The 72,089-nt window shown below is 46.1% G+C and overlaps 1 protein-coding gene across 4 annotated transcripts; it reads right to left on the reverse strand.

Moving 5' to 3' along the window:
- Positions 1-16,637: 16,637 nt before the first annotated feature.
- LOC307089495 (uncharacterized protein) lies at positions 16,638-49,389 on the reverse strand. Of its 4 annotated transcripts, none has more exons than XM_079755819.1 (16): positions 49,374-49,389; positions 38,459-38,555; positions 38,198-38,314; positions 37,904-38,026; positions 37,713-37,829; positions 37,488-37,554; positions 37,108-37,336; positions 33,479-35,291; positions 32,929-33,102; positions 27,273-27,446; positions 24,568-24,741; positions 23,145-23,318; positions 22,489-22,662; positions 21,013-21,186; positions 20,791-20,837; positions 16,638-18,613 (listed from the first exon to the last, which is right to left on the reverse strand). In XM_079755819.1, exons 2-16 carry the CDS (start codon positions 38,539-38,541, stop codon positions 18,024-18,026), a joined length of 4,230 nt encoding a protein of 1,409 aa, XP_079611945.1. In that variant the 5' UTR covers positions 38,542-38,555; positions 49,374-49,389; the 3' UTR covers positions 16,638-18,023. The 4 variants fall into 4 exon arrangements, with proteins under 4 accessions (XP_079611945.1, XP_079611946.1, XP_079611947.1 ...); XM_079755820.1 differs by lacking the exon at positions 49,374-49,389 and adding an exon at positions 38,841-38,924; XM_079755821.1 differs by lacking the exon at positions 24,568-24,741.
- Between the last annotated feature and the right edge of the window lie 22,700 nt (positions 49,390-72,089).

Raw genomic sequence — 72,089 nt, forward strand, 5'->3', positions numbered from 1 at the left:
CTTGTGAAGTGTGGCTGGCTCAAAGGGTTGCACGTGCGTACCAATAATCTTGTGAAGCGGTTGAGACATGAGAAGACATGAAGGTTAAAGAGTTACTCTGACTTTGTCACTTGGCCAATTTATTTTTGGACAAACTATCCACGGAGGAGAGAAAACATGCAACTCATTTCATTTTTCCCGGAGCCTTAACATTTAACATTTAGCCTTAATATGTCAAGGGCAAAGTGCCACCGGAGCTGGATTTTGACGGTGCAGGCTTTAAAGCGTATTGAAACCTCACTGAATTGATGCCGACAAGGGACCCCCTCACTGTCATCGGACTGATGCTAAGTTCGACCTGATCCTTACTTCGCAAAAGCTGTCAACATCATAACACAGAACCGTAGCCTAGCGCAGCTAACTAGCCAGCCAGCTAGTGCAGCTAACTCTCCAACTGTTAGCAGACAAACGCAGGGACTGGACGATAAACGTGGTTTTGGAGGAAATACGTCTTGCAAAGCATCCGTTCTTGTTCACCTTTCGATCGACGAACGATGTCTGCCGCAAGCATTGACCCCAAGCGAAGAAATGAAAACAAGCGTGCAACGCGGAAGTGGGGTGTGCATGCTGGACTCGGATGATGCGATGCTGCCATTTATGCCAGCCTAACCAGCCTGCCTGCTTCGGGATTACAGCAATGAAACATCGAAACACAGTGCTCACCTGGGATGTTAACGTGGTTGTATTTGTGTGAATGAATCATGTATTGCATAGAGAACCAGGATATCATTGCACTGAATGAGCTGATGTTTGTTGATGCACAACATGCATCAACAAACAACATAACAGGCATACACTACAATAATCTGAGGCCTCAGATGGGAGTTCGCCCTGCGTCTTACTTCATACTCTAAAGCAGGGGTATTCAACTAAATTTCAAATAGGTCCAGTTAGAGATAATGTCCTCAAGCAAAGGTCCGGATCATTATTTCTAACTTGCGTTATGATTCAGTGTGATATATATTGAAGTAGCCTAGTAGTTGTATCAACGTCTGCATGTAATCAACAATTGACAGATCAATATAGGAAGAACAATTCAAAAACCTTTCGACAATATTTATTGTCACTTTTATACAATTATACAGATAATACTGAAGATATGTTTTATTTAAGGAGGTTCAACTGACTCAACTGAAACTAATCTCTTCAAGTAAAAGGGCTGCATTTAAAATCAAAATGGTGAACGTAAATTTAATAATAATCTTAAAATAAAGATAAAATATATTATTATTTTTTTTTAAATTAAATAAAGTAAAGCAGCAGCTTGAGTGTCCCCTTTTTCTTTTTGAACGTTTTAACAGTCTCAACCAATTTCAAAAACAGATATCTCAACACAATTGAACAGTTTTAGCTTCTCTTTCTTTCCATCTTTTATGCACCCCCCGCCCCCCACTTTCTGTTGTTCAGTGACAGAACTGAGCTCTAGCTTGTCCTGCCAGGAGTTTCAAGCTAGGCTGGAATGATGTCAGGGCCATTCTCATGCACATGTGCAGGTGCTCATTGGTGAGCCTGCATCGAAATTTACTTTTAATTATGTTCATTGCAGAGAAAGCTGCCTCGCAGCTGTATGTGGAGCCAAACATGGTGTGAGAAAGAGTTTCCTTCACGCACAATGTTGTTGGAAAAAAGCACATTTTTTACTTAAAAAAACAAACAATAGCACAACGGTCGATTCACTTGCACAACTCGAGCCTCCCCCAATCTAGAACTCTGGCCCTCTTAAGGAGCACCAGAATGGGTGTGGCTCAATTAACCTATGAGCCACAGCTGCAGACTATTACGGCTAACAGCCGGACAGGGTCATGTACATCTTTTAAAACCTGGTTTAACACAGTGAAGATGCCATTCACATCTTCACATTACCTTCCCCCTCTTTTAAGCTTGCAAACACAGTTTCAAGCGCAGTAGATAAAAAAGGTAAAATATTGTGTGGTAAGTCATTTGTGCTAAATAAACAGTTCAAAAAGACTCTCAGGTGACCTCCAATCTTCATTCCAAGAGCACTCCTTTTTGGCCAAACACTGCACTCTTCACAGTAAACAGCCCAGCTCTGAGACTTCCTCCATCCAGACCTCCAGACCACCTGCAAAATCCGCTCAGGCCTCTGCAGTACCAGCAGATAACTTGGCCTCTGAGCACCGGCCCTTTCCCTGGGCCGCAGACTGGTCCACCACTGGATCTCATCAGGAAGTCCTCAGCCGTTGCTGTCCTCCGCCACTGCTGTTCTGTCAAGGCTTGGCGATAGCTCCCCACAAGGCTCACGTCAGCAACAAGGGGTTCCCAAGCTATTCCTCCTTCAGGCTCTGGCCAACCCCATAGGATAGCAGTTCAACTCCACCAGTGATCTCTTCTCCTAGCAGGTCTCTTTGTCTACCTGCTCACCTTTCACTGCGGTCCACCCTAACCCTAACCCTAACCACAATGTTTATCGAAATGTGGGTCCCCTCCACTCGGCTAGAGGACTCATCCCACCGCTGCCACCAAATGTGAGAAACAGTTTCTTTGACGCACAATGTTGTTGGTAAAAAGCACATTTTTAACTTAAAAACAAACAATAGCACAACAGTCGATTCACTTGCACAACTCAAGCCTCCCCCAATCTAGATCTCTGGCCCTCTTAAGGAGCACCAGAATGGGTGTGGCTCAATTAACCTATGAGCCACAGCTGCAGACTATTACGGCTAACAGCCGGACAGGAACATGTGCATCTTTTAAAACATGGTTTAACACAGTGAAGATGCCATTCACATCTTCACACATGGTCAATGTGTACAGGGCTACTTTCCTCAGACCTGGGAAAGCTGTCTCAGAGACCATTTGGAGGCAGAGAGTGGCGGGGTCAGTTAAAAATAGAACATAGCCTATTTGTGAATGAATGTTTTGAATTCTGAATACTGGACATGGTGAGCATAAATTGTAAAACGTATCGAAATTAGATATTTCTTCATTTGCAAATTATCAAACTATTTACATTCACAAATAGGCTATGTTCTAGTTTTTTGGAAAGCGGAGCCAGCCAGTCCTGTGCGAGTGTGCAAATTAGCCATTTGCGCCTTGATCTGCAAAAAAAATAATTATAAGTAAGTTATTTGCACGTCTCTTGAAAATCTCTTATCATGCTGCTGATTTTGTGTTTGTGCGTGTGTGTGCTTACACTTATTCAGAAATGTCTTATGATTCTGGCCAGTTTGTAGTCATGTACGACAAACAATTTCTGATATCTGTACACTCGGTTGCGGGGTTGTCTTACGATTTGTGAAGTGTGGCTGGCTCAAAGGGTTGCATGTGCGTACCAATAATCTTGTGAAGCGGTTGAGACAAGAGAAGACATGAAGGTTAAAGAGTTACTCTGACTTTGTCACTTGGCCAATTTCTTTTTGGACAAACTATCCACGGATGAGAGAAAACATGCCACTCATTTTATTTTTCCCGGAGCCTTAACATTTCTTAACATTTAGCCTTAACATTTCAAGGGCAAAGTGCCACCGGAGCTGGATTTTGACAGTGCGGGCATTAAAGCGTATTGAAACCTCACTGAATTGATGCCGACAAGGGACCCCCTCACCGTCATCGGACTGATGCTAAGTTCGACCTGATCCTTACTTCGCAAAAGCTGTCAACATCGTAACGCAGAACCGTAGCCTAGCGCAGCTAACTAGCCTCAGGCTCCGTGAATAGTGGGGAATAGCCCCCTCAACCTTCGGTCTTGGGGGCTATTCCCCACTATTCACTTCGCCTTCGGCAAATAATTGTTAATTAATAGCCTAGATAGATAGATAGCCTAGTCAAGTCTTTATCAATACCAAAGTACACATATCGTCGGGAATTCATTTAGGTGGGTTAGGGTTAGAGTTAGGGTTAAGGTTAGGGGAGGGGTTAGGGGTAGGTGTGGGGAAGGGGGAGAGGTTAGGGTTAGGAGAAGGGGAAGGGTTAGGGTTTGGTGTGGGGAAGGGGGAGAGGTTACGGTTAGGAGAAGGGGAGGGGTTAGGGTTAGGGTTAGAGGTTTGGGTTAGGTCAAAATTAAAGCCGGCGACGGCGGGTGCACGGGCCATCATCAGACTAAACCCCGAGATCCCCGACCCACACCCACATTCAATCCCACAGGTTGCAGGGAGCCCAGTCTGGCGATCCAAATCGCCTCCACTCTGCGGCGCTTGGCGACGGACCAGACGGGGTTGGCCTCGAGAACAGTAGCCATAAGGGCAGGCCAGCCATGTAGCACGAAGTGGTTCACCAAAGGGAGGTGAGTAGCCTTCTTGCTTCTTACATCTATGCATCTATGTTGTGTGAATCTGGTCAGGAAGACTTCTGAAGAGAGTTTGATGACGGACGTACTCCCTCGTTGCGTGTTATCAGACGCGGGAGCGGTCAGTTTAAAGCCTCAACCCAGTGGTCCAGGATGAGGCTAGCCGTATGCAGAGACCAGTGGAACCCGTCCCGGTCAACAACAAAGGAGTTCCTAGCCAGGGCGGGGACTGATTCGCACCGGGACTCGATATAATCATTGAGTCGGCGGAGATTCTCTTGCTCCCTGTGTGGGAGGGAGCAAGAGAAATTAACAACCGGTACCAGGATGCTGGCCCGGGGGAAGGGCGCACATGCCTTTTTAAGAGCATTAACTTAATTACGAATGCCTGTCTGAGCGGCCAGATGAGACCTGTCGTTGAGGCCGAAGGCTAAAACGACTTTAAGCACGTTAGAGGTGATGGTAGTCTTGGCCAGAATGGAAGCGGCGTGGGCGAAGGTGGCACCGGGGAAGCTATCTACCTGTAGATTGGGGTGTTGGAACGGGGGGAACCTGGAAAGGTTAGAGTCACCGATGATGATGTGTCGCTCCCTAGCTCGGAGGGACCACTCTATGTCCTTGTGTGCGGTGTTGACGTGACGCGTGGGCCTCCGGATGGGCGTGTCCGGGGTGACGCCGTCGGCAGGAATCTCGGGCGCGAGTCTGGCGTAGGCCGAGCCAAGGGGGGTGGTGGTGGCGACGGCGGGGGGGGCAGCGGAGACGTCACGATGAGGAGTAGTCTGGGCAAACCGAAAGCCGGGTGTCGTGCCGGGAGACCGAGGAGACGTCCAGAGGAGAGCGGAGACGCCACGACGAGGAGCAGTCTGGGCAAACCCAAAGCCGGGTGTCGTGCTGGGAGACTGAAGAGAGGTCCGGAGGAGAGCGGCGAGGGTCCGGCGCTGAAACCGGGTGGAGGCTCGCGCCTTCATCCTCTGCGCCAGCGGTGCGGCCGGACGGGGTCTCGAACCTGCAGTGGAAGGTCGAGGAGATGGAGGAGGGGGGGAGGGCAGGGTCAGAGGGAAGGGGAGGAGGGGAAGGGAGGTAGGGAGCCTGCGCGTGGGGCAGAAGGGAATAGACAGGGAGGAGGTGAAGAGAGAAACGGAGCGGGCTCGGGACGGGGAGCGCTCGAAACATCCATCGCTGTCCAGGGGTCCGGGGTCTGATCCGACCGGTGGAGACGGGGAGAGAGGCGGCTGGCCGAAGGCAGGCAGGGAGCCGTCCATGGAGAGCCCGGAAGGAACCGGGGCGTCAAGCTCCCGTCGGAGCATCGAGCGGACGTCCTCCAGGGTCTCAGGACGGAGGTGGCGCCCGTACTGGCGGGTGGCCCAGGAGGACGCCACCTCAAAGTTCCGATGCCACGACGGGTCTGTGAGTTCGGCGAGAGCACTCACCCTGTTCATGATCGTGGCCTGGTAGTGGTCCCGCAGCACCATGGTCGTGGTGTGTCCCCAGTTCCGTGCGTTGGCGTCTATCCACGCCAGGGCCTCAGCATTGGGAACCGCAGGGCGGATAGACGTCCTCAAGACCTCGGTGAGCCTGGCGATGATCGGGAGGGGCTCAGGACCGGTGGCGTTGGCGAGATGGTGGGACGACTTGATAACCGCAAAGACCAGTCTATTTTTAAGTGAGAAGTCTGGGTCGTCTGATCGCGAAACGTCAGGAGTACGAGGCGCAGCGTGTGTGGGTGGCAGGCGCGAAGGCCTAGCACGTGCGTTCGTTGCCTCATGCGGTCCGGGACGTCTGGGGGGACGGGGTCGGGTCCGGGGTCTGGGATCAGGACGGGGAGGCGCCCGGCGTTGGGGCCGTGAAGCGTAGTTAGGGAAGTCTCGGTCATATGAGTTCTGGCGGAAGGCCTCGTGCTCGTCAACTAGGCCTGTGTGGCGTTCATCGCGACGCGTTGAAGGCGCGGGCCGGTAGGTATGAGACATGAGAGGAGGAGGGTAACGGGTTGGCCCGTGAGGGGACCGACCCCTAGCGGGACGTGTATAGTTATCCCACGCCCGTGGAGAAGAGTCACGGGGGTCCCAGTCGCGACCGTAAGGGTCCGCGACTGCTGCGTATGAACGCCTCATGGTAGGTTCTCGTCTAAATGATTGACTAACCAGTGGTGGAATGTTCTGGGGTCAGTTCTGGCGTCGTCCGCGCTGCACCAGTGTCCATTCGTCATAACGGTTCGGGGCAGGCATCCTCTACGGTAAGAATGTAAAAAATAAAATAAAATAAATCGATGATGGAAGGTTCAAAGCAAGAAAATGCAAAGTGGTCCGATAAATTCTGTGGTTTATTACAAACGGATAGATATCGTTGTTGTAGTACAACGTTTCGTCACAATGGGTGACTTCATCAGGTACAGGGTTACAATTCAAACCGTGAAATAGTCCGAGCACTTTTCAAAAAACCGAGCCGCGGTGACAGGACACAGGTAGACGCACGCAGAGACAGAACAGTAGTGACAACAGGAAACACGAAAAGAAGTATATCCGAGAGCTCCGCGTGACCCTGAGCCAATCAGGGCCCCCCACGGGGGCGGGGCCGTGGGACGGTGGAATAAACAATTATGTTTTAAACCTTGGAGCAACGTATTAAAAAATAAAAAATACACATCAGCATAATAATACTACTGGTAAGGGGACAGGGGGGTCAATGGGGCGTCATATCAGGCAATAGAATTAAATTTTAAAACATCGTAAATAGTAGTGCCGCGTCACAAGACCAAGATGGCAGCCCGGGGTGGGTGACCGATCAAAGATCGCGACGGGTAAACCAAATGGTATTAAATATAGCATGAATAGAGCAATGGGGAAGACACAATGTGTGTCACGATGTTAAACAAGGCTTCTACCTCATAAAATGGATATTGGGTTATTTAAAGGATGTTTGATCAATGGTAGTCATTATCATTACCCCACAGCTCTCTCTGCATAACGCTGGACTCGTTTCAATAATAGCAGGAGGCTGCAGTAGCACGCGTATGCACACGTGTCTCAGATTGAAACAGGCGATGTTTGAAAGGACATAGATTTGACTTATTTAGGTCATTAATTGTATACAGATTGAAAAGTTGACTTGAAGGTTAAAACTGACAAGATTATATATTATGTGTCTACATTGAAAGATGGCCTATAGGCATTTAAACGGCCATACCATTACTTATGATGTGATAGTTCGCCATGTAATTGACCAATAAGATGTTAAAGTCAGGTATAGATTTCCTATGTCCAGTTTGCTTTGACATGATTCATTCAGTGCAATAAGATAGATAATTGACTGTCATTTTCAGTTAAAGCCTATTGTGGCAATTCGGACACAAACTGTAGCCCTTTATGTTCTTTTACTAATTCTGCACAGGTTCAGGGGTGCTTCAGGCAACAGTAACAACACCCCAATAAATGACTCTTTAATATTCTTGTTAATGTGATGAATTTTCACTTGTATGATTCATACCATTAATAAAGGATTCAACTATCATATGGTTAAAAGTTATTTCATGAAGAAATCTGACCAAAATCCTGTGGGAAACTTCATGTATGTCACTTGTCACGTCCTACAGAGACTACAAAATACCAAGGATGTCGATGACACTGATGATATATCTGCTTGTTGTTCTATACATATACACAATTAGCAAAGGAACCAAGCAAATAATACACATAACGGATAGTTAAAGTATACTTTTAATAATGACCATGATCAAATCTAAGAATGTGATAGTGAGCTTTTATACAATGTATATTTAAATGTTTGGGGGAGGGTGGGGGGTAAGAGGGACTTGAACATTTTTATTTTAATATTTTGTAACCATTATATAACTCCTCAAGATTCCTCAATAACAAACATCTGTCTTTCACGCCCGCATACAAACATACACAAGGACAGGACACACACATTCACCTGTGATTATAAGCAGGGCCGCTGACAGGTTTGGCTTGGCCCGGGACAAAATTCTCTCAATGGGCCCCCCCCCCCCCCCCCCCCCCCCCCCCCCAAAAGAAAAACCACACACACCTCTACTTTCTCAGTCCCTACCCTACCCTTAAATGACGGAAATTCAAAAAAATACTCATTACTCAACAAACAATTTATTTGAACATTTTAACATTAACTTTGTGTGCAACTATTTAGGTGCGAAATGCCATGCGCCGGACTTTTGTGGTGGCAAAGTCATCAATGAGGTCATTGAAGTCCAGCTTCTTTGCAAGCTTGTGCTCTATGGAAAGCATTGCCAGCCCGTTGAGCCTCTCATGTGACATCTTTGAGCGCAAGTAGTTTTTTATTAGCTTCAATTTGCTGAAGGCTCGCTCACCTCCAGCCACAGTCACAGGCATGGACAGGAAGATCCTGAGCAAAATGCAGAGGTCCCCATAAATGCTCTGAAGCCCCATTTCGTATATGGCATTCAAAAGATCCAGGGATCCAAGATTTTCTTTGACTGTTGCACTGTATATTTTTTTAATGTGCAGGATTTGGTCTTGAATGGACTCCGTCAGGTCACTCTTGTACTTTTCAGTGAGATTTTTGCAGGCTTCCTTGATGCTGTCCTCCGGCATCTCCCTGAACTTCCAGAGGACACAGAACTCACTGCAGATCTAGTAGTTGCCTCTTTCAAAAAATTGTTCCAAGAGGAACGCAATAATGCAATCTCCCCCTCCAACTCTTTAATATTAGCTGCTTGGACATCCAATGAGATTGTTGAGGACTGACTTATAATGTTCCTGTCCTCGATACATTGTAGCACCTTCGTCCAAAATGTCATTGCTCAGGTTTCCTGTTGAAATGAGTGTGTCAAGTGCCTGTATCACGCTTGGCAAATGTTTTGCCACTGGGCGCACAGCTTCAATCCGAGCACTCCATCGCGTGTCTGATAAGAGGTGAAGACAACATCCCAAAACTTTTTTGAGGATTCCCCACCGTTGAGGACTTCCACTGAACAGTTTGTACAGCTGATTTACAAAGCCAAAGAAAAGATCAACTTCTGGGCAAGCTCTGGCAGCATGGACACCAACCAAGTTTAAGGTGTGAGATGCACATGGGGAGATTCTGGCCAAGGGGTTCTTATCTAGTATGCGCGCTTGCACCCCTTTTACCTTTCAAGCCATGTTTGCACCATTGTCATAGCACTGACCCCTACAATCAGCTAGGTCTATTCCATGCTGGTCAAGTGCTTCCTCCATCATGTTGGCTATTTCCTCTCCTGTTTTTTTTGGAAAAATCTTTGAACTGAAGGAAACGCTCATTAATTTTCAGTGGAGGTTTGACTGACATACCTCAGTAACAATACATTTTGCTCCACATTAGAGATGTCTGGGGTTGCATCACACATAATTGAATAAAATGAGGTCTCTTGCCTTTCCTTCAAAATAGCCTTCAGGACACGTTGTGCACAAAGTTCAATGAACTCGTTTTGGCTGTCAGGTGAGAGGTAATGTGCTTGCAGCCTTTTGCCCTGTAGCCGCTGCTGTCTGATGTTTTCCACATGATCCTTTAGGACAGCGTCATACCACGATAATAGCTCAATTAAGCCCATGAAATTACCATTATCTGGTTCATCAATTTTGTTTGAGCTGCCCCTGAATGGCATATTTCTGAAGGCCAAGTACAGGGTCACATCCAGCAGTCGCTTCAGTAGTGCTTTGTTTTTTTCAATTTCTGTGTCCAGCAATATCCGTTGTTCACTATCAATTCCAGCTGTATGCAAGACAGAATGTTGCAGGTTTTTCCATTTCCAATAGCAATGTTTGTGTGCCACATTTCTTTCATGTTCTGGGAATCTTTCATATAATTTTTTGTATTTGACTTTGGAAATCTGCATTCCATTTGTAGAATTTAGTGCACTTGTTGACCTTTTCTCTACTTCATGAGAGAAAAGTAAACATGGAAGGCAAAATAAGGCTTTCTTCGTCCTGCTACAGAGAATCCAGTCCCTATCGTTTTTTTCCCGTCCATTGTGAGAGGAAAAATATGTTAAATAGTGGGGAAATGCCCTGCCTTCTGCATCTGCTGGCAACTCTTTTGCCATCTCTGAAAATGGGATTCTTTTCGCCATTGCACGCACAACGGTTACTCTGTCAGCATCTTCCATTTTTGCTGGCCATAATGCAGGGTCATGGTAATCAGGGGAATGAGCCCCTCCTCCTTCGCTGTGACTTTGTCTCTGACTGGTAACCTCTGACTCTTCCTCTACTCTGGGGGATGGATCCACTCCTCCTGAATCACTGTGTCTTTCTCTCTCTCTCCCTTCACTCTCCTCCCCTTCTCTCTCACTGGTAGCCTGTTCTTCCTCTATCTCATCCTGTTTGGTAGCCTGTTCTTCTTCTCTCTCATCCTCTCTAGCCTCTCCTATAAAGGTGAACATATTTTGATAAAAAGGGCTATATCTAAATTAACAGGGGTCAAAATGAACCATTTAAAAAATAACAAATTGAAAACCCCTTAATTTGACGATTTAACACAGAAAAGAATAGACTGATCAACTTGGCTAACTCTATCCCAAAGACTACAAGTTTAAAAATCTAAGGTTTTTTTTTTTGTTCCCAAAATTGTCAAACGCCGAAACACAACCACAGAATTCCCTTGTGCAGCTCCCAAACACATGACGTCGGGATGACAAGCCCATTTATTACGGATAAACCAAAAGGATTATTTACAACTTTAATTGGATAGGCTATGGATATGGACTGAGTGAAGTTATGGCTTTCAGAATCATACCACAATAAAACTCACGCTATTGTATTCACTAAGAGCTCATTAACTGCACATTTCATCGACCATTTTTCACTTGACCAAGGGGAATCATGTCAAGGGTACTTTTATTTATCGCCAGACCCGCGTCAGAAACAAAGTTACAGGCTACCCCAAAACGTCACGTTTATAACCAGGGCTCTAAATTAACTTTTTTGATCACCAGCCAATGTGGCTGGTAAGTTTCTGAAGTTACCAGCCAATCAGAATTTCCACTAGCCACATTTTTTCCCGTGCAAAAAAGACAGATTATGAGAGCCACTGAATTCATTTGATCATTTTATTAACTAAAGCTTTAAATTCATCTTACAGTGAAGTTGGGAATGTATATCCAATTAAAATTAAATCCTAACCGCCAGAAGGTGGGGCTGGGGCCAGCGTTTTTAAACTTAAAACTTTAAACAGCTCTAAACATATTTTAGTGCAGATAATGTACAAAATTACAAAAATGTATTATGTACAAAGAGACAGGTTAAACATCATCAGAGGCAGAGCTCTCTGAGGACTCTGACTCAGAGCCCCCATCTACATCAGTTCCATTTTTCTTCCTCACAAAGTGTGGCCGGTGTGTACGCACACTGTCACCATGCCAGATTTCTATGGCTTTGCGTGGGTCGAAGTCTTTGATGTCCGGTGAGCACAACTGTGTTTTCAAAAGGTCAGCTAATGTCTCCCCTTTCAGGCTTGAGCGCCAGTCACTCTTAACCTGCTTCATGACACTAAACCCCCTCTCACAGTCAGCTGTACTTGGTGAGCAGGGCATCAAACAGGTGTAGGACATCAGGACACTCATGGCGCAGCATTCTGTTTACTGCAGTTCATGTCTTCTCAATGGTCCCTGTTGCAGGGTCAGACAGACAATACAAAATGAGATGTTACGGTATGCACTTTCAGTGACTTTCAAGCACATGGAAAACAAATGCAAATTTAGTTAGTAAAAGATGGCATCACATTTGGATTGTACCTTTAACAAATGACCTACTCAAGACTATTTTTAAAGAGTCACATCAGACTTCATTTTCTTAAACTTCATTCAACAGTACCTTGGCTGAAACCTGCAGTGTAAAGTTGTGTTTTCAGAATGGTCCATTGATCTGGAATCAAGTCAATATCCACTCCAGCTGTCAGTAGAAGAGGTCGGAAGTGACTAATAACCTGGTCTACATCATCATCACCAAAATCTGAGAACAAAGGGGAAAAACATTGATACAAAGTTAAAGCTGCAGCCTATAACTATTTTTGTGTTATATTTGTTATATTTATATCTGTGGAGAGGGTCTTAGAAAGCAGAGCTGCAGCACAGCAGAGAGGAAGGAGGAGGGACCTGGAGGTTGTACTCATTCAAATTTTCTGGCTAAGTCCACTTTAACTACAGACTGCAGCTTTAAGGAGTTGTCTTAAAACATAAAATGGGAATATATTTGTTCATTACATTTTAATTATTACTGACCTGCACTTGTGTCTGTCTCTGGCCAGCACTGGAAATTTATCAGTCGCATTGCCTTCAGGACACCACTGTTTACATCGGCAAACCTAGAAGCGATGCACTGGCACATGGCATCTATGAGATCATTCTTGGACTTGTCATGCTGGTCAGGCTTTGTCGGTTTCAGAAGGACTCCCTCATAGATGTCCGTCTCCTGTGCTGCTCTCAGCTTAGGCCCGGGTCTACAGTTGTGCAGAGATGAATGGATGGATTTGATTAATTATCTATCTTTACATACATATTGTGAAAAAAGTGTGAAAACACACTAACACAACCTAAAATCAAATAATGAATTCTATGACATATGATACATATCTTATACATACATATACATAATACATACTCACCATATTTTAGATGGTGATTTTAATTAGTATTTATTGTTTTTATTTATCATTATACCGAGACCTGAGTTCTGCATTTTGTTCTTTTCATGTCTCATGGGCAGAATGAAAAAAAGTATTCTATTCTATACCTTGACTTGTACTTTTCTATGACAGCCTGAGTGGAGGACAGGCAGCTATGAGCCTCAGCCAGGGTTACTGCTGACTTCTGCAGTGACTTGGAAAGGTTGCTCAATTGAAAGATGATGTCATGGAGAAGACAGCAAAACCGTAGGACTCCGCCATCCTTTGCTATGTTAAGGAAGCCCTTGGCCTTTGCCCTCTGAACACTGACAGTGGTCTCCTCCTGGGCCTACAAACAAAACAACAGCATTAAATCACAGACAACATTTACACTGAATTCCAAATTATTATGCAAATATGATTTTAGTCTCATATTTATTTTGTTTTTCCAATGCAATTCTTGGCTTGTATTGTGTCTCCTACCTGTTTATATCACTGACAGACATGTGTTTGACATGTAAATGTATTAAGCAAGGCACAAATATTAAATTATCCACCTACACTGTTGGTTTTAGTAGGCTATAAATTATCATACCTTTTCCTGTAAGTGGCGTACAACAGCAGCATAGCCCCTGAGGAAATGGTCTAGTGCTTTGAGGAGATGTGGCAGCCACCTGGTTCCACCTACTCTGGTTGGCATCAAAGCCTTCATGCGGAGCTCCCCGAAGTGTTGCTTTAGGCTGGCCCTGTTTACTCCACTCTTGTGATACAAGGTGTAGAGTCCACTCAATAGGTGCATCTGAAAAGGCGAGCTCAAGTCTATGGGCCATGCAATGGATCCCCAGCACATACGATCGGTCTGCACGCAGCTTGGTAACTACACCATTGTTGACTCCTGTCATTACAGCTGCTCCATCTGTGGTGATGGCCTCCAGCTTGCTCTTCCAATCAGTGCTGACTTCACTCTCCATTACATTACACACAGCTTCAGCTATGCTTGTAGCATCTGGCTTTGAAACAGCTTTTATCCCGACAAAATCAACTTTGATCTTCCTTTACTGGCACTCCTGGCATAGACCATCTCTTCTTCAATCACTGCACTTTCCAGGGATCCGTCTGACATGACAGAGATGAAATTGACATCTGACAATCTTGCCCTCATCTTTCTCCTCACATCCTTCGCTATGTAGTGAATGAACTCTTTTGCCTGATAGTCATTTGTGTATATCTCTCCTATCTTCAAGCCTTTCTTTCTATCAACCCTGAAATAAATAATAACCAAAAACACATACTTAAAAATGCTTGTATGAGGGCAATCGTGGTGGCCACATGATATATTCATGTTAAACCTTTGCATGTTATGTGACTGATAAAGTATGAGGCTGAACTTTAAAATAGTTACTAAAATAGTACTGTCAATATACCGTATAAAATGAAACATGTAAATAATAAAGTTAATCCACTTACTGACACATCCATGTGAACTCGGTGAAAGGCCTGCCTTTTTTCCCGATGGCGTGGGCATTGCGAAAAAGTAGCTCCATCTTCTCGAACTCGGACGTCTTCATTAAGGCAAGGCTCCTTCCAGCTTCACTCTCTTCGATACGACACGTCTTGGCGGTTTTCGTCCTCAGGCTCTCCTGATGACTTCGGGCACTCTCATGATCCTTTACTGCTTCTACTTTGAAATTATTGGTTGCTACCACGAAATTATTCGTTTTGTGTTTTTCTTTAGCATACATTCGGCAATCCTGACAGAACATTACGCTGTTTTCGTGATCATACACGAGCCACTCACGACCAGTTAGCCATTTACAGTTAAATTTCCTTCTTTTTTTTTCGCGAGGTCCAATATCCTCCTCCTCCCCTTCCTCTTTGGTAGGAATATCCTTTCTCTTGATGGCCGGCTGTCCCAACCATCGCCACATCTTGTTTGTGTTTGTGTCTGTATTTGTATTTGTACCGGCGTCTATCGTTTTTTCCAACCCAAGAGTGACCTACGCCCCCTCCCCTAGTACGGCAGCCTCGACGGACGCGTTCCCATAAAAACCGTGCTCACGCGTCCCGCGAAATAGATGGTAAAGTAACTCATTTATCACCGGCCAAGCCGGCTAGTGAGTTTTTTTTAATACACGCTAAAATGAATTTTCACCCGCATTTGGCGGGTTGGCGGGTGTTAATTTAGAGCCCTGCTTATCAGTATAAAAGACACCTGTCCACAACCTCAAACAGTCACACTCCAAACTCCACTATGGCCAAGACCAAAGAGCTGTCAAAGGACACCAGAAACACAATTGTAGACCTGCACCAGGCTGGGAAGTCTGAATCTGCAATAGGTAAGCAGCTTGGTGTCAACTGTGGAAGCAATTATTAGGAAATGGAATACATACAAGACCACTGATAATCTCCCTCGATCTGGGGCTCCACGCAAGATCTCACCCTGTGGGGTCAAAATGATCACAAGAACAGTGAACAAAAATCCCAGAACCACACGGTAGGACCTAGTGAATGACCTCCAGAGAGCTGGGACCAAAGTAACAAAGGCTTCCATCACTAACACACTACGCCGCCAGGGACTCAAATCCTGCAGTGCCAGACGTGTCACCCTGCTAAAGCCAGTGCATGTCCGGGCCCGTTTGAAGTTTGCTAGAGAGCATTTGGATGATCCAGAACAGGATTGGGAGAATGTCATATGGTCAGATGAAACCAAAATTGAACTTTTTGGTAAAAACTCAACTCGTCGTGTTTGGAGGAGAAAGAATGCTGAGTTGCATCCAAACAACACCATACCTACAGTGAAGCATGGGGGTGGAAATATCATGCTTTGGGGCTGTTCTTCTGCCAAGGGACCAGGACGTGTGATCCGTGTGACGGAAAGTAGTTATGGGTAATAAATAAAGACGGGGGGGGGGGAGAGGGAGACTGGAGGGGGGAGAGGGAGAGGGAGAGGGAGACGGGGGGGGAGAGGGAGACGGGGAGAGAGACAGAGGGTGTCCGGCCGTCTGTCTGTGGTTTCTTTCGACAACCGACACAGAGACACTGAGAACCCCCCCAACCAAAACCCAGGGAGGAAAAACATTTGTGGTTTTATTTATAATTTCTGATTAATATTAGGTCTGTCAAGCGATTAAAAAACATAATCTAATTAATTACAGCATCTGTGATTAATTAATCTAAATTAATCTCATACTTTCATTTTTCCGAGAAGGTATTTCAAAAATAATTTAATTCAAGTAAATTATGGCAGATGAGTGTCTTTCATTAACATACGGTGCATGTTAAGATCAAATGAATAACATTTCCATCTCACTCAGGATTCAATGCATCTCAGTCGAGTGTGGCTTGACGAGGCTGGCTGCTAGCGCCAGCTTCAGGGGCGGTGGCAGCTCGTACCTGCCAGCTTGCTACCAAACGTTTTGCGTTGAGGTGATATTTAAGGGTTGATGAACTCGGTGATAGGAAAATTCCTTACTACAGAGATTGCAGATAACGGTGTTCCTATCTACAGTTCCGTCTGGGAGTTTAAACTTTAACTTTTCCGTGCACGGACCGAGCAGCGTCTTCTCGTCTGTCTCCATTTTGTTTCAACGCAAATGACGCACCGGGTCAAAGGGCACTATAGAAGCGTGATTAATCTGCGTTAATTTGACAGCCATAATTAATATATTATTTTTCTTAAGGCACTTATGGAAGCATTATTCACTAAAAAAACGAGAAATCATCAGCTGAACACACAAGAACATTCAGTTGGATCCACCGAGTTGTTTATTGCAATTATGTTTCATTAATAAATACAACAGAAAAATAGTCCCTTTCATGTACAGAATAAACACAAGGACTAAAACAACAACATGTTCTGCGGCCGTTTTTTTACCATCAGAACACAAAAAAATCAAGATTCAGTTTAAAGTAATTTACAACATACAACATTATCCCATTAACCTCTTGGTTATTATGAATAAAATATAAAATCTGCATTAAATCAGGTCGTACATCAGGATTATGTGACTTTCGGGGAAATGAATGGGAGTCAATGGAGGCTGAGGGAGGGACGTCCTACCTGAAGTACTGTCAATAGGCGATAGGGGGTGCTAATGTCCCTTTACAGAAAAATAGTCCCTTAAAAAAAGGACTTACTCAAAGAGTCTGACAAGGAAACTGAGAGTTGCTTTAGTGGTGGAGGGATGAGACACTGTTCAGACAGTGACCCGTGATGGGCACCTTTTCGAGGGAGAAGTTAATTGTTATTTTTTTAGATTCATAGCGCGTGAAGCTGACTTTCATGTGGCGTAATATAAGTCTACGAAATAAAGTCACATGTTCGTCACCTGACATGGAAAAAGATGTTACAGTCTATGGTTAGTAAAACAATAGAAGCAGCAGACTTTACAAATCATCAACAGGTTTGGACATATCTTTAATAACTGAGCATGTTCTGCGGCCGCTTGGTTCTCAACAGAACACGAAAAATCTAAAAAATCAAGATTTAGTCTTAAGTAATTTACAACGTGCAACATTATCCCACAGACCTCTTGCTTATTATTAATAAAATATAAAATCTGCTTTAAATCAGGTTGCAAATCAGGATTATGACAAAAATGATGATATCAGAGCCCTTAAGACCAAAACTGGTGATGTCTGAAAATATACAAACATTTACCATCAATAGGTATTTTATATACATTTCAAATAATAAATGTGCTTCTCTAACTATGGAAGATCTTAAAAGTCTTTTCATGGTTTATCATACTATACTGTCTAGAAGAGGGAGAGAGGGAAAGAAAAAGAGAGAGAGAGAGAGAGAGCGAGAGAGAGAGAGAGAGAGAGAGAGAGACACACACACAGACACAGACACAGACACACAGTGAGAGAGAAAGAAAAGAGAGAGAGAGAGAGAGAGAGAGAGAGAGATAGAGAGAGAGCCTCTCATCCTCTTACTAGTGTGTGTGTTTGTGTGTATGTGTATGTGTCTATGTGTGTCTGTGTGTGTGTTTGTGTATGTGTCTGTGTGTGTGTAGGTGTGTGTGTTGGTGTGTATAGGTACGGGGGCACATTTTTTTTTTCTACAACCAACGCAGACGCTGAGGCCCCCACTGAGGGCCCCCACCCTAATCCCCCCGCTGAGAGATCACAGAGATGCTGGTCCACAGCTTCCGTACGATTTTTTTTCTACAACCAACACAGACGCTGAGGCCCACCCCCATACCCCCAACCCAGGGAGGAGGTCCTCCTGGGTGAAGGAGGACCAGAAGGTGTGGAGGTGTGTCAGTGTGTCTGAGGACCCTCCTCCACCTGGGGACACTCTGTAGAAGGACAGAGAGCCAGCAGGCCGGTCCAGATACACTCCTACTCTGGTGGAGCCAGCGGGGGGGAGAGGGAGGACTGTTACTGTACCGTTGTGCTGGGCAGAGTAACCATCATCATAACAATAAAGACACCAGGACTTGTTGTTCAGTCCAAGCCTGCTGTCATCACCCCGTCCTCTCCTTGTGATTCCTCTGTATGTCACTCCTATCTCAACAGGTCCTTCCCTCTCTACCTCCCAGTAACAGCGGCCAGTCAGAGCCTCTCTACCCAACACCTGGAGCCGGGAATCAAATCTCTGTGGTCGATCCGGATACGACTGGTCCTCTCCAAACAGCGTCACCTTCCTGTTGTCCTCAGACAGAGAGAGGAGTCTGTGGGCCGTGTTGGGATCCAGTGTGAGTTCACAGGCATCTGAGGGAGAACCAGACATGATGAGCTGCTGAACCGCTCTTCATACTCATCATCATCATCATCATCATCACTTGTACTGTTCTCCTGTGCTCTTCTTCTCTTTATTCTCTTTCAGACTTTTTTTGTGATCGCTCTCTTCTTCAAACATTAACATAGAAAGACAAAAAAAATCATATGATAGGTACTATATTGGAATCAAGTGCTGTATATTTTCCAAGCAATAGGACACATTGTGTTTAAGATAATTAAAGTTAAAGTTGATTGGAAATCCCATGTGCGAGTGAGTGGCTGTCCCAATCAAAACATTGAAATGAGGAGAAATTTGTAGAGTGCATTTACTCCCTCAATATTTACTTCACATTAACATATCATACATAGGAGCTCCAGGTGACGCATCCTTCAGATGCCCTACTTAGTGCATCTCCACGCGTGCCTATACAATTCCCCTCCTTTTGCTTTATAGAGACTAGTTCAAACCTTTACCAAATACAGTTAGCTAAAAGCGATCCTTACTTGGCAAACTATTTCCAAAAAAAACACAGCGGTATGTTTCTATGTATGTATGTAGGTAGGTAGGTAGGTAGGTAGGTAGGTAGGTAGGTAGGTGGGTGGGTGGGTGGGTGGGTGGGTATGTATGTATGTATGTATGTATGTATGTATGTATGTATGTATGTATGTATGTATGTATGTATGTAGTTTAGTTTAGTTTAGTTTATTTGTTTATAGTTTTGTGGACAGTCCCCTTTGAGAAGGAGCAGCTTTAGCCTATTTGGCTAATTTCCAGCTGTAGTCCCCAGCCAGTTCTCAGTAGGCAACCTTCAATACATAACAGTAAAAAAAAAAAATACATTACATATATAATTACAGCAGGCCTGAGCAAAAAGGGGAAAAAGACAAACAAACATATTGCACACAGTTGGAACAAGAACAAACAGGCAAGCACAGATGATGGCAAAGATATCAAGGCAGTTCATGCAACAACAACACAAACACACAGGAGACAAGGGAAAATAGGCCACAAAGATCACATTGAAAGCACATAGGGCAGAACATGCAGGCAGGTAGCAGAGATGGAGCGGCAGCAACAATGACTAAGACTATGTTACATCAAACGCACACATCACGTCTGACAGAAGTTGATGTGTGCAATTATAGTTGTCGGACAGCCATGTTTTAAGGTGTGCTGTAAAGGTGGAATATGTATGTATATCATTGATAGTGGTAGGCAGTGAATTCCAATTTTGCATTGCTCTAACAGAAAATGATTGTTGTCCAAATGTGCTTTTTCTAAATGGGATTAGAAGGTCACCCCGTGTGGCGCTTCTGGTGATCTGATTGCTGCTGTTACGTTGGATTATGAATGACTTTAAAGGAGGAGGAGCGGTGTTATGCAGAATTTTGAAAACCAGGCAGATGTTTTTATATTTGATTACATCTTCCCAGCTCAGCAGTTTACGGTTATTTAATATATTACAATGATGTGAACTGTCAGGCTTCTGGTCCAACACTTTGAGTGTTCTCTTATAAAGAGTTGCTAATGGCTTCAATGACAAACTGTTAGTTTGCCCCCAGCTTGTCATACAGTATGTAAGATGTGACATAATCATGGCATCCATGTAAAGTTTGGCAACATTAAAAGTTAGGGAATTTCTAATATATTTAAAATTGGCTAGGCTAAACTTGACCCTGTTGCAAACTTTCTTAATGTGTGCTTTAAAAGAAAGAGCAGAATCAATGATAATGCCCAGATACTTAAATTGTGGCATAATACTTATGTTTTGACCTGATATTTTTATGTTTGACATGGTGTTACATTGTCTTTTGGTAAAAAACATTCCTACGGTTTTATTAACATTAAGTTGGAGGCAGCAATGGTTTAGCCAATTAGTGATCTGGTCCATAGCTGTGGTGAGTTTAGCAGCAGCCAGATCTTTTGTTTTGGCATGCACATATACTACAGTGTCGTCTGCATACATTTGTATTTTGATATCAGGGCAAACCAACGGCAGATCATTAATATACAGACTAAACAAAAGCGGGCCAAGTATCGATCCTTGTGCATGTATGTATGTATGTATGTATGTATGTATGTATGTATGTATGTATGCATGTATGAATGTATGTATATATATGTATGTATATATAAATATATATACATAAACTAAAGCGACACTTACATCTCTGTGGAACTGGTTGCAGCCTCCACACTCCACCGTGCTCCACACTGGGGGTAAACAAAGTGAGAGCAGCATGTTGAAACATTTTCCTTCATCATCTGCCGTCTCATCACGTTCTACACAACATGAGTGACAGCTGCCTCTTCAAACCACTTCATCTAGCAGCGGCTTGAATCCTCGTAGGAGACTTTGTCCCTGAGTGGTGAGCTGTCTTCTCCATACCTGAGAGTGTCCAGTCTCCAGCGTGGATCCTCCAGTCCAGCAGAGAGCAGCGCAGCTCCAGAGTCTCCTGGGTGATTGTAGCTCAGGTCCAGCTCTCTCAGATGGGAGGGGTTGAAGCTCAGAGCTGAGGCCAGAGAAGAACAGCCTTCCTGTGTGACCAGGCAGCCAGACAAGCTACACACACACACACACACACACACACACACACACACACACACACACACACACACACTTTATTATATTTATTCTGGTTGAGAGCAGTTCATACTAAAGTAACCACATTTATAAAGTGTATTCATTCCATTTGGAGGACAAGGAGAACAGGAAGAGGAAGTGGGGAGATGACATCATCACAGACATCAGAACTTCCTTCACTTGGATGTGAAACAGGATCTTAAACAAATGTTCCTTTCTCAATAGCTACAACTCAATGAGATATTGTTTGGATAGAGTCAGGAGAAATCCGCTCTGTTTGGTACGCTGAGACCATTTCTTCACAGGTTCTAACATTGTGTAGAACAAGGGAGAGTTTTGTCAGCAGGCAAAAGAGCAACAGAAATGCATCGGACAAGAGCAGCACTACACCAAACTAATGTGAAGTTAATAAAGTCCATCATTAATGTTCAATATGATTCACTTTACCACGGCCAGTGATGTTCTATGGTGAGGTGTACATTATATTCAGATCACAGCACAGCTAAAGCCTCATCCCCATGTCTACGCTAATGACAACTCCTCAGCTCACATATGCTGACCAGAGTTACATAACATATAACAAACATAACATACTAGTAGTTAACAGGTCAACCCCTAACCCTCACATCAGCTGGCCAGAGCTACGTAACATATAACAAACATAACATACTAGTAGTTAACTGGTCAACCCCTAACCCTCACATCAGCGGGCCAGAGCTACATAACATATAACAAACATAACATACTAGCAGTTAACAGGTCAACCCCTAACCCTCACATCAGCTGGCCAGAGCTACGTAACATATAACAAACATAACATACTAGTTATACCTTTATGGAAGAAATGAACAATTACATTTTTATGGCAAACTATGATTATTATTAGGCCTATATATCTAATAGTAGAAAGCATCTAAAACACCTCCAAGGCTTGACACAGTGCCAGAGAGTCTGGGGTCAAGGCGTGCTGACCTCAACCTTGTGTTTTAGATTAGTTGTTGTTGACCACATGCTTAAAGGAATTTATGACTGACCGGCCGTGGGCGGACATCTCATATGGGAAACAGCTTCGTTTGTGAGTAAGTCTTAGTTAGTTGAAGTGATAGAACTCGTTATTTCCTACCAAACCCTAACCCTCACATCAGCGGGGCAGAGTTACATAACATATAACATGCATACCGTTTTGTAAGTTCGTTTTTTGATAATGGTCCAACTAGTCGTGGACCATCCCTTACATATTAAACAACCCCAAGACCCAGTTTGAAGAGGCTGAAAACTGACCTGAGAGTTTCCAGTGTACAGTGTGGACTCCCCAGTCCAGCAGAGAGCAGCTTCACTCCTGAATCCTGCAGATCATTGGTACTCAGGTCCAGCTCTTTCAGACTAGAGGAGTTGGAGCTGAGAACTGAGGCCAGAGCATCACAGCATCTCTCTGACAGATTACAGCCCTTCAGCCTTTACACAAAATAAAGAGGACAGGTTAGGAACTTTGATTAAAATAACTTACATCCTCAACTTATTACATAATGAAGAAATTGTGGTTATTCAAATTAGGTGTAAAATGTATAACAATAAGATAGTTGTTTTGCAGTGTTTGAAAAGTCGTTTTGTATATTAATATTACTTTTAGTTGCAATATTATGTATATTATGCATTGTATTGTAATACATGTTATCAGTTAATCTAAAGCGATATTTTGTGTGTAGTTGGAAGTTTTATTCCAATATTATGCATATTGTGTTGTGAGGAGAATAAACATCATAGCGATCAGGAAAACACTTTGGGAGCACGAGAACTAAGACATTATTTGTGCGCTTGGGGGTGTCAGTTGCGTGCTGCTTCACTTTATGTGTGCATTTTTATGGATGTTAATCTGTTAAATGTCTTCTGATATTGAACCTTGTGGTGTAACTGTTTGACCATTGGGTAAAACGGACCTGAGAGTGTCCAGTCTCCAGCGTTGATCCTCCAGTCCAGCAGAGAGCAGCGCAGCTCCAGAGTCTCCTGGGTGATTGTAGCTCAGGTCCAGCTCTCTCAGATGGGAGGGGTTGGAGCTCAGAGCTGAGGCCAGAGAAGCACAGCCTTCCTGTGTGATCAGGCAGAAAGACAAGCTACACACACACACACACACACACACACACACACACACACACACACACACACACACACACACACACACACACACACACTTTATTATATTTATTCTTGTTGAGAGCAGTTCATACTAAAGTAACCACATTTATAAAGTGTATTCATTCCATTTGGAGGACAAGGAGAACAGGAAGAGGAAGTGGAGAGATGACATCATCACAGACATCAGAACTTCCTTCACTTGGATGTGAAACAGGATCTTTAACAAATGCTCCTTTCTCAATAGCTACAACTCAATGAGATATTGTTTGGTTTGCGTCAGGAGAAGTCCACTGTGTTTGGTACACTGAGACCGTTTCTTCACAGGTTCTAACATTGTGTAGAACAAGGGAGAGTTTTTTCAGCAGGCAAAAGAGCAGCAGAAAGGCATCGGACATGAGCAGCACTACACAAAACTAATGTGATGTGAATAAGGTCCATCTTTAATGTTCAATATGATTCACTTTACCACGGCCAGTGATGTTCTATGGAGAGGTGTACATTATATTCAGATCACAGCACAGCTAAAGCCTCATCCCCATGTCTACACTAATGACAACTCCTCAGCTCACATCTGCTGACCAGAGTTACATAACATATAACAAATATAACATACTAGTAGTTAACAGGTCAACCCCTAACCCTCACATCAGCTGGCCAGAGCTACATAACACATAACATACATAACATACTAGTAGTTAACAGGTCAAACCCTAACCCTCACATCAGCTGGCCAGAGCTATATAACATATAACAAACATAACATACTAGTAGTTAACCCCTTATGGAAGAAATTAACAATTACATTTTTATGGCAAACTATGATTATTAATAGGCCTATATATCTAATAGTAGAAAACATCTAAAACACCTCCATGGCTTGACACAGTGCCAGAGAGTCTGGGGTCAAGGCGTGCTGACCTCAACCTCGTGTTTTAGATTAGTTGTTGTTGACCACATGCTCAAAGGAATTTATGACTGACCGGCCGTGGGCGGACATCTCATATGGGAAACAGCTTTGTTTGTGAGTAAGTCTTAGTTAGTTGAAGTGATAGAACTCGTTATTTCCTACCACACCCTAACCCTCACATCAGCGGGGCAGAGTTACATAACATATTACATGCATACCGTTTTGTAAGTTCATTTTTTGATTACGGTCCAACTAGTCGTTGACCATCCCTTACATATTAAACAACCCCAAGACCCAGTTTGAAGAGGCTGAAAACTGACCTGAGAGTTTCCAGTGGACAGTGTGGACTCCCCAGTCCAGCAGAGAGCAGCTTCACTCCTGAATCCTGCAGATCATTGGTACTCAGGTCCAGCTCTCTCAGACTAGAGGAGTTGGAGCTGACAACTGAGGCCAGAGCTTCACAGCATCTCTCTGACAGATCACAGCCCTTCAGCCTTCACATAAAATAAAGATAACAGGTTAGGAACTGCGATTAAAATAACTTATATCTTCAATTTATTACATAACGAAGAAATTGTGGTTATTCAAATTAGGTGTAAAATGTATAACAATAAGATAGTTGTTTTGCAGTGTTTGAAAAGTCGTTTTTTATATTAATATTGCTTTTAGTTGCAATATTATGTATATTATGCATTGTATTGTAATTCATGTTATCAGTTAATCTAAAGCGATTTTTTGTATGTAGTTGGAAGTTTTATTCCAATATTATGTAAATTGTGTTGTGAGGAGAATAAACATCTTAGCGATAAGGAAAACACTTTGGGAGCACGAGAACTAAAACATTATTTGTGCGCTTGGGGGTGTCAGTTGCGTGCTGCTTCACTTCATGTGCGCAGTTTTATGGATGTTAATCTGTTAAATGTTCCTTTTTCTCTTCCCTCCTCAACCCTCCCTCCCCTCCTCCTCCTTCCTGCCTCACTGCTGATGACTTTGTTACCTACTTTACCCAGAAAGTAAAGGACATTAGCTCCTTTTTTATTACTGCCACCATCCTCCCTCCCTCCACCCCCACCTCTGTCTTTACCCAATTTATCCCTCTCACCTCAGACGAGGTCAACGGAATTATAACATCTAACCATGCCACCACCTGCCCCCTTGACACTATACCTTCCTCCCTCCTCCAGGCTGTGTCAAACGACATCCTGCATTTCTCACCGCACCTATTAACTCCTCCCTCGCTTCTGGCATTGTTCCAACGTCTTTCAAGACTGCCAGAATAAATCCTCTCCTCAAAAAACCAACCCTTGATACCACTGACATCCAGAATTACAGTCCGGTATCTCTTCTTTCATTCCTCTCTAAAACATTGGAACGTGCCGTCGCTAACCAACTGTCCTCCTATCTCTCATCTAACAACCTGCTTGACCCTCACCAGTCAGGCTTCAAAAAAGCACGCTCCACTGAGACTGACTCAGTCTCCTCGTGGTGACTGAGTCCCTCCGTACGGCCAGAGCCTCGTCCCTCTCATCGGTTCTCATTCTCCTTGACCTGTCTGCAGCATTTGACACTGTGAACCACCAGATCCTCCTCGCCACTCTCGCCGAACTTGGCATAGCTGAATCTGCCATTTCCAGGTTCACATCCTACCTGATGAATCGCACTTATCAGGTAACATGGAATGACTCCTTGTCCAAACCTTGCACGCTTGATACTGGTGTCCCTCAAGGCTCTGTACTGGGGCCACTTCTGTTCTCCCTCTATACCAGATCTCTGGGCTCTGTAATTACATCTCACGGCTTTTCCTATCACTGCTATGCTGACGACACTCAGCTATTTTTCTCTTTTCCCTCATCTGACAAAGCCCTGATTGCAACACGCATATCTGAATATCTGGCAGAAGTCAGCACCTGGACAATTGCCCATCACCTGAGGCTTAACCTCAACAAGACTGGGCTCCTCCTAATACCAGGGAAAGATTGCCCACACATGGACTTACTGGTCACTGTTGAGAACATCATTGGATCTCCTTCTCCAACTGCCAAAAACCTTGGTGTAGTGTTGGACAATCAGTTATGCTGCACCGCAAACATCACTACGGTGGCCCGATCCTGCAGATTTGCACTTTACAACATCCGCAGGATCCGGCCCTTCCTCAAAAGGGAAGCAGCTCAGCTTCTAGTCCAATCACTGGTCACCTCCAACCTCGACTACTGCAACTCGCTCTTGGCTGGACTCCCTGCCTCTGTGATTTAAACCCTTGCAGCGCATCCAGAATGCGGCAGCGTGCCACGTGTTCAACCTACCAAAGTTCTCACATGTGTAACCCCCCTCTTCCGAGACCTCCACTGGCTCCCTGTAATAGCTCGCATCAGATTCAAGATGATGGTACTGGCATGCAAGGCATTCGATGGAACTGCCCCTGCCTACCTCCAAGCATTAGTAAAGCCACACATCCCAGCTCGATCCCTCCGCTCAACTACCTCAACTGGACGTCTGGTACCGCCATCACTAAGAGCAAGCAAAGGTCGATCAGCGAAGTCACAGCTTTTCTCTCTTTTGGGACCTCATTGGTGGAACGAGCTCCCTACCGATGTCAGGATCGCAGAGTCGCTCACCAGCTTCCGCAAAAGACTCAAAACTCACCTGTTCAGAGTTCACCTCGACTCTGCATAGAAACCAATGCACAGCCACCATCGAACGTTGTACGTCCTGGCACTTGTACATTGCACTTATTCAAGGTACTTAATTGTGCAGCATCTACAGTAGCTGCTATCATTGCTTTACACGGGGAATGGGTTAGCCTAGCGATTGTAATACTTGCACTTGGTTCTATGAACATCGTTACTGTATCGACAGCGATATATTGTTTCACTTCTTATGACAAATGTACTTATTGTAACAAATGCACTTATTGTAAGTCGCTTTGGATAAAAGCGTCTGCTAAATGCCCTGCTAAATGTAAATGTAAATGTCTTCTGATATTGAACCTTGTGGTGTAACTGTTTGACCATTGGGTAAAATGGACCTGAGAGTTTCCAGTGTACAGTGTGGACTCCCCAGTCCAGCAGAGAGCAGCTTCACTCCTGAATCCTTCAGCCGATTGGTACTCAGGTCCAGCTCTCTCAGACTAGAGGAATTGGAGCTGAGAACTGATGTCAGAGCTTCACAGCATCTCTCTGACAGATCACAGCCCTTCAGCCTTCACACAAAATAAAGAGAACAGGTTAGGAACTGTGATTAAAATAACTTACATCTTCAACTTATTACATAATGAAGAAATTGTGGTTATTCAAATTGGGTGTAAAATGTAGAAAAATACAAGATAGTTGTTTTGCAGCGTTTGAAAATTAATTTTGTATATTAATATTACTTTTTGTTGTTGTATTATGTATATTATGTATTGTAATGTTATCAGTTAATCTAAAGCGATGCTTTGTATTGTAGTGCCGAGAGACGGGATTCGGAGGCGGAGTATCCAGCACTGAGTTTTAATTAACAACTTGAAAACCAGTACATTCCAAAAACCAACAGAACTGAACTGAGACGGTCGTTCCGTCTGCTAAAAGAGTCCATGCTAAACACGCCCCCCACCCATAGTTCCGTGGGTGAATTATGTTAACCACCACACAAGGCCCCCAGAATTCAACCATAGTCAAAGTCCTTGTGACGGAAAGGGGCGACGACACGACCCCGTCGCGAGCGGATGACAAGGGCCGAGGCAGAGTAAGCAGCAGGCACGTCGGTGCCGTCCACCAACTCGGAGCTCCCGGGGGTCAACGAGGTCAAGGGAGTCTCAGCGGTCAGTGTGGGGGGCGGCGCAGGCGGACGTCCCCGGCGTGGGTGTTGCGCCACCTCCACCTGTCTGGAAACGTCCACGTTAGCTGGCTTAATCCTATCCCAGGAAACAGTCTCAGGCCTACCCCCGACGTCTGCCACCAGGCACTTGTCGCAGTGGCGTAAAACCCTGAACGGGCCATAGTAAGGAGGACGTAGGGGACCACGGTGGGCGTCGTGGCGAATAAAGACCTAGTCCACCGCGCGCAGATCGGGGGGCATGCGGAAAGTGGGTGTGCCGTGTTGCGACGTGGGAACGGTGCTTGGCTGCCGACCATGATACCGAGGCGTCAGGAATAAAACCCCCTGTCACCCATACGGCCTGCCCATAGACCAGCTCTGCCGATGAGGACTGCAGGTCCTCCTTAGGGGCGCACCTGAGGCCGAGCATAACCCATGGCAGCCTATCCACCCAGTCGCCATTCTTCAAGCTGGCCCATAGGGCTGCCTTCATGGAACGGTGGAAACGTTCGCACAAGCCGTTGGCCTGGGGGTGATAGGCGGTAGTGTGGTGCAGCTTGACCCCATACCCCTCAGCCACCGCATTCCAAAGTTCCGAGGTGAACTGCGAGCCCCGGTCCGAGGAGAGGTCTGAAGGATTCCCAAAGCGCGTGACCCATGTGCCGATAAACACCCGCGCCACGTCAGAAACCGACGTCGAGGAGAGGGGAACAGCTTCAGGCCAGCGGGTCATCCTGTCCACCATGGTGAAGAGGTAAGTAAACCCCTGAGATTAGGGAAGCGGTCCAACCAGGTCGACGTTGACCTGGTCAAACCTCCTCTTGGGAACAGTAAACTCTCCAAAGGGGTCCTTAATATGGCGGTGCACCTTGGGCCGTTGACAGTCAACGCATGAGCTGACCCAAAAACTAACGTCCTTTCTAAGCCCCTGCCACACAAACCTCTGGGAAACCAATTTCACCGACGGCTTCCTGCCGGGGTGGGAAAGGCCATCCAACGCCTCAAAAACGGGCCGGCGCCAGGTCACCGAGACCAGCGGTCGAGGCTGGCCCGTGGAGACGTCGCACCATAGCCTCACATCTGAGCTGCCAACCGCAACCTCCTCCAGGCGCAAACCCGTATCCAAATTCCTCAGGGTCTGGACCCCATGGTCGGAGGCCTGGCTTGCGCTCATACGGACATAATCCAGGCCCAGTTGGACGGCTCCGATGACTGTTCTTGAGAGGCAGTCTGCGACCACGTTGGACTTGCCAGCAATGTGTTGGATGTCCGTGGTGTACTTGGAGATGTACAAAAGCTGGCGCTGCTGGCGGGCAGACCACGGTTCTGCCACCTTGGACATGCAGAATGTTAGTGGCTTGTGGTCCATGAAAGCCGCAAACTCTCGGTCTTCCAGGAGGAACCGGAAGTGGCGGATCGCCAGCCAGAGTCCAAGGAGTTCCCTGTCGAATGCGCTGTATTTGTGCTCCCTGGGGGTCAACTGGCGACTGAAAAAGGCGAGCGGCTGCGACCCATTGTTCGTGCATCGCGCCAACGGCGTAGTCAGATGTGTCGGTGGTGATGGCGATGGGGGCATTATGTGACGGATGGGCCAACATGGCGGCTTGGCCCAAGGCGGCCTTCATGGCATCGAATGCCTTCTCCCTCTCCGCCATCCAGTCGACAGCCTGGCCAGGGGACTTGTCCTTGAGAGCCCCGTACAGCGGGCGCATGACATGAGCCGCCTGGCGGATGAACCGGTGGTAAAACGTCACCATCCCCAGGAATTCCCGGAGCGCCCGAGCTATGTGTGGGCGGGGGAAAGCAGAAATCGCCTCCACTTTCAACGGAAGAGGGGCGGCCCCATCTTTGTTGATGAGATGCCCCAGGAAGTGGATGGAGGACAACCCGAACAGGCACTTCGCCGGGTTGATGATCAGTCCGTGCTGGTCGAGCCTCATGAAGAGGTCGCGTAGGTGACCCTGGTGCTCCTTTTCAGAGGAGCTGGCGACCAGGATGTCATCCAAATATACGAAGACGAAAGGCATCCCCCTGAGCGCCGAGTCCATTAACCGCTGGGAGGTCTGAGCGGCGTTTTTGAGTTCGAACGGCATACGCAGGAACTCAAATAACCCGAAAGGTGTCACTACCGCCGTCTTGGCGATGTCCGAAGGATGCACTGGCACCTGGTGGTAACTGCGCACCAGGTCCAACTTCGAGAAGACCCGCTTGCCCGCCAGGTGTGCTGAGAAGTCCTGGATGTGCGGGATTGGATAGCGGTCGGGCGTGGTAGCATCGTTCAGGCGGCGGTAATCCCCACAAGGTCGCCACCCACCGTCTGGCTTGGGAACGATGTTAAGGGGTGAGGCCCAGGGGCTGTCTGAGCGGCGGATGATGCCCAGGCGCTCCATGTTGGCGAACTCTGACCTAGCGACCTTCAGGCTGTCGGGGTTAAGTCGTCGGGCCCTAGCATAGACGGGTGGGCCTTTGGTGTCTAAATGATGCTGTACGCCATGTTTCGCCGTGACCATGGAAAAGGTATGTCGGGTTATACCGGGGAACTCCCTGAGCAGGCGTTGATATTCGTCTCCTTCTGAGAGGGAGCTGGAATACCCGCCCTAAGCTGCTTGACCGCGGGCACATGCAAATGAGGAGAACGTCCGTGCGTCCACCAGGCGGTTGTTTTTGACGTCTACTAGTAGATTGTGCACACAAAGGAAATCCGCGCCGAGGAGGGGAAAGGAGATGTCGGCCGTGACGAAATCCCACCTGAATTGCTGGCCTCCAAAGCACAGGTCCGCAGTCTTTGTACCATACGTGCGGATGGGTGTGTCGTTAGCGGACCTCAACTGTGGGCCGTGGACACCAGGCGCGGTGTCCTCCACCGTAGCCTGCAGGACGCTTCTCTGAGTGCGGGTCCTCGCAAAGAAACTCGCGGCCGGAGAGAGTGTCCCTGATGAAGAATAGCCGGGTTGACGTGCCTGCACTCACAGCCACTAATGAGCGCAAGCCTTGGCGTTACCCGTCGGTTTGAAATTGCACGGGGACTGGCACCTCTTTGCCTTAGCGCCGAAACGCGCGTGAAAATAGCACACACCTGTGCTGGCGCGGCCCTTGGCGGCCACTGGGGCTCTGTTAGCTAGTCCGTCATTGTCTGGGGGATAGACACTGCGTGTTGGGGCTAGCACCTCGGGTACGAAACTCCGAGCAGCCTGGAAAAACCGGTCGGCTTCTTCTGCCAACGCGCGTGGCTCAGTAATCCTCGTGCCCGTGAGTGCCGTCCGGACCTGCGGTGGCATGTGTTGGAGGAACAGTTCTATGAAGAGGAAGTTAGGCTCTTCCGCACCTGCTGGGTGCGGAAGAGCCTAACTGGTGCATCTTCATATGCTCAGAGTGTTTGCTGTCCCCGAGGCCCCGAATAGCCAACAACCGTTGGGCCTGCTCTGTCTGCGAGAGCTCAAAAGTCTTCAAGAGGAAGGCTTTGAGGTCTCTGTACTTGCCCTGGTTCGGGGGATTCGCAATGAAATTCGCTGCCCGGGTCGCAGTTGATCTCCCCAGCGCCGATACGACGTGGTAATAGCGTGCGGTGTCGTCCGTGACGTCACGGATGGCGAACTGCGCCTCCGTCTGCGCGAACCACGCCGTCGGTGAAAACTCCCAGAACTCCGGCAACTTGATAAAAGCGTTTTTTGCCATGTTCGTTTTGGTCCCTGAAGCTTCAGCGAGACCTACGTCACCAGTGTAGTGCCGAGAGACGGGAGTCGGAGGCGGAGTATCCAGCACTGAGTTTTAATTAACAACTTGAAAACCAGTACATTCCAAAAACCAACAGGACTGAACTTTTAGCAGACGGTCGTTCCGTCTGCTAAAAGATTCTGCTAAACACGCCCCCCACCCATAGCTCCGTGGGTGAATTATGTTAACAACCAGAGTATATAATTAGAAGATTTATTCCATCATTATGTATACTGTGTTGTGAGGAGAATAAACATCACAGCGATCAGGAAAACACTTGGCGAGCACGGAAGAACTAAAGGTACAGCCACACTGAACGCGTTACGTGCGTAGGATTAGGCCTAACCTGCCGTTTCATCATTGTGTGTCACAAAAATGGTTCAACGCACCTACGGAGCTAGATGAGCCCGCCCAAAACTTATTTTCCCCCGCTACTTTTCATTTGCTCCACAAACATGGCTGAGATCACCACCATCGCTGCTCTGTATATGTTGTGGGAGTTTGAGGAGAGTATGAAACCCAAATGCCATCGTGTTTGGGTGCATGACATCCTCCGTAGGTGCTCATAGCTGGGTGAGTTTCACCACCTCCTCCAGGAACTCCGCCTGGATGACGGCCGGTTCCAGCAGTATTTTCGGTTGACTGGGGCCATGTTCGATGACCTGCTAGCCCGGGTTGGTGTCAGGATCTCCCGTCAGGACACCAACTACAGGCGCTCCATATCAGCTGCGGAGCGCCTGTCCTCCGTCTCTCTGCCGGTGACGTCGGGTCAAGCTCAACGCTGATTGGCTATCGCGGCTAAGCGTCACGCGTAGGAGCCTAAAAAGTTCAATTATTTGAACTCCGCGCATAGGTGCGTTTGGCACGTAGGTGCGTTGGGCGCGTTATATAGGTGCATAAAACGCGTCTAACGTTCCTAAAGTGCTACTTTAGTGCATGTAACACATGTACGCCCCAAAAACCAATGGTTCCCAATTCAAAATTGCGGATTTTCAATGCCTTTAACGAGGATGTTCAGTGTTGCCGTACCTTTAGACAGCATTTGTGTGCTTGGGGGTGTCAGTTTCGTGCTGCTTTACTTTACGTGCACACTTTGATGGATGTAAATCTGTTGAATGTCTTCTGATATTGCACCTTGTGGTGTAACTGTTTGACCATTGGGTGAAACTGACCTGAGAGTTTCCAGTGTACAGTGTGGACTCCCCAGTCCAGCAGAGAGCAGCTTCACTCCTGAATCCTGCAGATCATTGGTACTCAGGTCCAACTCTCTCAGACTAGAGGAGTTGGAGCTGAGAACTGAGGCCAGAGCTTCACAGCATCTCTCCGATAGATCACAGCCCTTCAGCCTTCACACAAAATAAAGAGAACATGTCAGGAACTGTGATTAAAATAAAATACATCTTTAAGTTATTCAATAATGAAGGAATGTTATTAGTTTAACAAAAAACCTAAATAATTAGATGTATAAATGAATACTCCTTCTATATTCTATTGTTCTGAATATTCTCTGATGTGTACTATAATACATTACACGTTAATAGGATACCTACAGAGATGTTTTGTATATTATTATAACTAGTATGTTTATTCTGTTATGAGCAGAATAGTAATAGATGTTGTACTGAACCTACAGAAATCTTTTTCATATTATTTTAACCTTATATTCCAGTTGTATTTATATTGTGCAGTGTGTATTGTAATACATGTTATTAGTGAACCTACAGAGATGTTTTGGAGGCTTTGACCACTGGCAGCAGCCTGAGAAGACCATCTTCTGAAGCAGAATATTTTTTCAGGTCAAACACGTCCATCTCCTCTTCTGATGTCAGTAAGATGAAGACCAGAGCTGACCACTGAGCAGGGGAGAGAGATTCTCCGGAGAGACTTCCTGATGTCAGGTACTGTTGGATCTCCTTCACTAGAGAACAGTCGTTCAGCTCATTCAGACAGTGGAACAGATTGATGCTTCTCTCTGGAGATAGGTCTCCTTTTATCTTCTCCTTGATGTAAGGCACTGTTCCCTTATTGGTCTTTGACCTACTTCCTGTCAGTCGCAGCAGACCTGTTTTAATCGGAGTGGTCAGTAATCTTTTTTTCTGTCCCAGCAGACCTCGTAGGACAATCTGATTGGTCTCCAGAGAGAGGCCCAGGAGGAAGCGGAGGAACAAGTCCAGGTGTCCGTTCTCACTCTGTAAGGCCTTGTCCACAGCACTCTGGTAGAGGAGGAGTTCATCTTTCCTGGAGTTTGAGAGCAGATTTACACCAGTATCGATGAAGGACAAAAAGACATAAAGGGCAGCCAGAAACTCCTGGATGCTCAGATGGACAAAGCAGAACACCTTGTCCTGGTACAGCCCACACTCCTCTTTAAAGATCTGGGTGAACACTCCTGAGTACACTGAGGCTGCTCTGATATCGATGTCACACTCTGCCATATCTGCCTCGTAGAAGATCAGGTTCCCTTTCTCCAGCTGGTTAAAAGCAAGTTTTCCAAGAGAAACAATGATCTCCTTGCTCTCTGAACTCCAGTCTGGATCTGTTTCAGCCCTCCCATGGTACTTCCTGTCCCCCTGTATGGACTGAACCCTCAGGAAGTGGCTGTACATCTGAGTCACGGTCTTGGGCATCTCTTCGATCTCGGATTTTTTGAAGATGTCTTCCAGAACTGAAGCAGTGATCCAACAGAAGACTGGGATGTGACACATGATGTGGAGGCTTCGTGATTTCTTGACGTGGGAGATGATTGTGCTGGCCAGCGTCTCCTCTCTGAATCTCTTCCTGAAGTACTCCTCCTTCTGTTGGTCGGTGAACCCCCTCACCTCTGTCACCATGTCAACACACTCAGCAGGGATCTGATTGGCTGCCGCAGGGCGTGTGGTTATCCAGATGCGAGCGGAGGGAAGCAGGTCGCCCCTGATGAGGTTTGTCAGCAGCACGTCCACCGAGGTGGACTTATTGGCATCATTCCATATCGGGTTGTTCTGGAAGCCCAGAGGATATCGACACTCATCCAGACCATCCAAGATGAAGACAACTTGGAGCCTGTCGAATCTGCAGATTCCAGCTTCTTTGGTCTCAATAAAGAGGTGATGAAGAAGTTCCACCAAGCTAAACTCTTTCCCTTTCAGTAAATTCAGCTCTCTGAAAGTGAGGAGAAATGTATAGTGTATGTCCTGGTTGGTTTTGCCTTCAGCCCAGTCCAGAGTGAACTTGTGTGTTAAGACGGTTTTACCAATGCCGGCCACTCCAGTTGTCATCATTGTTCTTATTGGTTGATCGTGTCCAGGTAAGGGTTTAAATATGTCTTCACATCTGATTGGTGTTTCTTCCTTGGATGGTTTCCTGGAAGCTGTTTCAATCAGTCTGACCTCATGTTCCTTGTTGATCCCACTGCCTCTCTCTGTGATGAAGATCTCTGTGTAGAAGTCGTTCAGATCTGTTTGCTTTCCTGCTTTACCGATTCCCTCAAACACACACCTGAACTTCTTCTTCAAATGAGCCTTGATTTTATTTTGGCAATTGACAGCATCAGATCCTAAATTAGAAAAACATCAGATGACATCAGTTAGTGGATGGTGATCAGTGGGGCCAGGTCAATATTTCCTGTTAAATTATCAACTTCATGATATTTAGTGGCTTCATTACTTGTGTTCGGAAAAGCTGGTTGTGAAGGACTGCATGTTACAGATACAAAATGGTAAGGACTATTATTTCAACAGCAATATGATTGGTCTAATGGTAGTAATAATGATAGTGAATCAGTGTAAAGTGATTTGCTATGCTGATACAACAAGACAGGGTTTCAGACAGAGTTGTTCTGCTGTTGATCACCAGTATAATGTTTAATGTTAATGTGGCTTCATAACTTGTGGTCGGAGAAGCTGGTCGTGACAAAGACTGCATGTTACAGATTCAAAATGTTCAGGACTTTTTTTTTTCCACAGCAATATGATTGGTCTAATGATAATAATAGTGATAGTGAATTGGTGTAAAATGACATGCTGATATAACGAGATAGTGTTGCATCTCTTCCAAAGAGTTATTCTGCTGTTGATCTGCAGTTTATGTTTAATATTATTAATAATAATAATAATAATAATTACATTGAATAACATTTTATTTCAAGGCACCTTTCATGACTCCCAAGGTCACCTTACATTTCATTAGACAATCTAGGGTCAAAAACATCAAGAGCTGCATCGCCAACAGCATGATCAAAACAAGACATAAGACCCAAGTAGGAGGGGGTAGGAACAGTGAGGAGACCCAGGTAGGAGGGGGCAAGAACATGGAGGAGACCCAGGTAGGAGGGGGTAAGAACAGTGAGGAGACCCAGGTAGGAGGGGGTAAGAACAGTGAGGAGACCCAGGTAGGAGGGGGTAAGAATAGTGAGGAGACCCAGGTAGGAGGGGGTAAGAACAGCAGTGAGAAGACCCAGTAGGAGGGGGTAAGAACACTGAGGAGACCCAGGTAGGAGGGGGTAAGAACAGTGAGGAGACCCAGGTAGGAGGGGGTAAGAACAGCAGCACAACGGGGATACGAGGGGAACCCACGGTAGGGGGTCATAACAGCGAGCAGGCCAGTGGAATCACATGTGTTTTGAGGAGTGATTTCAATGTTGTCAGGGTGTCTCTTTCAGTTCAGCTCAGAGCCCTAGCACCCACGGTGCTGAGAGCCCTACATTTACATTTACATTTAGGGCATTTAGCAGACGCTTTTATCCAAAGCGACTTACAATAAGTGCATTTGTTACAATAAGTACATTTGTCATAAGAAGAGAAAAAATATATCGCTGTCGGTACAGTAAAGACGTTCATAGAACCAAGCCCTAGCACCCACGGTGCTACGAGCCTTAGCACCCACGGTGCTGAGGCGGGAGGTCGGGACGGTGAAGACCAGCTGAGGATGACAAAGGGAGCGGCAGGGCCTGTCCTCCTGGAGGAGGTCGGGGAGATAAGTGGGGGCCACGTTGTGGAGGGCTTTGTCGGTGAGCAGAAAGGTTTTAATGTCAATCCGGTGTTGGACAGGGAGCCAGTGTAGTTGGACGAGAATGGGGGTGATGTGGTCGGGGGAATTGGTGCTGCTAATGATGATGTTTAGCATTCTTTAAGCTGAGACCCCCACTATTACCCTTTATATCTGGATCAAACCATTTAACCTGATACCCCACAAAAACCCCACATACTGGATCAAACCATTTAACCCCAAAGAGGAAAGATTGTCTCCACATGGAAGTGTGAAATGTAAAAGTCTCACATTATGTCATTTAGTCTGAAGAGAACAAATAATAATATCCTACTGCTCATCAAAATGTGTATTTCTTCTCTGTTTTCAAGATAAGAGTCTCTTACCGCCCCCCAGTGTGTCGGCCAGTTCCTCCTGGTTCATCTCCATCAGGCAGAGCTTTGTGATGTCCACCACTCCCTCTATGGCGCGCCTCCTCTGCTCCTCATTCTTACCATCCACCTCCTCCTCCTCCACTCTCTGACCCTCAGAGCATTGTGGGTAATCTGAGAAGAGATCCCTCCAGAGCTTCTTCAGCTCCTTGTCTAGAAAAGCGTGTGCGTTCTCCTCAGCCCTCTGGAACAGAACAACCATCAAGGAGAACTTTACTCTGAACTAACTGAGACATCAGAAGCATCTGTCCTGGATCCATGTCCCGCTGGACAAGAGATGCTTTCTAATGTCCATGGAGAGCTGAAGTCAAACGTCTTGGTGGACATTTACACACCTTGATCAGCTCTGTTTGATGCTGCTGTAGAGACTGAGCGCTGGTAACCTTTGACCTCTTCTGGTGTCTGTGGGGGATCACGTGCACACACGCACACACACACACACACACACACACACACACACACACACACAATTATATTTCGCCAGACTTGTAGACATCAGTATCAGTAGAGTCTGATAACAACCAACTGGTCCGGTTTCCTCGTCTGTTTGAATGTCCTACCTCTCCTCTCTGGAGGGGCGTCCATCTTTAAAGTGCAATGGTATACCCATAGAGTGGTCACTCTTCATGGAGACACAGCTGGGTCCAGGGGAGTCTGCTCTCTCCTTCTTGGCTCTTCTACAAAAACAAAAACCAGGATTTATGGACTTTTGGTAGAAGTTGTATCTTTATGATCTCTGATAAATCCTCACCTCCTCTCAATAGACTGGTTTCCATCTTTAAAGTTATCACAATGTTCCATAGGGGGGGCACTCTCAAAGGAGTCACAGCTGGAGCTGGATCCAGGGGAGTCTGCTCTCTGCTGCTTCTCTGGGCTTCAACACCCCCCCACACACACACACACACACACACACACACACACACACACACACACACACACACACACACACACACAATTATGTTTCCCCAGACTTGTAGATATCAGTATCAGTAGAGTCTGATAACAACAGACTGGTCTGTTTTCATCGTCTGTTTGAAACCCCTACCTCTCCTCTCTGGAGGGGCGTCCATCTTTAAAGTTCAATGGTATACCTATAGAGTGGTCACTCTTCATGGAGACACAGCTGGGTCCAGGGGAGTCTGCTCTCTGCTGCTGCTCTTGGCTTCAACACACACACACACACACACACACACACACACACACACGCACACACACACAGCTTTTACTCAGGCTAATGATGTCATGATGTATGACTGCTGAGCTCTGAGATGGACAACAGTCACAGACAGAGAGATCCTCTCCTTACCTCTTAGCTTTGCTCCGGCGGCCATGTTCCCCAGACAGAGTGGTCTTAGAGGCAGGACCCCCCTCCTCTCTCTCCTCATCCATAGTAGACTGGAGACCTGGACACAAACACAACTCCATATTGTTTCTACTGCCACTCAGCGTTGGTTTACTCTCTGCTTTTATATGAGCTGTGTATTCTGCTCACAGGGGGCCGTTGTCTCTGTTAACTTTGGACAAGACGCAGACACAGACGCAGATTCATAGACGCCGATTCATAGACCTTCTCAATCCCAGACATTTCTCATATACTCTTTAAAAAAGTATCATCATTCAACAAAGAAGGTCTCTAAAGGCTACAAAATGTGTCTGATAAGATCAAGTTCACCATGCGGATATCATACCAACTGATCCCTGTGCTGGTTAAACCGCTCTGAAGGCAGGACCATACATGGACTTCCTCATGTGGTGACATCACAACCAGATCTGGGAGGCAGGCCCACAGAGAACAAGACCCGGTAAGAGAGGACGTTTAAACACCTTCACAAAGCAAGATGTCAAGAAGATATCATAATACTGCACCACAAATATAACAGCTGTACATTCTGTCCTAAGTACCTTTAAAGTCACCCAAGGACACAAGGAGACACAAGAAGAAAAAGTCATTATTAACGTCAACCTGACACCTGACTCCATCATGCGCGGAGCTAAGGGGTGGCTTTCGGGACTGAAGCCCCGAATCTCACGTCAAAAGCCCCGGATCTTTTTTAAGCTTTTGAAGGTATGACAACCCTGACATGTTCCCTCATGTTTCAACTGGTAGTGATTTTCACCTCTTGAATTTGATTTATTTTAATTTTGAAAGAAACAACACATGGAAGCAATGGAAAATGCTATCTCTCGTTTGGTTGTTTAGAACGGCTGCCAGGACAACGTGACGTTTTCTAAACATTCACGTCTCTCAGCAGACTTGTTAAAGTAGCCTCAGGGTGTGGAACAAACATTACCATGGACATTACAAATTATTGTTCTAAACCAACGTCCAGTGATACCGTAGCAGCAGCAGCCCCTGCCAATGACCTGTCAAATGTTTCAGCTCAGTGAGATCACCTTGATGTGCTGGTGCTAGTGCTAACTAGCCTGCCTCGGCTAGCTAGGCTGCTATGATAATTACTCCTTTCACACAAAATAGATTACCAGCGTTGTTTAAAATGTCAGAAATCCGTTTTTCTGATTGCGATTCTGTCTCAGCCAATATTGTACAGTGTTGTGTGTTACCAAATGTTACCTTAAATTAAATGTTGAGGTCCACTGAATATCATGAAGAGGTAAAAAATATGTCTGACATATCGGTTATTTTAAACTCAAACTTTCTTAGCGATTTAGATAAGAAATGTACAGATATCGCGTTGCTGCATTCGCTGTTTGACCAGCAGCCAACATGTTACCGATGTTACCGATGCGTGGCTGGTGCTAGACCGTCTTGTTGACTTTCAGCTTGCGTCCATATCCACGTTCATTGAACTTTGACCCCTTTTTAAATGAGTTCTACCAGAGTGATAGATGTGGACAAACCCCTAAAACAATGTAGTACTTATTTGTGTGCATATGTATAATACTTCAGTGCAGGGGCGTAGGAATGAGTTTAACATTGGGGGGGACACATATCGGAAACCTGACAGATCCGGTATAATTTTTAGGTGGGACAAATGCGCCTGTCTCCGATATTGGAGGGGACACGTCCCCTCCGTCCCCCCCCGTTCCTACGCCCTTGCTTCAGTGCATTATCATTATCATTTTAAATTAAAATCAAATAAAATTGATAATGATAATGCACTGATATTTCAGTCAGTTAGTAGGCCTAATGATGTTGTTAATCTAGATGGATTCAATTTTAAAAAATAATATTTATTTTGATCTACTTTTAGCCCTAGTTGTATTAATTATATTATCTGATATTATATTATAAATTTAAATTAGATTGTATTATATCATATCATATTATATAGTCCAAATTTTCATGAGTCTACTTTGTTACACAGATGAGTCAGGTGAAATCAGGGACGATGCAGAAGAGATGTCACAGCAAGGGACAGCCAGTGGAATTGCTAGGTGTTTGATCCCAGAAAGAGACCAAAACAGGGCAGTGGAAGAACAGGCCGAGCTAGGGGCAGCAGGTGGAATGGCAGGGTGTGACCTAGGATCTCCAGAAAGTGGTCCGAAGCAGGTGCGCCTGTCACAATATCCCTTCAGCCAGTTTGGATCTTAGAAAAGAGCTTTCAACAAAAATTGGTTTGAGCAATTCAAATGGCTTGAGTATATTGCAGAGGGCAATTCTGCATTCTGCTTTTCCTGCCGTGTATTCGGAAAGCAGAATGCACGCATTAATAAAGATTCACTTAGTGGATCTGTTTTTGCCAACTGGAAAAGGGCTTTGGATACATTCCGGGAGCATGAAAAGAGTACCTTCCATGTCTCAACCATGTCCTGCTGGCATGGCTTCAAAACCACAAAGAGCAAAGGAGATGTGATAACCCAGCTTCATGCTGCAAATGCAGCTGAAATTTTAGAAAGAAGAGAATACCTTTGGCGAATTGCAGCCATCACCACCTTCCTTGGCAAACAAGGAATTCCATTTAGAGGCCATGATGAGCAAGAGTCTAGCCTTAATCAAGGAAACTTCTTGGAATGCTTCAAGTTCCTTTACGAATTCAATCTTTTTTTACAAAATTACACTCAGTTTAGCTGCCACCTATCTTTCTCATTTTCCCAAAATGAGGTGATCACAAGTGTTTCAAGAGAGGTTACAGGGAACATAGTGAAGCAGATAAAGGCAGCGACGGGGACCAGGCCAAAAGCAGCAACGTCCAAGCCTCCCACTCCAGTGGTAGAAGACCGGACGGATCGCCTTGAGAGGATCGTGAAGTCGATGGTGGAGTATCAGAGGCGGCAACATGACCAGGCGGAGGAGGAGTCCTTTCGTCAGGAACAGAGGTGGAAAGCCATGGAGCATCAGTTCCAGCTGCTTCAGAGGTTGGCGAGATAGCCGGCGACGACGCAGGCATCAGGGCAGTCACTTGCCGATCCGCAGCACGTGCACCTGCCCAGCTCCCGCCCTTCTACAGCCTAGGATCTACTCTCCAACATGCCTTTTCTGGACATACCAACTCCTCTCCCACGTCCAGGGCAACAACCAACGCCCGGGATACACAGTTCACTCAACTCCACTTCTCTTGGCCTTGCCACCTCTCCAAACCTCCATAGGGGCTGGAGACCCCCTAAGATGGCTCCTTTTGAAGAGCATGAAGATATTGAACATTACCTGACCACCTTTGAAAGACTCGCAACGGCGTGTCAGTGGCCCCTGGAGACTTGGGTATTGTGCCTCGTGCCCTTGTTGAAAGGTAAAGCCAGAACTGCCTATGTGGCAATGACTTTTGATGACAGCCAGGATTATGTAAAAGTAAAGCAGGCCATTTTGGATAAGTTCAACATTAAAGCAGAGACTTACCGCCAACGTTTCCGTTCGAAGACCATTCTGGAGGATGAGACGGCGAAGGAGTTGCAGGCTCGGCTGAAGGACTTGTTCGGAAAATGGATTGCGCCTGAGACACTGACTAAGGACCAGATTTGCGACCAGATGGTGCTGGAACAGTTCCTGGGCATGCTGAACACCGACCTACAGGTGTGGGTGAGAGAACACACCCCTCGCTCATCAGCTGAAGCAGCAGACCTGGTGGAAACCTTTGTGACTGCCAGGCCTTCCAGAAGGAAGTACTTCCTGGGCCCACCACAACATGACTGGAGAAGACAATACCAAGCCGCCCAGCAAGAGCCGGAAAAGACATCTACTCGTAAGCCTGCGGGTGATAGTGGTCGTGTGGTTAAGCTCTCCTACAGCCCCAATAGCCCCAGTGTTAGCTCCACTCCAGCTAGAACACCTAGAGGCATTATTTGTCATGGTTGTGGTCAACAAGGTCACATTAGGCCCAATTGTACGGCAAAGAAAATGTCTGATTCTAGACTGTGTTACCTACCTGGTCCTAGCAAGCACACGCATAGGACCTCCGCTGACGTGATTGTCCCAGTGAAAGTGAAGGGAAAGACCCTTCAAGCTTTAGTTGATTCAGGAAGCAGTCAATCTTTTATCCTCAAGTCTTGTTTAGAGTCTGATTTCCAACCCCGGGGCAAAATTAAAGTCTGCTGCATCCATGGCGACGAGTCTGAGCACCAGACCAGCTAGGTTCTCTGTGAGATTAGAGGCCAAAAGTATCTGTTAACCATGGGGGTTCTAGATAAAGGTCCATATCCCGTGATCCTAGGCCAGGATGTGCCAGTGCTGGTGGACCTTTTGCAGACTGTTAACACAGTGAAGGCATATGTGACAACTAGAGCTCAGACTAGAGAGAAAGCAAATGATTTGTGGTCTGAGTTACCATATGACTGTTGCCCTGGTGGCAAAGTTAAGATGTCCAAGGCAGAGAGACGCAGAGAAAAAGTGACAGGTACCTCAGTGCAGGAAAGTATGCCCTCCCCACCACTAGAGCACAATAAAGTGTTGGTAGAAGACTTTGCAAAGCTGCAACTAGAGGATCCTACACTTAGTTCCTGTTTCTCCACTGTCAAAAACCCAGATGAGGCTAGGGAAGCATTGGAAGAGGGTAATACATGTTTTGTCAAGAATAATGAGAAGCTTTACAGAGTGGCTGTAGACACCGAGCAGTTGGTAGTTCCGGAAGTTCTCCGGGCCAAAGTTCTACATCTGGGTCATAGTATTCCTTGGGCAGGCCATCTAGGTATGGAAAAGACAGAGAACAGGATCCTGAACCGATTTTACTGGCCAGGGTTCCATAAGGATATTGCTGAATACTGCAGGTCTTGTCCAGAATGCCAACTGTCAGCTCGCTCCAGGAGAGGGTTAAAAGTTCCCCTGATTAGCCTTCCCATTATTGACATTCCATTCAGTCGCATTGCCATGGATGTGGTAGGTCCCCTGGAGAGAAGTAGGGCAGGTCACTGCTACATTCTAGTCATCTGCGACTATGCAACACGGTACCCAGAGGCATTCCCCCTCAGAAACACCAAAGCTAGACAAGTTGCCAACTGTTTAATCCAGCTTTTCTCCCGGGTGGGGGTCCCGAAAGAGATCCTAACAGATCAGGGTAGTAACTTTACCAGTAAGTCACTGAGACAGGTATACTCCCTGTTAGAAATTCGGGGCATCAAAACCACACCCTATCACCCGCAGACTGACGGCTTGGTCGAGAGGTTTAACCAGACCTTGAAGTCGATGCTGCGGAAGTTTGTGTCTGAGTCAGGAACTGACTGGGATCAGTGGCTCCCATATCTGCTATTCTCCTACAGAGAAGTACCGCAGGCATCCACTGGGTTCTCCCCCTTCGAGCTCCTGTATGGACGGGAGGTGAGAGGCCCGCTTGACATTTTCCGTGAGAGCTGGGAGGGGGACGCCTCTCATCAGCCAACCAACCTGGCGGGCTATGTCATCAAGATGCGGGAGAAGCTGGACCAGCTGAGCTCCATGGCACACGAACAACTGGCCAAGGCCCAGACGCGGCAGAAGACATGGTACGACCGGACAGCACGTAGCCGCACCTTCATTTCCGGACAGAAGGTGTTGCTGTTGTTGCCGTCAACCGAGAGCAGTCTGCTGGTGAAGTGGCAAGGTCCGTTCGAGGTGCTTCGCCGAGTTGGTGAGGTGACCTATGAAATTGCCAGGCCAGGCAGACGCCGCTCGAAACAGACTTTCCATGTCAATCTGCTGAAAGAATGGAGAGACCGACCATCGTCTGACATCCAGGACCAATTGTGGGCGCGGACCGTGGAAGAGGAAGAGGAGCCGTCAGAGCAGTACTTTCCTACTGCAGGCAGTGAATCGACCTACCCCTCCGTCACCCATCTGACACCTGATCAGCAGGAGGACCTGATGAACATCATTCCCCGAGGCCTGTTCAGAGCCCTGCCAGGACGAACCGATGTCATTACCCATGACATCCGCCTGACAGCTCCAGGTCCCATCCGGCAGACCAACACCAGGGTTCCGGCGCGACTGATCCCCGCGCTAAAACAGGAAGTAAAGGCGATGCTGGAAATGGGGGTGATCGAGCCGTCACACAGCGAATGGTGCAGTCCCATGGTCCTTGTGCCCAAAAAGGACGGGGAGCTCCGCTTCTGTGTCGACTACTCTAAGCTGAATAGCATCTCTGCATTTGACCTGTATCCCATGCCCCGTGTGGACGAGCTGGTGGAGCGTCTGGGGAAGGCTGAGTTCCTCAGCACCCTCGACCTGTGTAAGGGGTACTGGCAGGTACCACTCTCCCCCCAAGCACAGGAGCTGACAGCCTTCAGAGCTCCATCCGGCCTATTCCAGTTCCGGGTCATGCCTTTTGGCCTACACGGCGCAGCAGCAAGCTTCCAGCGCATGATGGACGAGGTGCTTAACGGCGCTGAAGAATACGCTGCGGCGTACATCGACAACGTGGTCATCAACAGCAGTTCCTGGGAGGCCCACCTTCAACACCTGAGCGACATCTTTCAGCGGATCCATTGGGCTGGGCTGGTAGTCAACGCCAGAAAATGCCAGCTTGCCCGATCTGAAGTGTGCTACCTGGGCTATGTCCTGGGTGGTGGCACCATCCGTCCTCAGGTCAGCAAGGTGGAGGCCATCCACGGTTGCCAGCCGCCTACAACCAAAAAGGGGGTGAGATCCTTCTTGGGGCTGGTTGGCTGGTATAGGCGTTTCATCCCCAACTTCTCCAGCCGAGCTGCGTGTTTGACTGACCTCACTCGGAAAACCAGTCCCAACAAGGTGGTCTGGACTCCAGAGTGTGAGGTCGCTTTCCGGGACCTGCAGGAGCGCATGTGCTCTGAGCCGGTGCTGCAGAGCCCTGACTTTTCCTTGCCCTTCACAGTGCAGACGGACGCTTCAGGCCTAGGCCTGGGGGCTGTGTTGCTGCAAGGTGACGGGGAGAACAAGATGCCCGTACAGTATGTGAGCTGCAAGCTTTTCCCTCGCGAGACTCGATACTCCACCATCGAGAAGGAGGGTCTCGCCATTAAATGGGGCCTTGATACTCTTAAGTACTATTTAGTGGGGAAAGAGTTTGTCCTAGAGACAGACCACAGGCCCTTGCAGTGGCTGCATCGCATGCGGGACTCTAACTCCAGGATTACTCTCTGGCACCTGTCTTTGCAGCCCTACAAATTCACGGTGAAGTACAGGGCTGGTAAAGACAATGTGATTGCAGACTTGCTGTCGCGTCGTGAGACGGACGCTCCTTCTTAAGGGGGGGGGGGGTGTGTGACGGGGCGCATAGCTACCGTCACGGTAGCGATACGCTACACACAGGAGAGTGAATATTGCCTGTGGGGTTGTCTTGTTTGTTTATGTATTCCGTTATCTTCATACTGTTTTAAAATCCTTCATCTACCTTGTCATTTATCATACGCACTACGACAGTTTACTACAATCTTGCAAGTACCATCATTACAACTTTCTGTTTGATTCCATTTACCATTAACGTCACCTGTTTTGTCGCAATAACCACTCGTCTTATGTTTATATGAGGGTTGGAGCACCGCGTCACCAGGGTTTATATCTACGTCAAATCTTCCGGGTAAACCGGAAGTGACCCCGAGTTGTTATATTTATTTATTTTTATTTTATTGCTGTCTTTATACATTTTGGCTATGCCAAATTATAGCAATGGTGCACAGTTTATAAGGTTAATTGTTTCTCGCTAATTGAGGATAGAACGGATGCTGTTTTAAAGCTGTTGTGTAACTGCTCTGGTAAACACCCCTGACGCAACGGGAAAGTTGGTATGCACCAATTAGCAGTGGGGGTTAGGCCTACTTAGGCCGACGTTCAACAGTGGTTCGGGGGAGCAGATGGAGAAAGGACTTATGCCTGAATATTGCTCTCCTGTATTTGACTTGTTTAAAGGTCCGGTTTCTTGAAGTTTTGACTTATGTTTTTTTTTGGTGACTCTCAAGCCTATTTGGTATGCTGAGTCAACCTTATGTATATATATAGATTTTTTTTTTGTTTTTGTTTTTTTGTTAATTTTTGTTCTATTTTTTTATCGCCTTAAGGGCCTTAAATTGGGATAAATAAAAGATCCCATCCTATCCATCACTCCTCATCTGCTCCTGAGTGTTTTTCCATCTCGTTCATGTCGCTCCAACACATCTACCCATGACAGTCACCCTAAAATGGACTTGAATGCAGGAAATCGCATTTTAGAAATTCAAAATTTTCTGGCGGAGGACCCCCAGACCCCCTCTGGGCTAAGCCCCGGATGTACACAATGTCTGGCTCCGCCTCGTGACTCCATGCTGGAAGGTTCTGGGTTCGATCCCCAAAGCCAACAGTCTAACATGTATCATTCTACAGATCAGAAATCTTAAAAATGTTACTGATAAGATTCAAAGTTATTCATATTAATGATCTATCACAGATACGAGTGGACTACAGTGTCGTAATCTTCTTCCTACAGTGATAAAGTGAGCCACACCAAACCATCTGACTCATAACAAGGAAATGGTGAACCAACCAGTTGGACCAGTTCCCCTCCCAGTTCATACTCCTCCCAGACTAACCTCTTATAGGCGGCTGATCCATGACCTCATTCAGAGATGAATAGTAATCACTGTTTTAAATATGAAGATTGGACAGAGAGCTCTGAGCTCTGTCCAATCTGAGTACAGAAAACTCAGTGGACAGAGTACTCAGAGTGCACAGAGTACTCAGAGTGCACAGAGTACTCAGAGTTCACACACACACACACACTGAAGAAAAAAAGTCACGAACGGTCTACTCTTCTGCAGTCTGTGATTCATTCAACACCAGAGGTAGTAAAGTGGATCATTTTGCTAGGTCCGTTTTGAAACCCTTGAAAAGGTGCACAGCAGCACCACCTGCTGGTGAGAGGATGTCAGTGGGATTGGCTGAGCTGAAGAACACAAACCAGTCGTCACCTGTGACTTCTGTGTTGAGGCGGCCACGGCAGTGTTAATTCACCTTGAAGGTCATGTCCCTCTCATACGAGTGATGCTCTCAGATATAGAGTAGGCCTACACTACTGCAGAATGATGCAGGCCCACAGAGAACAACACCCAGTACAAGATGACGTTTAAACACCTTCACTAACCAAGATGGCTATCTTCCTGTTGAAATAATGTAATAATACTGCACTACCCTAACAACTGTCCATTCTATCCTCGGTACCACAGGACTTTTGATTAAGAACCAATACTGAATCTGACGAAACAGTCATTATTAACCTCATACCTATCACTGCTATGCTGACGACACTCAGCTATTTCTCTCCTTTCCCTCATCTGACAAAGCCCTGATTGCAACACGCATATCTGAATGTCTGGCAGAAGTCAGCACCTGGACAACTGCCCATCACCTGAGGCTTAACCTCAACAAAACTGAGCTCCTCCTAATACCAGGGAAAGATTGCCCACACATGGACTTACTGGTCACTGTTGAGAACATCACTGTATCCTTCTCCAACTGCCAAAAACCTTGGTTTAGTGTTGGACAATCAGTTATGCTGCACCGCAAACATCACTGCGGTGGCCCGATCCTGCAGATTTGCACTTTACAACGTCCGCAGGATCCGGCCCTTCCTCACAAGGGAAGCAGCTCAGCTTCTAGTCCAATCACTGGTCATCTCCTGCCTCGACTACTGCAACTCGCTCCTGGCTGGACTCCCTGCCTCTGCGATTAAACCCTTGCAGCGCATCCAGAATGCGGCAGCGCGCCTTGTGTTCAACCTACCAAAGTTCTCACATGTAACCCCCCTCTTCCGAGACCTCCACTGGCTCCCTGTAATAGCTCGCATCAGATTCAAGATGATGGTACTGGCATACAAGGCAGTCGATGGAACTGCCCCTGCCTACCTCCAAGCATTAGTAAAGCCACACACCCCAGCTCGATCCCTCCGCTCAACTACCTCAGCTGGACGTCTGGTACCGCCATCGCTAAGAGCAAGCAAAGGTCGATCAGCAAAGTCACAACTTTTCTCTGTTTTGGGACCTCAGTGGTGGGACGAGCTCCCTACCGATGTCAGGACCGCAGAGTCGCTCACCAGCTTCCGCAAAAGACTCAAAACTCACCTGTTCAGAGTTCATCTCGACTCTGCATAGAAACCAATGCACAGCCACCATTGAATGTTGTACGTCCTGGCACTTGTACATTGCACTTATTCAAGGGACTTAATTGTGTAGCATCTACAGTAGCTGCTATCGCTGCTTTACACGGGGAATGGGTTAGCCTAGCGATTGTAATACTTGCACTTGGTTCTATGAACGTCTTTACTGTACCGACAGCGATATATTGTTTCACTTCTTATGACAAATGTACTTATTCTAACATTTCATTTCATCCTATTGTAACAGAGAGTCAATTACAATTAGGGCATTTGGCAGACGCTTTTATCCAAAGCGACTTACATCGGTTAATACACACATTGACACACCGACAGCAGAGTCAACCATGCAAGGCGACAGCCAGCTCGTCAGGAGCAGTTAGGGTTAAGTGTCTTGCTCAGGTACACATCAACACTAAGCTAGGAGGAGCAAACAAATACACTTATTGTAAGTCGCTTTGGATAAAAGCGTCTGCTAAATGCCCTAAATGTAAAATGTAAATGTAAACCTGACGCTTGACTCAAGGCTGAAAGTTTCTGGGTTCGATCCCCAAAGCCCACAGTCTAACATGTAGCATTTTACAGAGCAGGAATCTTCAAAAATATTCAATAGTAATTTTGAAAAATAGCAATGCATCCATACATTGACTAGTGTTTTTAACCATGTGGTTTTACAGGAAACTCACTATCAACCTATTGATAAGACTAAAAGTTATTCATATAATTTGATCTATCATGGATCAGAGTGGACTACAGTACCTTAGTCGTCTTCCTGCTGTGATAAAGTGAGCCACAACAAACCGTCTGACTCATATCAAGGAAATGATGTCCAACCAGTTGGACCAGTTCCCCTCCCAGTTCATAATCCTCCCAGACTCTGCTTTTATATGAGCTGTGTTTTTCCGCTCACAGGCGGCTGTTGTCTCTGTTAACTTTGGACAAGGGGCAGGGTGGTCTTTCCTAGACGCAGATTCATAGACACTCTCATTCTCAAGGAGGGCAGGACCATATATGGACTTCCTTGTGTGGTATGACATCACAACCAGATCTGTGATGCGGGCAAACAGAGTACAAGACCCAGTACAAGATGACGTTTAAATGTCTCCACTAACCAAGATTCCTGTCTGAATAATGTAATCATAATACCGGACGGCAAATATAACAACAGTTCATTCTGTCCCAAGTACCTTTAAAGTCACCCAAGGCCGCAAGAAGGCACAAGAAGAAAAAGTAATTCTTAACTTTAACCTGACAGCTGACTCCATAGCTGCCTCTTATAGAGCAGGAATCTTAAAAATGATCAACCTACTGATAGGATTCAAAGTTATTCATATTTATGATCTATCACGGAAAATAGTGGACTACAGTATCTTTGTCTTCTTCCTGATGGACCAGTTCCCCTCCCAGTTCAAACTCCTCCCAGACTAACCCCGAATAGGCGGCTGATCCATGACCTCACTCAGTGATAATTAATTATCAGCTTAATGAAGTATGGACAGCTCTGAGCTCTGTCCACTCTGAGTACAGAATACTCAGAGTGGACAGAATACTCAGCGTACACAGTACTCAGAGTACACAGAGTACTCAGAGTGAACACACACACAGACACACACGGACGCCACCGTGGGCGGTGAGGCTCTCGTATCTCTGGAATCTCCCGACACCATTACAGGTCTTACTACACTGGACGCCATTTTATGTATTGGCAGTTTAGGTGTCATGAGGCTGGTGACGGTGTTGTCTCTTCACCCTGCTCCACCTAGGGAACACAACACAATGATAACCTCACTTTAGTACACAATACAACACAACGATGATCTCACTTTAGTTCACAATACAACACAGCGATGATCTCACTTTAGTACACAACACAACGATGATCTCACTTTAGTACACAATACAACGATGATCTCACTTTAGTACACAACACAATGATGATCTCACTTTAGTGCACAATACAACACAACGATGATCTCACTTTAGTACACAATACAACACAACAATGATCTCACTTTAGTACACAATACAACGATGATCTCACTTTAGTACACAACACAATGATGATCTCACTTTAGTACACAACACAATGATGATCTCACTTTAGTACACAATACAACACAACGATGATCTCACTTTAGTACACAACACAATGATGATCTCACTTTAGTACACAATATAACACAATGATGATCTCACTTTAGTACACAATACAATGATGATCTCACTTTAGTACACAACACAATGATGATCTCACTTTAGTACACAATACAACACAATGATGATCTCACTTTAGTACACAACACAATGATGATCTCACTTTAGTACACTCTTTTGGCATCAGGAGACAAAATGGAGGCCGGTGTTGTGGCAGTTTGTACAGTTGGTGTTGTGGTGCTCCTGGTCTCTGGCGGGAACCCAGGCTGCAGCTACTGGGGCTTTCCACAGCCAACACTCAGCACACCATGTGACCCAGGCAGCCAATCAGGTCACCCAGGCAGACTGTCTCCAAACCAGTCAGATCAGTCCTGGGCCAGCAGCCATCTTGGTTCTACACGCTAGCTGGGTGGGAAACTGAAGGATTCATACATTCTATTATTTGATCTGCAGAAATATTATATCTCTGTTTTCTTGATGTTAAACGAGACATATTATGATGTTTTCCCAAAAGTAAACAAAGTATTTGACTTCCAGAAAACATGTTTTTGAAGCTGTTTGCCTGAAATAGCATTTAGGGAAAAATAATTCTCCTACTAGTATTCCCCTCTGTTTCAGTCCCTTCAGAATGCACTGTTTCTGGTGTCTGTAGCTTTAATGCAAATGAGCTGCTGCCCATTGACCAATGAGCTGTCAGACTGAACCACAGCATGGAGGAGAAGGGATTGTTGACGTTTGCGGACTCCTGGAGCTCTATATCTATATAATTTAATATTATAATAATAATAGTATACATGGGTATTTATATAATATTAAATCTAATATCAAGGCCAAAAGCTATGTGCACCTCAGATGATATTATGAATCATAAAGACTGCGTCTGACGTCTCCACAACAAGTAAAGACTCGTAGTGGGGGTTATCTCGGCCATGGTTGAGAAGAATTGGGGGAAAGGAACTTTGGCGTTGACTCTCTGAAGTCCATGAACCGCGACATGGAGGAGAAAGGGATTGTCAGCCAAGCTCACACACACATACACACACACACCTACACACACACACACACACACACACACACACAGATCTGACTGGGGATAGGAGAGGTTAATTCACTTGAGGTGGCGAACAGGTTATGTTTTTAAACTCTTTATTCTCTTGCCAGAAGGACTATCTAGACTAGGCTACTTATAAATATTTATGAATATTTTTACTTTAATTTAATTTATTTTACCCAAAAATTATATTCAGGGATAATTAAATAATATCCGGGGCTTTAGCCCCGAATAAAAGAGCATGGTGACGCCCCTGGGTTCTGGGTCTGTGTTTAGGATGTCTGGGTATAGGTTCTGGGTTCAGGGCCTTATCAACCAGGTAAACACGCGTCCTGCCATCCTCTGAGCTCCAGGAAACGCACCAAGTTCCAGGTGGTTCATATTTAGCTCTGACCTCGTTCGCTCAATACATTCATGATCCAAAATCTGACGGCAGCTGACCTCAGATCTGGTGAATTGGGCTTTGATTTATTTCACTACACACGTTTTGACCAATCCGGTTGCTGGAGGCAGAGTTATTTGCAGAAACTAGACCAGCACATGAACATTTTAAAATGTAAATACACACACACATTCCTGTACAATTAATTGAGGTGTATGACAGCTCTCTCTGCTGGACAGTTTGGACAAGTCTCACACCAAACTACATTTTCCGTTTGAACCAACGTAGCTATAGTACATTGACAGTGTTGAGAAGGATACTTTTAAAATGTATCCAGTTACAGAATACAGAATACATGCCCAAAAATATAATATGTAACGTATTCCTTATCATCACTCAATCTGAGTCTTGTATTCTGAATACTTGGATTACTTCCACATTGAATTGCATTGTATAATGGTAGGAATGCGGCATCGAATCCTGCTTACTAAACAGGCCTATTCTGGTGTGTTCTTCCGTTCAAACTGGCTGAATGTGTTAGGCCCAAGTCTCCCTGAAAGTGCACTATGTTATATAATTTTCTGTAGTGGAACAAAGACTATAAGGGTATGTTCATGCAAAAGATATTTGCTATTACATCTAACATTTTTCACTGAACTAAGTGCATAGGTGTTGCCTATAAAATCGCCTTAAAATAGAGAGAGAGAGAGAGAGAGAGAGAGAGAGAGAGAGAGAGAGAGAGAGAGAGAGAGAAAAGATCGTTCAATCATTGGACAAAAAGGTCTGGGGCGGTAGTGGACCGGTCGAACTCCTTCACATTTTTATGTGATTTTTCCAGCATACGTTTTATGTGGGTGTCTGTCCAAATTCCCAGACGGTCCGATAATTTGCTGCTAGTCTTGGAGTTACTTGTTACGTCCAAAGAGGCATATACTTTGTAGAACTGGAGCGGACCGAGGTGCGTTCCCTTTCACATCTCAAGCGAACCGTACCAGGGTTCGTTTGGAGGCAAACCGAGACCAGCTGTTCAGGGAGGTCTCGGTTGGCTGATTTGGTTCACATCGAAGTGAGGTGGTTGCATTCACACCAACGCACCGAACCAAGGGACCAAACTCGTTTAGTGCGCACTAAATGCTGTTGGTGTGAAAGCACGAATAAACCGCTGAAACAGAAGTATCGTCATGTAATCCATTGATTTCAACAATGTAACTTTATTCTAAATAGCAACTATTTAAATTGTAACTAACGGAATACAGTTAGCTATGATTGGTATTCTGAATACGTAACGCCGGTACATGTATTCCGTTACTCCCCAACACTGTACATTGATGTGAGACCGGGTTGGCGGTTTGAATGTGTTGTAGTAGCAGAGAATGGCCTGCGGGGGCAGTATGTACATTGTTAAATACATGAATAGGCTTGAATTTAGTAGAAACATGGATGATTTATATTTTTACAAAATGGATTATGTAAACATTGCTGAATAACAATCATGATGTATATTAAATGTATTGCAGGAGTTTAGCTTGACATTAACCAAGTTAAAGGACAATTAACGAACTGCACCAAACATACAGAAGTCAATGTAGGATTTTAATATACAGTATAAACACTTGACAGAAGTTTAATACATACTTTTGTAAAGGAAAGCAGAGGAAAACATTTTCCCAAATCAATCATTTCCAAATGTCGCCACCATTCAGAAAGCAAGTGAAGAGGTTTGTGTAAAACCAGTCCTCCCTGACCAGCTCTGTCCCTGACTCTAAACCCTGACTCTCAACCCTAACGCTGAACCCTCTGAGGGCAGGAAGACGCTCCTTCAGTGTAAAGGTTCAAGAAGACACTCCTTCAGAGTAAAGGTTTGAACCACGGAGAAGGAAGAAGAAGGGGAAGGAGTAGAGAGTAGTGAAGTAGTGAGGTTAGTGACAGACGTGAGGGTAAGGCGTGTGGAAGCACACGGGTACATGTGGGGTCAAGAAGATCAATCCCACTGGAGGTCATTGATCCATCAGCCTCAGACCACTGAGCTCAGCAGGTCTTCTGGAGGACCAGGCTCAGATGAACTGAGGAGACGGGATCAGCAGGATGTCAGGATCAGGTGGGGTTCAGCTCTGGTGTGTCTGCCCCCGACCAAACAGGATCAGGTGAGGTTCAGCTCAGGTGAGTCTGCCCCCGACCAAACAGGATCAGGTGAGGTTCAGCTCAGGTGTCTCTGCACGGACCAAACAAGGACATGGATTAGGTTCAATATTCAAAAGATGCAACATTATCTGAACCAAAGAGACGTCATTAAGGAGCAGGCAGGCTTAAGGGCACCTTACTCAAGGTCGCATCACTGTATTCTGAGGACTTTAACCCGACACCATTTGTCTGAGAGTTGAACCCCCAACCCAGTCCACTATGTCCAGATAATGCAAAGTTGCGAGGAATCCTTGATGGTAGAGTCCTGGTCATCCTCAGGAATTGCCTTCCAGATGTATGGCTTCTCCGTCAGTCCTCCAGATTCCTGGTCTGGTTACAAACGAAATTTGTCTCTACTGTAAGGTAACAAACAGTGGTAATTTGGCTCTAATCTAATGTCACAAACACAGCAGTAGTTGGGCTCTAATGGCGCGTAACAAAGTAGCAGCTGTAGTTTGTCTGGTAACCAACCACAGTAGTATGCCTTAACTTGTACTGGACAAACTAATCCTGCGTTACATGAAGTCCACTCTTATTTCCACTCCATTTCTTATTTTTAAGCCCTTTATTTCCACTTTGTTAGGTTAATACAAACTTACAATCCTTGTTGGTAGAGTGATGGTCATACTTCAGATTCACTCCTCCCCTACCAGCTCGCTTCCGCTCCAGAAACACGTTCTAGTAAGTAAACGCAGCGGTAGTGTGTTAACACATGTCAAAGTAACAGCAGTATTTTGCCCTTTAAGTAAACCATGTTAAGTAAATACAAACTTACGATGAATCCTTGTTGGTTGATTCCTAGTCGTCCTCCAGCATCTCAGCTCCTCCACCAGCTCTCCTCAGACAGAGTCCTGGTCTGGAACAAACAGCGGAAGTCTTGCTTCAACATGTGGTTAAACAGATGTAGTTGTCTGGTATATTAACCAACACCGGTAGTTTGTGGTAGCAGTATTCTATGAGAAGTGGCAGTGAGCGTGATGATCACTTCAGAGTCAGGCTCCATCTACCCCAAGACAGACATCATCAGCTCCTCCACCAGCCTCCATCATAGCCTCCATCAGCTCCCCCACCAGGGAGGGCCTTCAGCACGGCTCCTCCATCAGCTCCTTCAGCCATGGATTCCTGGTCTGGTTACAAACCCAGTTGGTCTCCGCCGTAAATCACCTGGGGACTCAACACACCCCACCTCCTGCATCTGAGCTTCACTTGTAAAATGGATGAATTTAAACATTTAAACACTTAAATTAGACAACGTCTGCAGATTGACGCGTTCAGCAATTCATCCACTACGGTCGTAGCAGCAATAGTAACAATAATGGCTCATATGACTCTTACATAACCTCGGTATGAATTAACTCAAATCACAGCTTGGCACAGATTTAAAGTCATACGATGATGAAAACCAGACCTAAACTACCAAGGACTTTAGAGTTTCAGATGAGCTTGGTGATGGTTACCCTCTGGTCCGGTGCTGCAGGCCCCTGGTCTCCAGCCTCAGTCTCCGGTCCATCCTGGCACCACAAGCCTCCGGTCCCCAGCCTCTCAGCCTCGCCTTTCAGCTACAGCAGCAGGTTTATATCAGCATTTGCCCAACAATAAACTTATTTGACTCATCCGAAACCGAGTTACACAATTAAGTTAACTATTATTTTATAACTCAAGGCTAGACCGGACATGAGCATCCCATTTTGGGAATGAAGACAGAGCAGTCCACAAGTTTAAAGAAGGGGTTCAGCCCATGCATTGAAACTGACCTGAGAAGACTCTACTCACACACCAGAGCACTGACCTGTTCTGGAGGACTTCTGACAGGAGGTGGAGGTCTGGCTCTGGGTGAGGAGGTGGAGGTCTGGCTCTGGGTGAGGAGGTGGAGGTCTGGCTCTGGGTGAGGAGGTGGAGGTCTTGCTCTGGGTTAGGAGGCAGACACCTTGGGACAAACTACACATTACCTTTTTGACCATGTACAGTTCTAGAGTTTCTTCTACTGTAACATGTGGGAAAGACGGCCATTATTTTAGCTTTGATATTATCCAGATGGTAACTCAGCACCAAAGTCGTTGTTTAAAGTCATTCCATTGGGTAGGGTTTAACTTCTGTGGCAATTAATGACACCAAAACGTACAAAAGCTGAAGTAACAAAGAACACTAAGCAGTATCGATATTAAATCAAATATACTCAGCCATATTCAGGTGCTGGGTTCCGTTGAAGAAATGCCAAATCGTCTACCACCTTGAAATGATTTTCAGCCTTCACTGATGGTCAGAAATGGGACCGCAAGTAGAACGCTGTTTTGTATGCAGCGAGAGTCCCGTCAACGTGGTTAAAAGTATGGCGCAACCGTCGGAAATTATCAACATATTGTACGATGTACGTGTCAGTATGTATTTAATATCAAACTTAAGTTGTTTGAGATAAGGGGCAACAATTCCCAATGGAAACTGGATTGAAAAATAGTTTCCATTGGCAACGGCTCGAGGTTACGCAAATAAAATCCATAACGTTCCGCCAGATACCCTCAGGGGATTCACGTCCAACTAACTGCCAGGTGGGTTCTTATGGTTGTCAAGACTACAACGTTCTATGCTAACCATTGAGGCTAAATCAAGTGGCTGCACTCAGAACCTTCCACGGCGGGAAGCACAAACCGTCCGACTGGAATCCAAACATTCCGGCCGGAACCAACCAAAGAAAAAACAGAACCAGCGCCTCACCTTGAGCTGAACGGAGGAAGATCCTGAAGTCCAGCGATGGTCTTCATTAAAACACAGCCAACAGACTTACCTTGATGTGATCTGTTTGTTGCTGTTGGTCATTACTACTATTCAGTGTACCTTGACATTATTATGCACCCAGTGTGTACAAGTTATATCACTCAAAACCGTACGAAGAACTAGCATGTACTACCCACAACAACTTTAAACCTCAAATCCTTGCCTAAAAACAATGGAATCATTCAATGCAAAACTGTGTCTACATTTTACAATCAACAATTATCTAGATTATTCAGGGTACAAACCATACAGAGTAAACCTAAACAGTGAGCTAACAGAGAGCCGACCATAGCCCTGCAACGTCACCCTGACCGCCTCATCACCAACAGCAAATCATGCCAGCCAGCCAACACATGTACAGGTCCAGTGAGAAGTGGGCATTTGAGCGAAAGGACTGCCCATAATAAAATGAAGCCCAATTCCTGAACTATCCAACCATCTTCATGGTTTAAAGATTTACAGATTGACATGCCATTGTGTTCTAATAACCTTTGTCTGCTCCCTCGTTACTTATAAAACTCTACATCTCCATCGTTAGTGTTGCATCCTACTCATGAGGGTGTGGTCTGAGTGAGCAGAGATGCATGGTGGGATACAGTGCTGTCTGAAGTCTTCAGTTCTATAGACACGCCTCTCAGGAGAAACCAAGTGTATGAGAATCTGTCGTGACATCAGTTACATGAGCTGGAATATCCTTCAATATGCCGCCAGGATTCGCAGAGGAGAAAGACCAAGAGAAAGATATGAGGGTTCTTCCTCTCAGCCAGTGGAACACAACGGTCTTCATCAGAGTACCATGGAACACTTTGAAACATTCTCTTCTATACACCGTGAAGCCCCAGTGAAGGTTTCCTTACCTCCTCAGCTGAAGAGTACAACTTCAGCTTGAAGAGTGCACTACTTGGAGTTCCCAGATTGGTTCTGATTTAAGGGAACCAATCGTTCAGCTAGTCCTGTACAAAACAAATACAGTTCAGCCTGAGAAGACGTGCAACTGAGAGCCAGACAAGATCCACAGGGCTCTCCATCAATCCAGCCAGGTAGGAAGAGCCGCCTCACTACAGGTCTGAAGGTCATCTTGAATATCCATTGAGGTCCCTTTCCAACTTCAGACTCTCCTTGTGGAATGCCTTTAGGTGTCCATCCTCCATTGATCCTGATTGGTGTAGTCCTAGTTTGAAGTCACTGATCTGAACACGCCGCTCACATCCTTTTACACTTGATTTGGATCCTCTCCTTCCTGCCCAGTGTGTTGGATATCGCTCTTCATGTCTAATGGAGGCCTCAAGCAAACATGTGGCCGTCCATCAGGTATGATTTAGTTGACCATTCCAATATCCCAAGACAACCACATAGACCCCCGTAAGAACATTATCACTGTCAAAGCAAGCAGGAGACACACAAGTAGAACCCAGGACACACACATAGAACCGCATGGAGACACACGAGTAGAACCCAGGACACACACATAGAACCGCATGGAGACACACGAGTAGAACCCAGGACACACACATAGAACCGCATGGAGACACACGAGTAGAACCCAGGACACACACATAGAACCGCATGGAGACACACGAGTAGAACCCAGGACACACACATAGAACCGCATGGAGACACACGAGTAGAACCCAGGACACACATAGAACCGCATGCCAGGTGTGAGTGGGAGGGACACACACACACACACACACACACACACACACACACACACACACACACACACACACACACACACACACACACACACACACACACCCTAGTGATGCTCAAATATCATCCATCTCATGTCAAACCCACACACACCACTGAGCCATAAAAGGCCAAACACTCATGCAGGGTAAAAACCTCATGCCGAATAACATTCCATCATCCACCCCAGCTCTCCTGCCAGGACACCCAGAACAGAACAATCATTGTCTCCAGAGACGTAAATAATGTACAATATTCTTCAGTGGCGTCCCACATTGGTGATGGATTATGCTTGGTGTCTCCAAAATGTGTCCCAGGTTGATTCAACGTCTCTGAAGTCATGTCTTTGTAGTCCAGTGGTTTCCTGAATGAGGGGCCTTCACAGATGCAAACCGTGCAGCTTCAGTCAGCCTGAGGACAGGAAGGAGGTCATCTGTTCAGAATACCACCCAGTGGAGGGGGGTGGCTCTTGAGGACCAGGATCCTTCTTGGAAATGAAACTGTTCCTGAGGAGTCACGATGCCTGGAGGGGACTGTTGAATGTGTTCCATGGTTCTCTGTGTCAGACTGAAGTTGTGTTTTAGTCGCTGTGATGAGGAGCCCCCTCATCTCCCCCTGGTGTTTCTCATTCTGAATCCCTGTCACCATCTTAAAGAACATTCTAGTTCATGGAACTGACGCCACGACAGTTTCTCAAACACTCGGTTTCCCCTGAGGAGGCGTGTCTACAGACCTGTAGACTTCAGACAGCTCTGTATCCCAGTATGCACCTCTGCTCTCTCAGACCACACCCTCATCAGTAAACCAACACTCATGTGATGAAGATGCAGAGCTCAGGAGAGTAGCTGGAAAGAAGACTGAAGACATCAGAACCCAAGCCATTACCTCGGCTTACAACAATAACTTAGTACCTGTAACCATTTTAACAAACCATTACAACCAACATAAATCAAACGCCTAAGTAACCCATGATCCAAATAAACATCCTTACTCTCAGATCAACCTTCAGCTAAAGGGTTAACTCACCAGGATGCCAAAATACATCAATGTGCCCAAGAGTAATAAGATACTAATGACTTACAGTTCGCAGTCCATCCTCATGTTTAAGTTGGGATACTCACAGAACTGCAGGTAAATATCCATGATAGACCTTTGAAGGAACGAACAGTTTACTCATTATTGTCCCCAAACTTGGCCACTGTCCCACAGTTCAACATCTACCATCTCCATTAAATCAGATAAATTAATGACAGTATAAAGTCAGGGCTTTTGGGATAATCCAACATTTAAATAATGATTAAGATAATTAAATAATCCATCTTTTTAATATAAGTTATACAAATTATTTGACTGTCATTAGTCAAGAGTGATTTTCCTCTTACTTTAACAAGTTTGAATGTATAGTCTCTAAAATGTTACTTTCAGGTAGAATCATTATTTAAATTTGAAATGAGAGTTAAACCACCACAATCCCCGATTTCCTTCACACATTATCAGTGAGTTATATTCAACATACAACAACGCAGTTGTGCTTTGCTACACATTTCTACTCACATCAGGTCCAGATGAGATGCTCCTCTTTACTTCAAAAAGTGTTTAACCTGTGAAACAGGAAGAGATGACCCCTGATGATCCCTTTTAAGTGAAACGCACCAGATGCAACCAATTAACGAATTCAGAAAACCACTTACCGCGTGAGCCGCGGCAGGTGAGCTAATTAGTAAAACTCAACGCAGGTTTGGCGCCCTCTGGACACCTTGGTAACAGTGAGAGTCTATTCCAGCTCTGTATTCGATCTTAAATGACCTCCCTCATTTTAATTAAAGGCATGAGTCTGATATGACTGATTTAGATTCATACTTCAAAACGAAGAAAGTCTTCATTCAATTCACCTTACTGTGTGTGTGTGTGCGTGTGTGTGTGTGTGTGTGTTACTACTGTTTGATGTTAAGTTGGTGAAAAGGAAGTCACGTGTGATCTTAAGTCCCTGTGTGTGTAGTGAGCAAATGTGGACAGCAGAGGGCGATGTTTCCACACGAGAACATCTGCTCTCTGCAAGCTCTGGGAGCAGGGACGCGGGAAGTCAGTCCGAGGGGGGAGTGCTGAGAGAGAGTCTATAAAATGACGTCATAATAAATGCTGCGCAACATCCATTACTGGTGTGTAAAGACTAACTCTGCCAATTAGCCACTGTTATTCACAAACGTTAGCAAGTAAACAATGTGGAAATTAGAGTCAACTCGGCTGATACTGTGCTGAATTTCACACACTAACAACATGCCGATAAACTGTTGCGGTCCGGGATTATACACAGCGTTATAACAAGGATTCAGGAGGTTATTTCTAAAGGTTTACAAAGGAAAGTGACAATATAAGAAAGCCTTCATTTTCATCCAGAGTTACGAGTTGTCTGATATGAGGAAAGTGACGGTTTCTCCGTCAAGTGAACCGTCCGTCATTGCTCTTTTTTTGCCAACCAGTCTGTCCAAAACAGTCAGCGCAGTCATATGCTCCTTACCTACTGCTTGTGACATAAGCGCATTAATTGGGGTCCTTTTCAATGCCGCCAGCTTGCTTATGGCTTCTGTATGGAAACGAGATTTTTCATGCTCCCGAAACTTTTCACCTGCCTTTTGCCAAACCCTCATTTAATGAAGTTGCCAGCATTAATTATCCCGTCTGCCCTGACGAGCTTTTTCTCTATTGCAGAGCAGCACACGAAGCATAACGCGTGTCGGTTTCCCTCACGTAGTGTAGCCACGTCCACTGGCCAAACCAACCAACCTTAAATGACCGGCTAAAGTTCTCACTTGCCGATCGCCTGACTGGGAAGTGAAACTCCTTTGGCTGGCAGGGCTCTTCACCAACAGAATAACTAGTTGTTGCGACTGCCGGCAGTTGCACGTTAGCCAAAGCCAAGATATTAGGATCGACCGGAGGGGGGTTAGCGTCATTGTGGCCGGCGCAGTCGATGTTAGGCTCGACCGGAGGGCGGGGGCTAGCAATAGCCCCATTGTTGCCGGCGCCGTCTTGCAGCAATAGCGTCTGTGAACATGAACTCTCTTCCTCAGGGGTGCTGGGGAGACAGCGGGCTGCTGACAGGGAATCGGACGACCGGCTGGTGTTTTGATGAAGTTTTGCTTTCTTCGGGCCAAAAAAATATGATATACATCTTTTCTGCAACATGTTGCACTTGTAACAAGCTTGACATTTTGAATTTTCCCACCGCGCATAGCATTGTTCTGCGTTGTGCGTCATAGCCTACATCAGCCTACACAGACAATGTTCTAAATAAAATGAAATGATAACATGATAAATATCATAAAAAGGGTGGATGTCAATAATTTAATGAAAAGTGTTGATTTGTTCAGAAAGCTTTCTCACTTGCAGTTACAGCCAGGGGCCGCCAGGGGGGGGGGGGGGGCTGCAGCACCCTAAGCACCCCCACTTCCCACGACCCTGTCTACGAGATACCGTCTCCATAGCAACCGTAACTTGGCAGCATCCTGAACGGCCCTTTGAGGAGTGGGAAGGAAGCCTTCATCAAAGAGACCAGAGAGACTCATTCACTGGTTAAACTGGAGTCATCGCACACCACCACACACGTTAACACACACACACACACACACACACACACACACACCATACAGACACACACCATACAGACATACACCAATACACCATATAGATTCACACCATATGCACGCACACACCACAGATACACACAATATCTATACACACAACATATATATATATATATATATATATATATATATATATATATATATATATTTGTATCTATATATATTTATTTATTTTGAACCAAAAATAATATATTGGGCTATTAAATAATATCCGAATAAAACAGCATAGTGACGCCACTGGTCAATGCATTGTGTGTGTGTGTGTGTGTGTGTGTGTGTGTGTGTGTGTGTGTGTGTGTGTACCAGGGCGCACATTTGGGTGGGCTGAGGCCACCCTTGCCCCTGGCTACCGCCGGCCCTGCTATAGACCTGACTCCAGCCCCTATGGCCCCCCGGTGGGGGGCCCGGAGCCTCGCCGACCCAGCCACTACACCTTGGGGACCAGGACTCCGGAGCTGGCCCTCCCGCTGGGCCTGGACGTGAGTCTTTTCTGACGAGGTCGCTGCTTTTACCGCGTTCTCCGAGTCTTCTTCATCCCGTCATGTGCTGCGCGCGGAACGCGTCCGTCGGCCCAGGTGCGTTTTGAGGCGTTTTACGCGCCTTGTTTTCACGGGTCCGTGCCCTTACGTCATCTAGCTCCAGTCAGACTTTTCTTTCACTTTCTCCCAACTCCAGTTTAGAATCAGTTGGGAGCGTGTCGCACGCGAATTGATGAATGCGTTAAGAGTGTCCACTAGACCGCTAGAGATCCACTAGATTACACCCACTGCTGGTCCTCCACCAACACCAACCACCATAGTGGACCTCAGTCCTCACCAACCCATTTATACAACAGCAATTACTAGTAACTCACCCATATCAGGATGTCCGCCCTCGACCACGCCCCCCCTTTGGTCACTGGGCCTAATGGCCTCTCACTGGGACAGCGCCAGCCCCCCCGTCGTCCACCAGAGGGCGCCTGTACCTTTGGTTTCTCCACCACTCTCCCGACTAGCAGAACCTGCTCCTGAAAACAACAAGCAGAGTGATATTAGCACTGATTTAAATAATGAACAACCAAAACTGTTCACCTTTACTGCCCAAATTCATTCTCATCCTCACCCACCCCCTCCAATCACTGTTTTAGATGCAAAAAAGGTTTCCCCTTATCGTCTTTATTTTATTTACATTTGCATTAAATATCACATGTATTTCTTTTGATTATAGTTTTTTTGTTTTAAGGTTGCAAAAGTTACAGGTCCATCTTTAGTTGCTTATGCCCGTGTCTATCTTCCCTTGCACCACCAGATGGCGTCAAGGGACTGATCCTCTATCAATTTACATTTACATTTAGGGCATTTAGCAGACGCTTTTATCCAAAGCGACTTACAATAAGTGCATTTGTTACAATAAGTACATTTGTCATAAGAAGTGAAACAATATATCGCTGTCGGTACAGTAAAGATGTTGATAGAACCAAGTGCAAGTATTGCAATCGCTAGGCTAACCCATTCCCCGTGTAAAGGACCGCAGAGTCGCTCACCAGCTTCCGCAAAAGACTCAAAACTCACCTGTTCAGAGTTCATCTCGACTCTGCATAGAAACCAATGCACAGCCACCATTGAATTTTGTACGTCCTGGCACTTGTACATTGCACTTATTCAAGGTACTTAATTGTGTAGCATCTACAGTAGCTGCTATTGCTGCTTTACACGGGGAATTGGTTAGCCTAGCGATTGTTATACTTGCACATGGTTCTATTAGTAATTATATTTATATGTAATATAATATATTTATATGTAATTTATATGAAATATTCTATTAATTAATACATACACCTCCACACACACATTAACACACACCGGCTCAGCCACAATATATTAATTAATATATACACCTCCACACACACATTAACACACATCGGCTCAGCCACAATATATTAATTAATACATACACCTCCACACACACACATTAACACACATCGGCTCAGCCACAATATATTAATTAATATATACACCTCCACACTCACACACATTAACACACATCGGCTCAGCCACATAGTTACCCTGGTCTCCCCCTCAATAGAATTAGATCTCAGTCCACCCCCCACTCACTCTGTTCCTCCCCCTCCTGTAGATTCCACCAAGCAGCGGCCCCCACCACAGACCCGGACTGGTACAGGTACAGCGGAGAGACTCAACGAGGTGGCTGAACAGAACACCATGATGATGGGTCAAAGCAAAGGGAAATGTCCCACAAAGCAATCCCAATCTGAAGCCACCTCTAACAACACCAAGTCTCCTCCGCTGTCCGTCCAGTCCACGAGCACACCCTCACAGCGCACTGTGCAGCTTAGACTCCACCACGCCCTTAATTCGGCCACGTTAAGTCCCCTCACCATCACTCCCGAGCGCCGACGGCCGAGTGCAACCACCGATCCGAAGCCTCGACCGAACAAGACGATATTCAAAATGACCAGACACGATCCTACGGGGCATAAAGTTAGGGATTGGACTATTTGATCCATCAAGCCCGTAGTGATCATCGGTGACTCAAACTTGAGTCGGATGCCTCCCCACACACACACAGACGTCAACATTGACAGTAATCCCGGAGCCAAATACCGACACATCACACAGATCTTAGATGAAAATCCTCCCAATTCACACACCAAGATTGTGGTGGTCGCTCTGGGCATCAACCATAGGGACAACCTGTTGGAGTCGACGACGGACAAACCCGCAGGCCACCCTCTATGTCCCCATCATTCATTTCTCACATCGTTTAGCTGCACCACATCAGACCCTATTAACAAGACTTAATGCATTCATCACTACATAATACAACTCACCTTTTGAAATACACCAATCTGAATTTCACACAACTCACGACCACATACATTGGACAGTAGACACCACATCACACATACTACAACATCGCTTGACTCAGTTAAACTTCGGGCGGGGGCTACGTCCCAACAGGGACCCCCCCGTCCCCAGGAATCTAACATTCTGAACCTATCCACCGTCTTCCATCTGTCAGAAACGGAGACTCAGCTGCTGCAGAGGGGCCTTAGTTTCATCCCCACCCCCCGTCCACCATTACAACCGGTCACTTAAATGATTAGAACCCTTCCATGGCCGTCCCGGTGGGCCCATTCCACTGTTTCAGGGGCCGTCCAGCTGGGAACCACCGCCGGGCGCCTTGCCGGAGAACCTCACCACACTCCTCCGTACCAATAAACACACAGCCATACATAACCACTTAACAACACTTTAGAAATACCCAACACTACTGAACAAGAATATACAGCACTGGACACCTGCCTAATTACAAACACATAGTCATTAAACCTGCAGACAAAGGCTCCAAAATAGTCATCTTAGATACACAACAATACCTCTTAGAAGCACACACACAGTTAGGGAATCCATTACATTACAGACCCATACAGGATTCACTCCAATTGGCCACACAACATCAAATTCGCAATATATTTACTGACCTCCATCAACGTAAATACATCACACATAGACAGAAAATATACTTAGACGGTCCAGACACTCCTCGTGAACGCCTCTTTTATCTTCTGCCAAAGACCCACAAGGCGCTCAAGTCCTGGACGGTGCCGCCGGACGGAGCCCTTTCTTAGTGCCGCCGGGGCGACCAATCATCTCCCACTGTGGGAACGAGTCCTCTGCAGCAGCTGAGTTTATAGAGTACCACCTCAAGCCCATCTCCCGGAAACACCCCAGCTATCAAAGATACCTACCACCTCATCCAAACACTGAATAACACACCGGTTTACACACAAGCCTTTTTATTTACAGTTGATCTAGATTCATTCTACACCAACATGGACATGGATTCTGGCCTGCGGGCTGTCCGCTCTGCACTCCTCCGGTACCCAGACCCCCGACAGCCCCCCCAGTCACCTGTTGGAGTCACTGACCATCAACCTGCAGGAAGGACTTTGTTTATAACAACAAGCATTACCTCCAGACACACGGGACGGCAGTGGGCAAGTTGGCATAGCTGGCATAGCTGGGTTCCCCCCCAGCTATGAGAACATCTACATGGCTGGGTTCCAACATTCTGCTCTGCATTCCTGCCCGTTGCTGCCACAGGTGAACTGTCGGTTCCTGGACGACATCTTCTGGCTCCGGCCACATAGTTTAGATCACTTTCTACAATTCATACACATCACCCTACTATTAAGGTTAAATATACATGTAGCCCAGGCTTCATAAGCTGTGAAAAAGTTAAAAGAAGAAAGAGTAAAAGTCCGCTATTATTTTGTATGAATGTGTGAGAGAGCGATAGCTGGCATTTATGGGGTTAACTGCGTCGGACAGAGCAGAGAGACGTGCGTCATGACGTCACGGTGAAGCGGCGTTGCAAGTGCGCATAACTGCTTGATAAGTAGTGGGAAAGGAGGGAACGCACCGTTCGGTTGCACAATTGAAAAATATCTAGAAGTAGTTGGAAAACACCGTGAGCTGACTCAACAGTCCACAGTTGATGTTGCCCGCTCGGCGGTCAGGTTTTTGTGAACGATTTGAATTGGTGACGCTCGATGTCGAGGGGACATCACCGGTAGTCAACGATAGATAGAAGACCAGCACTGGATAGCCACCAGGCGGCTTCCAGACATCCGCTGGAGATAACCAGATGGCGAGCCGGAACCAAGGAACAGAGTCAACTGACCTACCTCCCAAACCTGCGGTGTGGTAGGAAACACAAAGATCAAAGGGCCCCAACGATATAAACTGAGCTCATATCAAGGAAGAGAAGACCATAAAGACATTTCTTTATATTTCTATTGTATTTTGCGCGCATTTTATTATTTTCCATGTTGTTCCATGTGTTATTATTTTCCATGTTGTTCCATGTTTTATTATCTTCCATGTTGAAAATTGTTGTTAACAATACAGTTCTGAAACTACGTTTTGTGTGAGTGTGGTCAGTGTTGATGTTCCATCCTGGGCTCCATGAGCGTTAACCTAGTATCCTGGTAACTGGTCCAACTTCGAATTGAAACCCAAACCCAAAATTACCTGTAACCTCATAAGGCAAAGAGGGGTTACATACACAACATGCAACATATAGATTTTCTAATCACAACAGTTTTTTTTCCCAGACACAAACACACAGTCCTCCACACAAAAGTTTATTTCAAACCCACCGACACACACGCACTCCTCCATAAAAGTAGCCACACCCCAAGCACACATTCGTGGGTATTATTAAATCACAAATCATCCGGTTTCACAGACTTTGTGTAATGGGTTAGAAAAATAGTTCCTTATTGTGTGTAAAGGGTTAAAAATATAAATACATTTGGGGCATTAGTAAAAATATAAAAGTAGACACCCTTTTATTTTTTGGTTTTTGACTATAATAATCTAATAATCAAATTTTATAATGTCGGCTTTCGCTAGAATGACTCACCGAGCCACTAGATGGCGCACGACACCCAGGGGATCATTAACACCACAGGGACACGTTACCGCAGAATAAATCCTGCGAGCAAGACTAATGGAAGCTTTGTTTTGTGTCTCTTTTTTGTTAAACAATAGACCACAGGATTTGTGCCAACATACCCTCTTGGCTACCCCTAGGTCAAGGGGGCAACATTTGCCCGGACGAGACGGACAAGCGGAGGGCGACCGGGACCCTCTTCAGGGTCCTGAGGGGCGGGGGGTACACCAGGGGTTCCTGCGCTCCATCTTGTCCGGCGCGTTGGCGGAGCTCGGCCGGCGGGCCTCCCCGTCTGGGTCTTCGTCCGTGGGCTCTGCCAGCGTGTGGGACTTCCCCCCCCCCTGCCCTAACCTTAACCCCTCCTCCCCCTGCCCTAACCTTAACCAACCGTCCCTCCATGCGTCTCCTCCTCATCTCCTCCTCCTCCCCCCCCCCCCAATCCCACCCCGTCTCACCCTAGCCATTTTTCCACAACGTTCCCTCCTCGCCAGCTCTCCCTCACCAGGTCTCACCTTAACCCCTCGTCACCCACTCCGTCTCACCTTAACCCCTCGTCACCCACTCCGTCTCACCTTAACCCCTCGTCACCCACTCCGTCTCACCTTAACCCCTCGTCACCCACTCCGTCTCACCTTAACCCCTCGTCACCCACTCCGTCTCACCTTAACCCCTCGTCACCCACTCCGTCTCACCTTAACCCCTCGTCACCCACTCCGTCTCACCTTAACCCCTCGTCACCCACTCCGTCTCACCTTAACCCCTCGTCACCCACTCCGTCTCACCTTAACCCCTCGTCACCCACTCCGTCTCACCTTAACCCCTCGTCACCCACTCCGTCTCACCTTAACCCCTCGTCACCCACTCCGTCTCACCTTAACCCCTCGTCACCCACTCCGTCTCACCTTAACCCCTGGTCACCCACTCCGTCTCACCTTAACCCCTCGTCACCCACTCCGTCTCACCTTAACCCCTCGTCACCCACTCCGTCTCACCTTAACCCCTCGTCACCCACTCCGTCTCACCTTAACCCCTGGTCACCCACTCCGTCTCACCTTAACGTCTCACCTTAACCCCTCGTCACCCACTCCGTCTCACCTTAACCCCTCGTCACCCACTCCGTCTCACCTTAACCCCTCGTCACCCACTCCGTCTCACCTTAACCCGCCTGTGGCCTCCACTGCGGACCCCCACCACCTCCCTAACCCTAACCAGCTTCCCTCCTCTACGCCTCACCTTAACCGGCTCCCCTCCCACACTGGAGGTGCCGACTTAGGGTCCGCCCCCGTCCACAGGCCAGCTGAGGGGGGCCCCCACTAGGAGGGCCTGGATCCCTGAGTCAGGTGGTCTTCCCCAACAGGTTCCCTGAGGGGACCCCTGACATCAGGAGCGGAGACGATCGGGGGGGGCAGCCACACACACACACATCATACCCCTCATCAGCACATTGACACAACACATCACACACACTCCACACTGAAACACGCATTCACACGCGCTCAACACAACAACCCCAAACTCCAAAACCATAAAATAATATCGGCCTACAGAAAGAAACGGAACATACAAGATGTCCTGGTGCGAGCCCCCTCTCAACACCGAGGCCACTTTCAGCAGCTGGCGGTCTTCAGGAACCAGCACGCCTCCACCTCCAGCCCTGTTACACAAAAACTCACCTTACAGGACAAAAACATCATCTACGCCATCACATGCTCCGAATGCCACATCATTTATGTCGGCGAAACAAACCACACCATACTGACCCGACTTAAACAGCACTTATATACTATACACATAGGCATACTCAACACTCAAATAGTCCAACATTTACAAACACACCCCATTACCTCACTATTCATCACCGGGCTGGAGATGAAGGCGTGCTGGTGGGACAGACAGAGGAAGGCGGCGGAGCATAGGTGGATAGCCAAGCTTAGGACCCTTCCCCCCTTGGACCTGAACATCAGGGAGTAGGGGCCGCGCTGGGACGCTGCTGGGGGCGCTGGGGGGTCCTGGGACTCCTCCTTGGGGGTTCCCTGCATGGCGTCGGGTCCACTGTGCGTTTGAATATGTTGCATGTTTTTATCCTTACCATGTGATTCCATCTACCAATGGTTGTAGGTGTTTACTGGTGGCAGATAGCCATGTTTCTGCCCGGTTTCAAACCGGAGACATTTCGCGTGTAAGGCGAACGTGATAACCACTACACTACAGAAACTACAATTTTATATACTTACAACTTGTGAAATATTTGTTTCTTATGATTATCAGTTGGTAATTTGGTTGACTGCTTGAAATAATATCTAGCTTGCTTTCCATTCAATGTAAAAATTGATGTATTCATTCAACGATGACAGGTATCTTTAATGTAAATGTTCTCACATCCAGATGTTTCCACCCAGTTCCGAACCGGTGACAATTCACAATTGAGGCAAACTTTATAACCACTTCACTACAGCAACTATATGTATGGCTTTCTGCAACCCAAACAAATTGTCGTAATTTCTGAATGTACTTAAATACACCCACATTGTGTCTACTTCACACACATGTTTCTATCCTGTTTCTGGCCCTGGACCTTTCCCGTGTCAGGCAAACGTGATAACCACTACACTACGGAAACTACAAAGTCAAAATCATGCAATTTGTCGATATTGTGTTTTTATGAACATCTGCAGACACAATGTCTGATTGCTTGATCACCAATGCAGATGGTTTGGCATTCCATCTACCAATGGTTGTAGATGTTTACTGGTGGCAGCTAGCTCCCATTGTATTGTTCAATAATGAATTAAAGTCAAGATGTTTCCACCCGGTTTCGAACCGGGGACTTTTCGCGTTTTTGGCAAACGTGTTAACCACTACACTACAAAAACAACAATTTTATTTACTTGCAACTTGTAAAAATGTTTTTCTTATGATTATCAGTTGGTAATTTGTTTGAGTGCTTGAAAAAATATCTAGCTTGCTTTCAATTCAATGTAAAATTCGATGTATTCATTTAACGATGACAGGTATCCTTCCTGTAAATGCATCCAAATTCAGACGTCTCCTCCCAGTTCCGAAGCGGTGACCATTCGCATTTGAGGCAAACTTTATAACCAGTACACTACAGAAACAATTTTTATGGCTTTCTGCAACCCAAACACATTGTCGTCATTTCTGAATGAACTTAAACACACCCGCATTGTGTCTACTTCACACACATGTTTCTATCCTATTTCTGGCCGTGGACCTTTCCCATGTCAGGCAAACGTGATAACCACTACACTACGGAAACTACTAAGTCAAACTCATGCAATTCGTCGAAATTGTGTTTTTTATGAACATCTGCAGACACAATCTCTGATTCCTTGATCACCAATGCAGATGGTTTGGCATTCCATCTACCAATGGTTGTAGATGTTTACTGGTGGCAGCTACCTCCCATTGTATTGTTCAATAATGAATTAAAGTCAAGATGTTTCCACCCGGTTTCAAACCGGAGACTTTTCGCGTGTGAGGCGAGCGTGATGACCACTACACTACAGAAAATATAATTTTATATACTTACAACTTGTGAAAAATGTTTTTCTTACGATTATCAGTTGGTAATTTGGTTGACTGCTTGAAATAATATCTAGCTTGCTTTCCATTCAATATAAAAACTGATGTATTCATTCAACGATGACTGGCATCTTTCATGCAAATGTATCCCAATCCAGATGTTTCGACCCGTTTCCGAACCGGTGACCATTCGCATTTGAGTCAAACTTTATAACGACTACACTACAGAAACTATGTTTACGGGTTTCTGCAACCCAAACACATTGTCGTCATTTCTGAATGTACTGAAATACACCCGCATTGTGTCTACTTCACATAAATGTTTCTTTCCTACTTCTGGCCATGGACCTTACCCGTGTTAGACAAACGTGATAAACACTACACTACGGAAACTACAAAGTCAAAATCATGATAATAATGATGTATTAAAGTCAAGATGTTTCTGCCCGGTTTTTAACCGGGGACCTTTCACGTGTTAGGCGAACGTCATAACCAGGGAGCAGCAGAAAGCTGGAACGACAGCGATCAATTGCAGTCCATCCCAGGTGTTGCAACGCTACATTTCTTCAAAAGTTCACTAAACCGCACACGCAGTT

Source organism: Pollachius pollachius (genome assembly GCF_949987615.1).
Source record: "Pollachius pollachius genome assembly, chromosome: 18".
Taxonomy (NCBI): domain Eukaryota; kingdom Metazoa; phylum Chordata; class Actinopteri; order Gadiformes; family Gadidae; genus Pollachius; species Pollachius pollachius.

What these genes read in the sequence shown, in the direction of transcription:
- LOC307089495 (XM_079755819.1), bottom strand. Translation starts at nt 38,541, where the DNA reads ATGGATGAGGAGAGAGAGGAGGGGGGTCCTGCCTCTAAGACCACTCTG. An exon ending in CGCCCCTCCAGAGAGGAGAG is followed by an intron (nt 38,027 to 38,197) that starts GTAGGGGTTTCA and finishes GGGGTGTTGAAG; the next exon opens with CCCAGAGAAGCAGCAGAGAG. An exon ending in TGTACACTGGAAACTCTCAG is followed by an intron (nt 27,447 to 32,928) that starts GTCAGTTTCACC and finishes TTTTGTGTGAAG; the next exon opens with GCTGAAGGGCTGTGATCTGT.